Source organism: Sesamum indicum, linkage group LG11, assembly GCF_000512975.1.
Source record: "Sesamum indicum cultivar Zhongzhi No. 13 linkage group LG11, S_indicum_v1.0, whole genome shotgun sequence".
Classification (NCBI taxonomy): domain Eukaryota; kingdom Viridiplantae; phylum Streptophyta; class Magnoliopsida; order Lamiales; family Pedaliaceae; genus Sesamum; species Sesamum indicum.
The window spans coordinates 8,396,808-8,467,197 of record NC_026155.1 but is presented as its reverse complement, the minus strand read 5'-3'; the positions used below and the strand labels follow the sequence as shown (position 1 = coordinate 8,467,197).

Sequence of the window (70,390 nt, the reverse complement as noted above, 5' to 3'; positions counted from 1 at the left end):
CACTTTGTAATCTGAAATATGATTTTTTTTGTATTTAAATGAAATCTGAATTTAATATTTCATGTACAACCCATGTTATCACTTTCTAGTGCAATTCTTCACCACCAAAAAACAACCTGATACGAGAAAGTATAAACCTCGTATATTTTGACTGGCAAAATATCACTCAACATAGATTATGTAAAACTGTAAAAATGTCACTCAACATAATTTATGTAAAAATATAAAAATCACCACAATTCGAATCATACAGCGTAGCTTAGCCTATATTTTATTAGCTTTTTATTTTTTATTTTTTTGGGTGATTTTCGCTTTGCCGGCCCAACTATTTCATTGTTATCACTTTACATATCCATCTTTTCAATATACTTGGTCATATATATATATATATATATATATTAAGTATTTATATTTCTTATACAAAAATATATAACATAGAGGAATTCCATACACAAATATATAGGTGTGTGTGTAAAAGTTTACATATGTCTGAAGAGAGTTTTCAGTATATTTAATTATATATTGTGTTAGTGAGAGATGAACAAAGGTTAAGTTAAAATACCTCAAACCTTGTTTTCTAGAAAAACAAAGCAAAACATTTGCCCACAAAATACATTAGCTGTGTGGTCATGTAATCAAACAACACAATGAAGACCACTTGGAGCAGTATTACAATCTCTAGACCCTTTCTCATGTAATGTAGCTCATGACCCATGGAACAACAGTAGATACAGGAGAAACAAGAAGTGGACATGAGAACATATTGTATCATACAAGTATAAACATTCAGAGGAGATATAAGTTGGCTTGCATCGCAACTCGGCAACTCCACATTTATACGTTTTACGAACCTGAACAGGAGCCGACTGCCCCTCGCAGAAAGCTATCATGCTAGTTGTATATTCTCCTCCTACATTCTATAACAACATAGCAGGTCGGGGGTCATATTATATAATCTGACCAGTCAGCTATAAAAGAAGTATGGTCCATCGACTCCCCAGGAATTTCCTCATGCTTTGTCGGTTGCTCTTTCCCACCCACCAATCTAGCTGGATTCCCCACAGCCGTTGTTCTTGGAGGCACATCGATCAAGACCACTGACCCTGCACCGATCTTGGCCCCCTCCCCAATTTTGATGTTTCCCAGTATTGTGGCTCCGGCGCCAATCAACACTCCGTCACCAATCTTGGGGTGCCGGTCGCCGCCAAACTTGCCAGTTCCACCTAATGTTACATGGTGGAGAATGGACACATTGTTTCCAATCACAGCAGTCTCACCAACCACAACTCCTGTTGCATGATCAAAAAGGATGCCTTTGCCAATTCTGGCAGCTGGATGGATATCAACAGCAAAAACATCTGAGATGCGAGATTGAAGTGCGAGTGCTAAAGGCCTTCGAGATTGAGTCCAGAGCTTGTGAGCCACTCGGTGAGCCTGAAGGTACAAATATGATGAGTTCATATAAGATTTTGGAAAGTTTTCTTGAGGTTTATATGGAAATAACGGAACCAATCAACGAATCAAACACTCACTTGAGCAGAGAAACAAGAGACCAAGCATGTGTAGAAGTAAAAGGGGAATAATGTTTGAGCAAGAAAAAATGTGTTTGAAGAGTAACAAGCATGCCACTACGAAGAGAACAAAGCTAGAAGCATGAACTGGTATTGATCTGAAGGCAGTTTAATTGCACACGATGCTACACACTTGTACAGTTGCCTTTGAGCTGCCATAAGTCTCTCAAAACGTCAATTTTGTAGTGTCAAGGTATACCATAATTCTCTTTAACACATGCATCATACTCGCACCAATAGTTAATCATTAACCTTGATTCTCAACACGGTTAGGAAGAAATTAAACTGATTTGATAAAGAAGTGTCTGCTGAATAATACTTGGGTGATCATATGAAGCTCGCTGCTCACAACCCTTTCTAATACGTATAAGATCCATGTCTGTAGTTCTAACGTATATTAGAATTATCTAACACAAAGTATCAGTAACTACTTGTAATCCATACATTCCATCTTCTGAAAAAGGCTGGTTCTTCAAGTTCCCTTCACCAAATTTAAATCCAGAGTTTTCCCTTGACACTTCAATCTTGAATTTTTGGAATTTTATCAAGACGTTATTCATAAATGCTATGCACAGATACTGTGAATAGATTTGCAAGAGCGAAGAACGTAGAGAAATTGGACTTCATGCTCATCTAGCACAATAATAGATGGAGAAAGATAATTATCTTGATGATGGTATACCTAGAATCCAGTCCTCACGAAAACACCAACACATGCCAATATTATGTGGATAAATCAATTTGCTTCTACATATAACTGTGAGCCAATAAATAAGGAAAGATTAACGTGAATCATGTAAATTTACAGGTGAATAGCTTTTCAATGTTTTGCAATGATGGGATGCTCAACTTTGCAAGCAGTGTTCAGAAGGACAAGATAAAGGTCGTATTCAATGACTAGAAGGTAACAGGCATAAATTTGAAAGATAAAATTAAGGGATACAAACACTTTCCACCCCTAAAGTATTTCTATAGTTGCATTCCACCCCTAAAGTATAAAAGGTAACAAAATCCCCCCTGACAAAATTGACCATAATTTTTAGGATGAAAATGCATTGAGAACATGTTTATTACAATAACCCACTATAAAGTAATTTGAATTATAATAAAACTTTTATATAAAACAAATCTTATTGCAAATATATAATTTTTATAATTAGTAAAGAAACTTGTATAATTTACCATAATCTGATAATTCTTTTAAATATTATTTTTCAAATAAAAGTTTAATAAAGATCAAAATCATTAAAAAAAAGTTCATGGGGAAATTTTGTGATACACACATTTTGGAGAGGTAAATGAAAATCTTTTAGAAGGTAAATAGATGCCCATTTTTGTGTTGTCAACGCCAAATTATTTGGTTTGGTGAGCTTTTATTACTTTTCATAATTTAGCCAAATGCAACTATAGGTATATTTCAAGGGTACAAACTGTCTTTAACCCTAAATTTAAATTGGAAGATCAAACAACTCAAGTCTTGTCCAGCACGAGAACATTGATGTTATCCAAAGTTGTTACATGCCATATGACACGCAAGTTTATAAGTGACTCAGAAAACTTGAGGGTGGAATTGAAAAATTATAGCTTTAAGTCGTAAAGATAAAACTCAGGAGAGTAATATACAGGAGCCAAACTTAAAGGAATGAAAACACTCCCTCCTGCCATTAGCAATTTGGAACGATTTGAGAGTCCAAGACAGAAAGCATAAACTCCAAACATTCTATTTGCAAGTTTGTAATTGATTTAGTCAATGATTTAAAATTCTTTTTTCCAGGCTTCCATTAAATTTCACATGGTCAGCAAATCATATGAACCAAGTTGCAAAATCAAACAATACACTGCACCGCACATGCATGAGACACTGCACTCTTAGTATACCATATGAAAGAAATTGCAAAATCTTACTACTTAAGACTATGAAGTTCAATTTTACTACTGGCAGGAGATCCACCCCATAAACAGCATACATCCCTCAAACAAGAACCCCTCCTCTAAGAAGTGCCAAGTCAAACTTCCCAACCAAGTCTCATCTTAAGTATAAGAAATTTCAAATTAAGAAAATTTCCTGTGAGTACTTCTAGAAAAAGCACTCTCATCAACAGGCAAGAGCATAAGTGTGCCTAAAAAGAAAAACAAGAGAACTAACAGCCCACTCCATAATTTGGTAACTAATTTTCGTAACAAGCACAAGTACTATATGCAAAAAATTCTGAACAAATAAGGCCAAAAAGAATAAAACGTAAACTTTAAATTGCAATGTTGACTCTCCAAAACTACTAAACTCCACCGGCGCTTGTTCGGGACACCGGACTCAGCACTGTCGAAATCAAGAAAAAAGGTACCTGGCAGGCGAGGAATCCTTTATAATTAAGAAGGCAGTGGGAGAAGGAAACGCAGGCGGGATCACGAAAACGCGCGGCGCGCAAGTCAGCAACGGTGGCGGAGCGGAGGCTGGCGTCGTTGGAAAATATGTTGAGGAAGAGATCATAGAGAAGCGTAGAGAGCAGCGTGGAGGAGCAGAGCTTGTTACCCAAGTGGAAGGAGAGAGAGCGCTCCAAGGAGGAGTGGGAGAGGATTGTGGAGTACAAGTAGCTAGCCAGAGCCGGCTCCGCTTCGGCATCACGACGAGCCTCGGCTTTGATCTGGGTCCAAACCCACTCCTCCTCTTCCGCCGACCCCGGCGGTGGTGAAAGGTGGCAGAATTCTCCAGCCGGCATTGGTTGTGGTTTCGACAGTAGAAATGTGGTGTTGGTGGAAGGTAGAGAGGCGTGGATATGAGGGTTAGTTTCCTTTGTTAAAGGTATGGAACTTAGGATAATGTTCCGATTTTCTTTCATCATAGACTCATCTTTATTTTGTCAGAAATTTCACTATTATATTATAGTTAATTAAATGATTTTTTTAAATTTAATTTTTATTTTTTATCCCTTATAATGAAAAAAATGTGAACAACGCTCTTGTAATATTACAAATAAGTAAAATACTTTCTTATAAAAAAGAATAGCAATTTTGTTTTAAACATAGACAAATTTACCCTTTATATTTTTCAAAATGAAGTAATTCACCTTTTTAAACAGAAGGTATATTGAGTTTATTTTTAAAAATTTACAGGTGATAAATTGCTATTATTTTTTTTTCATATAGATAATTTACTCATTTGTAATATCAATATCATAAGGAGGTAAATTATATTAAACCTATTTATTAATATATATATATATATACACATTTAAAGGGCTTTCTTAAATCAAAATTACATAATTTTGACTCAATTCTAATTTTTTAAAATTTTATTTTTTTTCTATAATAATAAATATTCCTACTGATTGCTTTGAAATGAAAAGTTATATGTTTAATTATGAATTCATTCTAATACCATTTTATATATATATATATTGTCAAAGAGGGAAAGTTCATATTTACAATCAATATATATATATATATATAATGGCTTAAAATTAGTAATTAATATTTTCAGATTGTAAACTTTTCATAAAAATATAATAGGTAAATGATAGCCTTAATTAAATATTTGTTGATTTATTTCACAGTATTAAGATATCTTCAACAGGGGTCTCCACAACCTAAGGAGTGAGAAATTAAAAAAAGATTGTACGAACTTTTTTTCTTCCTTGATTTTCAATGCAAGTACCGTAGTGACTCTTTCATAGCTTTACAAGACCAGAAATTTGACATGAAAACTATAAAAAAGTTAATGGCTAATTGGATAATGATGCATGAAAAGTCTTTCTTTGAAGTGAAAGAAGAGGGGTCTAATTTATTTTGTAGAAGGGGAATACCTGAAAGAAGAGGAGTTTCAAGAACGACAGCAAGAACATATTATGTCAATGTTTACGAGGCTGAGAAAAAAAAAATTGAAGAACTTACTGCAAAAAGTGAACAAAATTAGTCTTACGACTGATTGCTGGAAACCAAAAAATCAAAAGATGGAGTATATGGTGATAACTGGCCATTGGATAGATGAAAATTGACAACTACAGAAACATGTATTCAACTTTGTTCACATTCCACCTCCTCGTCGAGGTCTTGAGATTGTTGATACTTGGAAGATAGAGCTTTGGAGTAAAGAAAAAGACAAAGGTAGTATTTGACTTTGATTGTCTTTTAGTTATATTATATCATTATTATTGTTGTTTTTGTAATAAAATTTTGCATATAGAATTGTAGAATGACAAGAAAGCAATACATGTATTCCTCCCAAGTGTTGAGAATGCTTCTGAAATATGATTTTTTTGTAAGAAAAAAGCATATTACGTTACTTTGGTTTGAGTTCGTTTTTTTGAATAATCAATTAGTACATCCTTAACTATCTTTTTTTATCTATATTTTTAACTTTGATACAACAAAGTTTATTCTGACCGATGGTATTTCTTTTGCTTCATATTTTGCAGTTACTTCAAGATCTTTGTATATTTGAGTTGGAACTTGATAAATGTGGAGGGCACCCATGTATTGCTGATGTTTATGTGTCATTGCAAAGTTATAGTTTTTTTTATTACTTGAATGGGTTTGTTCGCTAAATGATTGGACTGATGAGGTTATAAGATTTAGGTGAAGTGAAAATGTTGATGTTAGTTTAAATACTAAGTAGTTGTATGGAACTTTGGTTACTTATAATTAAATAATTGGACCGAATGTTTTCATGGTTGTCAATTTTCTTTCATCATTTTGCTTCTTTTTGTAAATATTTTCTACCTAGTTCTTATTTAGATATTTTTGAATAATGTATTCCAGATGGTATAATAGTCCATATTTTTTTTTAAATCCAAATATTTAGGAAAAAAAAATAATTGAGCTCAACCTAAGATATTTTGTCGAGCTCGACTCATTTGCACCCCTACTTGCAACTCTAATTCCAAACCTGAGCCCCCATACCGCGATGTAAATGACCAACTAGGTTGTACTAAAAAAATTTATCCAACCTTATAAGCCCAAGTAGACTTATAAAGTGTGATTGCTGGAATTGTTGGATATTTATATAGTAGAATTAAATTAAGGGTAATTACATCGACATTGACAACTCCTAAAAAATTAAATTTAATTAAACAAACACCGCCTACTTTTTTTGAGAACCATAAGAAACATTAATTAATGACACTAACTTTTAGTAATGAAATTTATATTATGCTGACTTGATACAATTTATACTACTTGATATTTCATATCAAATTCATATAAGAAAAATATGTGGGATGGAGTGAGAGAAGTAGGAAAGAAAAAAAAACATATATCTATATCTAAATATATATATCTATATCTAAATATATATATATATATCTAAATATATATATATATAGAAGTTTCATTTTGCTGATTTATTATTAGAAAGAGGCTTTATATATGGAGTTGATATTAGGTAAATATGAAAAGCAACTCATGTACATGATACTTGGCTGAATTTTGGAAGTGCATGTAGAGTATTGTAATGGTACAAGCAAATATTCAAATTCTCTTACCAGATCTGTAAAGCTTTGTTGGCACCGGGGCTTAAGTTTGTCATGAGCAGCTTGACTGCTCCACCACAAATAAGGTTGAAATGTACCTGTAACGGTGTTCGATTATCTGAAAATGATAAAAAAGAAGACATTCATTTGCTATTTTCTTGACAAAAACAACCTTGGTATGCCTTTATTAAATACAATAACACATATGTTCATTGAATATTGATGTACACAATTGAAAGATAGGAAGGGACGATAAACGTAGCAATTCATTCAGCATGACAATGTAAGAGTATGAGTTTTGGTCGATGTAGAATATTCAGACCGAGTTATGGCTACTACCTAATGGACGAGTGCAACATTCTTTGTGCCGCTATATGCTTATTGCTTTCTTTCATCTTCTGGTACATGTTTGTTTTGCAATCAGCATCAGCGAACACACAGGGCAGGCAGTTCTGCTGCAAGTGATGTCAAAGTTGGACCTTTTAACTTCACACCTCTATAAAAGTTGAACCTTCTTTTGTTCTGGAAGCAGCTCGTCTTGTACAATGTTCTCCATCCTTCAACTGACTCCACGTACATATGGTTAATCTAGCTTAAATTACAGCTCCCTGCCAAAGCTTGAGATTAAGTATTTGTATTGATCTCCATCATTATACAAAGTCTTGTATTGGAGGACTGAGCATGCATGACGTTGTTCTATCCTTCTGTTACAAACTTTTTTGGTTGGCACACACGGATCCTTCTTCCTTTATGCTCCAAACACCTTTTATTTCTTTGAAGAGGCTTCATTTTACAAGGAGAGCCATCATCCAAGATAAATCCACAAATTGGAGCAAATATTTCGTTATTAGGAATCTCTCTGCTGTGAGTTAATCTCGGATCTTGAAGATCAGCAGAGAGTCGGTTGGGTCTTATACTGGATCCCACGTTTACAGCAACAGAAGGCCCTTTTCCTTCTGCATTCAACTTCGAAATATAGCCATTAACTCTCATTCCCTTGTGTATGGCACATCGTTTCCTACCCTTTACAGGTGGTGTAGTACAAACAGAACCATGACACACGGCAACTCCACAAATATCACTGCAATTATCATCAGAACCATATTGCAGCTTTGTAGGCTGCAACCTCTTAATTCCAAATATCCTGGAGATAGTCACATTGTTATCCATATTGCTTAAATTGGATCCATCCTTTGACACACATGGCTCATAGGTTCTGATCTTAATGCCCACTTTCTTCTGGTTGAAAGAAAGAAGCTTCTTTGCTAGATAAGAAAACTGCGATGATTTTGCAAGACTGTCAAGTTTTCTGCAGATATCATCATGACGGCGTCCACCATTACTGCCTTTGTTCCACGCGTAATCAAATTTGTCAAGTAGCTGCTTCTCAGTTATCTCAGCATCCTTCTTACTTTTCATCTATACAAAGAATCCCAGGAAGGAAATTAGAATAATGACGCAGAAAAATCAAAACCATCATGATTATTGGTACTATATATATCTTTAATGTCATAAGACGATATTCTGTGTAATCAGCCTAAGATTCATAAATATGTTGACTTAATCAATGTAATACTTACAGGAGCACATCTATAAACAATTGGCAATCCTCTTGAGAATACGTCTATGAATAATCCAGGCTCCTTACTGGAAGAAACACCTTGAAAGTTCCTAAGCTTGTTGTTCGAACATCCATTCTCTAAATGTGCACCATCACGGCCATACTGCTGTAGTCTAGTCCTAAGATTGTCAGCTTGTCCAAGATAAACAGGAACTACAGAGCTTGACTCAAGCTTGCGGGCCTCTCTCCCAGATCGTGGGCGTGAAGTAGCTATCCCAAGCTCATACACTCCTGGGCAAGAAATCCAATTTGGGAGGTTCTGCGTCCTGTACTTTTCCGCTCCTTCTTTTCCCATTGAATGATCTTGCCAATCGTGGGCTCCTATTAGAATCTAGTGATAAACAAAATAAGATGGGACAATGCATCAGTACCAAATTTTATGCCAGAACAAAAAGATGCAGTTTATTTGTCAAGAACATAAAACTACCAATTTGAAATTTTACTTCTGCTCCATCGAAAGTAACCTTCTATTTCCCCATTCACAACTCCCTGATATGAACACAAACTACAAGTAATTCTCCACCAATTGTTTCAAATAGTTTCTTTCAACAAAGGCAAACAAGATCGATAACATGCTCGATCAAACCATAGAGGAGCTCGTTATTTTTCAAAGTTACACCCAAACAATATTAGCATTTACTATCTGTACGGAAATCGAGTGCGGACTAGCTCAAATGCCGATAATTCAAAATCGTACAGGCCCAGAAATGATAACTTTTTGTTCGGAAAAAAAAAAGATTTACTTCCAGACCAACTCTACAAATGAATTCACCATCAGTACAGATCAGAAACCAGTAACATTTATCCTCAAGTCTCAAACCTAATGTTAAGTTCGTGTTCATAGCAGTAAGAAGTAATCTTAGCTTGCAAACCTACAAAAATCAAGAGTGTAAACTACAGCAAAATAAAACACCAATAAACCATAATTTCCGTGTGTTTTTGGACCTTCCATTGCGAGAAAGCAGAGTCGTGCTTGGTGCGCCTGAAATCCTCTCTCTTCAGCCTCGCGGCGGTGGTTGAGGTGGCGGAGCTGGTGGGCACTCCCATTGTGCGCACCACCGTATCGCGTGAGCTGACCGTTGCTTTCGGCCCGTTCCTGTTAGACTCATAAGTCCTAATTTAATCCTAGTGATCTTTTTTTCTTTAAAGAAAATCCAAATATATTACAAATCTACACTAAAGCCTAAGGTTTAAAAGTAATTAATTTTTTTAACAAAATGTAGATTAGTTAAAATAAAATAAATTACAACACATTCTTTTAAAGTTTATCATAATTATAAATATCTCATTATTTAAAAAACTACCAATACCCATTTATTTTAACAATTGTCTAACAATTAGCCATATCCATTAGTCCCCATTAGATTTTCATCCAATTATTACGGTGAACGGATCAAAATGTGCAGACTTAAAATTATAATTTTATTTATATTTTAGTAGAGACAAATCCAGGATGAAAGTTTGAGGAGGCCAAAAAATTATTAAAATAATATTCTAATAATAATTATATTTATAAAATTTAAATAATTCTAATTTAACAAATAACTATAATAATTTTACATGTCCAATAAAAATAAATTTTCATATCATAATTTTTTGATACATGATATTTATTCACATATAATTCATCTAATAATGTAGTCTATATAAAAAAATTTGTTATTCTTCTCTTAATATATATAATCAAACATTTTTTTTTTGCAAGATTTTGATCTTCCATCTTATTTTTAAATCTATTTTTTCACCAATTTCGTGCCCAAAAAAAAAATGTTAGTGGTTATGTTGTCAATTCCCCATTCAAAGACTTTTAATTTAAATTTCCTACAAAATTGTGTCTTTTCATATTCTTTTAACTTGATTTATTTGTGCCCCTAATCCACTTTAATAAATTAAAGGCCTTCAAATTTTTGCTTGGTCTATCACATTACAAGGGCTAACTAAAACAATTGGATGGGCTAATATATAATAAGTATTAAAATTTTATATAGGATTGTAACAACAATTTGTATAGGATTATAAGTTGCGTCGAGCTCTTATAAAATTTGATACTAATTACAAATACTTTCTCATCATTTGAGAAATTGATAATCTCCCTTACTAATAGCGTTCGGACAACAATTAATTCATATCATTTGCTTTCTTTAAGATTTTATCTAAATGCTATGTTGAATTGTCCAAAATGCATTCAACCCTATTAAAACTTTTATATTTTATAATAATGTCCGTCCACCACCAAAATTTTACATATTGTTTATAATAATATCCGTCAAACATCACATTGTTTTTTCAATATTTTCTTGAAAAATTTAAGATTTATTGAAGGTAAGTTGGCATTTCCAGCTTACCATTCAAGGCTTGCATAATTATGTCGTATATAAGAAATATCGATAATTTTTCAATGAGAAGTATTTGAAATTGTATCAAACTGTAGACATTAATGTAATTTACCCTTATATCTAAACATTATTATCATACATCCATAAATGCCTATATTACATCTTAAACGAATACAGTATTAGAGATGGCCTTCAACAACAATGGGGAGCAATTCCACAAGGGTGAAGAATAACTACTGCTGAGTTTGAGATAATGACGATGAAGGAGGTATGCATGATGGCGGATTATTCAGTCCGTCGGTGGCAACTCCCACCACAGTTTGATCTCTTGATGGAACCTGCAGAAATGCCTTCATAACATCATAGACGGTAAATCCGATTGCTACAGAAGGTACAACCTGAGGATTCACAGAGATTTTCACATTCAGTCGTTGGTGGATGAAACGAGTTTATAGTAAACGGACCATAAGAGAGATTTCGCGTTCACCTTCAGGTAGTTTATGCTAAGCCCGGAAAATAATTGCTTCCAGCCTTGTGTTCGGAAAATCATGGCAAGAGTTTCTAGTGTGCCTCTTGTTGCATTGCTGCTTGGTGTCATGAGTCGTTGGACCTGCCAGTTCATGGGATTTTAAACACTGTGACAATTGATTTTGATCAGGAACATCGTCAGAATCTGTTTATGACTCTGAAATGGCAAGCATTATATTACCTGCATTTGTCGCCTGACGACATCAAGAGGGTAAGTGAAAGTCTGACCCAGTAAACCTGCAACGGAGCCACACACGAGTTTAACTGTGATGTCCTTTTTGTGATTTTCAGGGACATGGGTTTTCATTTCCTCGTAGAAATAAAATTTCAGCCCCGCATAAGGGAAGATTCCGTAGAGTGATGGAGCTGAAAAACCGATGCAAGAATTAGAAAAAAGCCTGAAATTTTGCAGTGAAAGCATATAGGACTACAGCGACATACCAACACCTCGGTAGAGACCTCTCATTCCGGCCTCTTTGTATATCTTGGAGAAGCAATCTCTAATTCCTTTATACACTAGTTCTGTCGGCACATGTCCTTTAACACTGAGTTTTGAGGATTCAACAACCTGCACTGCCCTATTAGAATCATTGCTTGAATTTTTTGGAACTCTAACATGGAATAAAAAGTTTATCGTTACGCTGATACACTCGTTATCGAATAGTTATAAAGAACACGGAATTCTGCTGTTGAGAATCCTGTAAGTTAGGGGAGGCGAGAGAGAGTGTGATACGATTACGTCTCTTGATACTTGCCTGATAAGCCAATCTTGTCCGGACTAAATCAAGTGGATAAGTAAAAAGCACAGCTGTGCCTCCAGCAAATGATCCAGCTATAAGATCAAGGACAGGGCCTCTCCCAATGCCAGGAAAACCCAAGATGATCCATCTTCGGTATTCTTCATAGGCCATATAATGCAATGCCGCATAAGGCACAATACGAGCAACGCTAGCTCCGTTGCCTCTAGAATAAATATAATATGTTTAGTTAGATTAATGAAAGACTGAATGAGAAAAAAGACTTAATTAGTCAGCTACAGAAGAAACAACTAACATAGAGTTCTACCTATAAAAACCAAGCACTCCTTCTGTTTTTGCAATTTTTGAGAAGGATCCCACCAGGCCAAGACTATGGAACTCAGCTCTCCTGGTCTGGGAATTTTATGAATAATAACTGATGTTAGTTTCATTCCCCACCACCATCTTAAAAAGAACATGCACTTTCATCATTCCTAGGGTGCAACCCATCCAATAAACTCAGGATCAATTTCCAGAAAACCCATCCCACGAGAAGCAATGGAATGCCAAACTTCTATATATGCAACTTGCTCATTTTGCAGCTTGATTTCATTAATCATGAAGAAAGCGAGATGTTTACAGTCATCAATATATAATTTAGTAAACTCAAACTCCAGTATGTTCAAACCTCATGTTTGTTGTTTATTGAGGAGCATAGAATTTTTACTTGTAGAGGGGAACCCTATATAAAGTTCAGAGTTACATCAGTCCCGCAAAATCCTAAAACCTCCAATATATGACGGCGAACAAACACAATGTTTACAGGTATTCATGGCATCGAAAATGGATAGGTTTGTACATGTCACATTGTTGAAAACAATTATCCATGTATAACTTGTTTCCATTATATTGCTAGATTATGAAAAATCACCTTTTCACTTATTATCATCTTCTACAACAATAAGCTTCTTGAACACCTATGCACATAATTAATAGGTGAAAGAAAGGATTCACATAATGCTCGAGAATAGAGTAAATGACTCTGCAAAGCTCAGATATATCTGTTGCATCTCGCACTTTTGACATGGATGTGATAATTGAGAAATTCAGTGTAATCCTTATTGCAGTTTGGAGGCTGCATTGGTCGACGAAAGTCAAGCTTATCTATGCAGCTCCCGTTTAATCCAGAGGAAAGCTGGAATGTAGCTTCTAAGTAGAAAGAATGCAAGATACACACCTTGCTGAAATACAGTTTTTTGGATAAACTACTTTCAGTAAAAGCCAAAGAGGGTAAAAAGTTTTGTGTCTATGAATGCAACCACTTGTTCTATCAAAATATATAATATTTAGAGTACATGCCCAGTCCAACTAAAATTCATAGAAGCTCAACAACTCCCAATAATGCAAACCAACCCACTGGTTCGAGCGTTACCCGCTTATGATGTTGGATGACTGATATTCTTCATATCAATTATGCAAGGAATGACTTCTGAGTTTATCAGGTCTATACATATTCTAACTGTAACTCTCAGCAGCACACTGACTGAACAATGCTACAAAATCCTGATTCCAACTCCCAAATTTTCCATCAACTCAATCAGCAAATACTCTGAGAACTAGCAATGATAGATATACCTAAATCCCAATTTCAGTTACAACAATTATCGTCGACTACCATGCTGATTAGATCATACCATCCCCTTAACCCCATTCCAACCTCAGAGCAAAACAGCTTCAAACAAAAAAATTGATGTCTTCAGGCACAACCTTGTTCAAAAACCAAGAAATTAACATGGATGATCATCCCAAATCAGAACATACATCAAGATTACAAATGCTCTAGTCCGCCAATACCTGGAACAAGATCTTGATGCGCTCAAGTGGTGCAACAGCAGTCTTGGCAAAGCCACCAGCCACCCCACCAGCAACCAGCTCCTTCACAAAAACAGGCATCCCCCCAATTAACCCATCCAGCAAAAGCACCCCTCTATCCTTCTCACCTCTCTTCTCTCCCATTGCCCAAAGAAAAAAAGACCCTTTTGCTGCTCCCTTTTGTCAAGATTTATACATATATGTTTGTGTGTATATATAGACACAGAGAGAGAGGGAGAGAGAGACTCTCTCTCCTCCCTCTACACAGGTGTATAGTGTTGAAGAAGCAGCAGAAGCGAAAAGGGAAAAAGAAGAAGGAAAGAGGAATAAGAAACGTTCCGTCTTGTTAGGTATGGGAGGAAGTGTATTTATATGTTTTGGACAAGTTTAAAGTCATTGTTCTTAGATTCTAATTCCCCTGTTCATGAAAAACAGGAAATTCATATAAAAAGGTTAAGTATATGCTACATCATATGCTTTGTCTACTAAATTAATATTTATTCAAAATTAATTACATTTAAATCGCTATGAAAATGCAAAATTATATTTTTTCCCTCAAAAAATTAAAATTACACTTACACTCCTCTAAAGATTCACTGCTTGACCCCTTTTCATTACGATTTGGACAAAAAATTTAAAAAATTACATACATTTTTAATTTACCCCTCATTTAACATCTCATATAATAATTTTGTACTTGTAAGGGAAAATGCTATGATGTTAACATCACTCCATATATATATATATATTATATTTATTCTTTTATAAATTTAAAAATATACATAAAAATATTAAATAATGCACAAAATTAAAAATTTATGTATAAATCTTTTTACTAGCGTTAACATTTTTCATCCAAACCCTAACACAAATACGTCGCGTGAAAAGCAAGAATTTTTAGAGGGGATGTAAGTGTAATTTCAAAACTTATTTAGAGAAAAGTACAATTTTGCATTTTCAAAGGGTCTAAGTGTAATTAACCCTTTTGTCAAAAAGGAGAAAAAAATATTTTATCCTTCGAATAATATCAATTTTATAATTTGTCACCTAATTTTTATTTTTTTGTTATATTTTACCATCTCAACTACACAATTTATGGGTTCGAACCTATCAACGTGCAAGATATTATTTTACTTTACTAATAGTTGTTAATTAGATATAATTATTTGATATTAATAATTAATATATTATTTTTATAGTTATAAAAAATTGTTTAATTTATATATTTGATATTGATGATTGTAATTGATTTACTCAAAATTAATAATTCACCAATTTCACTTTAAAAAAAATGCCTTTTCAAGTCACTTTTCAATGGATTGCAAACGCATGATTTTTAAAAAGGTAAAATAGTCAATGTATATATGTTTATTTATTTATTTTGAATGGCCAGAAGTCTTTATTTCCCCTTAATAAAACATAATGTATTGGACCAATTATTCGTTGATATATTGCACGTGGAATTTAGTATTTACAGAAGAAGACAAAAAAGAAAAGCAAAGTAAAGGAAATGGTCTAATTGGGTGTACTGCAATTTTTTTGGTTAGGACCACAGTCGCTTATATTTCTCGATTTCTTGTTTTCTATTTTCCTAAAAGAATAAGAAAATTATATGTATTTATTAATTTCATGGTATTATTTTGTTCAGGTGTTAGAACAGGATTGGGTCAATTAACTTATCCATCTTCCAGAAAATAATAAACTTATCATAATAAAAATTAATAATTAAATGTAAAAAATAAAAGTTAAATGACTAAAATAAATACAATGAGATAATCTATTAATTGGGTGGTGAATTGTGAAACACTCTTAAGCATGTGGGATAGCTTATAAGTGTCAAAAACATCTTATAATATATTTGAAAATATATAAGATGTTGAAAATCATCTGATAAATATTTAAATGGACTTATAAGATCTAAAATAAAATGTTAGGAAGTTATAAACTTCTTTAGAAAAAATACAAAGTTCCTAACTCATTTTTGAAATTTGAACAAGTTCTTAATTTTGATAATATTAATTACAAAATTGTTATTAGTAATATGTTATAAGCTTCATGAACTTATTTAATCTAAGTACTTTATTAGTTTAATGTATGAACTTATAAGATATTTTAAGCAAATTTAGCCCAAACACGCTCTTAGTAATGGTTACTTATACACTATGATGCACATGAAACCTTATCTATAACCGTAGTAGAGCTTCTTAGGCCGAAAGCCAATAAGTTTCCACCGAGAGGTATCCAATGTTTCCCTCAACAGAGAATCCAGTTTAGCAAACAGAAGTTACCTACAAGACTTTGCTTTGAATTTTGATTCGTCCCTTAATCTTGATGCCTTCGATTTGGAGAAACAATATACATGCAACTCTCTCTTCTTTTGCACCATTTGTCAAGACGAGACGCTGAGGAACAGAGAGATTCATGGGTGGCTGCCGGCCTTGCATCTGTGTTACACCTAATGACTAGGATTGAGTGGTTGAGAGGCTTATCTAGTCTTCAATGGACTTGCTGTTAATAAGTTCGAGTAGGATCCGGGCGAGATCTTCACTGTCGTCCCACTCATAAACTATGGCTTTGACGAGTTGGAAATTTTTCCAAATGCGACCCCATAAAGGAAAGTTCTTCCTTGGCATAACGCAGTCTCCTGCCACAAGCTTCAGAGTTGGACAGAAGTCATTCATTCCATCCCCAACGTATATTATCTTTTTGCTCTCATTTTCAGAAATAGAACTCCGGATCTGCTGGATTACACGGCCCTACAAATAAAAATGTCATATGTCGAGAACGGTCAACAAAGGAATACGTAAGGATAATTCAAGCAATACATTTATCGCCTTACTAATATGTTCAACAGTTGTTAGCACCAGACAAGCTCCTAGTTGTATATATGTATGAGGTCATTACAACATTACTGGAATGGGTAACAACATAACAACAGACCAGTTTTAGTTTTCTCTTCAATACTAAAGTATATCTACAGCACCTAGATAAAGATAGCACAGGGCTGGCACAATGCAGCCATATTACATGGGAAGATCTGCCTCTTTCAATTATTTCAGTCCCCCTCAAAAAGACTATCGGACTAACCTCCATTGAATTTTTGTTGATTTGAAGACTAGAAACTATTAATTTGGTGGCAGTATGAACATGTTACAACTATAAATCCATGTTTGTTGCAAAACTTTGAGCTTGCTTCAATTGTATTCAGATGCCAAAGGTAGTGATATAAAAATATGCTTCACCCTACTGATTCCTTCAGGGGGAATACATTTAAAATAATTCCAAAACTTGACCAAACAGAATAAAAAGATAAGGACTAGTTATTATACATGTATGACATTTAAAAATTTGAACTTCCATAATATATGAAAAATAATAGTAAATAAAAAATATTAGTTAATTAAACATATAACTTTCTAGAGCTTAAATGCTAAAAAAAAAAAACCCCTTAAGAACCAGCAAGTACTGGAAGATGGGTAGACCACGCATGCAGCAAAGCCTTCTCTACAATCCGTTTCCAACTCTTGAAAAGCGGCTTGTAAATATATTTAACTAAGAATAAGCTTTTTCTAATAAAAATATTTCTATTTGAGTGTGCTCTCCAAATTCTCTCAATTAAGAATAGGAAAACTTTAAGAGAACTACTTACTGCATTTGAACCATTACTGAGGGCCTTTGTACATAGGGAAGTTCTGAGACGAAGAATAATGAAAAAGATTGGGTTCAGAAAAAGTATTAGAAAACTGATTTCTCCAACAAGACCACTACCATATGGTCGCTTTGAACGGTAAGCATTCATTGGCACCATTTCTTTTGTACATGAGCCCACCTTTTTCTGTTTTGCCGTGCCAGCTACCCTGTTGGGGGTGTGTTTCGCTGCTCTTGTTGGAAAAAATTCAATTTGTTGCATTTTTATATCTGATATTATATTTCTTCAGTATTTCGCTTGGAGAATAGCTCAAGAGTTCTCTTTGAATTTCCTAGATTTTCAAGAAGAGAAATTTTGAGAATTCGAAAAGAAAAATTAGATTAGTAAAGAAATTTAAGTTGAATATCTTTAGGGGCCTAGAATCTGATAGTTAATGAGGATTTTGCAAAGAAAATTTTGTGGTGGGTATATTTTATCCAGTGTTGAATATTTGCTATTCAGGTTTTACTCTCTTTTTCTTTAAGCTTTAAAAATTATGTAGAAATGTTTTCTGTAATATATTTGATTTAGAGTTTAAATGTCATGCATGATGTATAAGAGGTTATATCTTTGTATTTGTTCTGTTGCGTTAATTTGGGATTATCTTAACCTCCGAAAGTGGTATCATTGTCGAGCTCTTAAAAAACATTTTAACCTTTTAAATTCTCTCTAAATAGAAACATTCTGCTTTAGTTGAAACATGGAATGCAGTTAAAATAGAATTTTTTCAATTCAATCATGAGTATACCATTTTAAGCTGGGATGAAGAAATATGTGATAACATGTAGCTAGTCCTATACTAAAGCAGATGGTTGTTATTTCTTTCTCGCATGAGCAGAAGATAGACGAGGCTGAACGCAAGTACGGAGCTGGATAGTCATGCTAGCATGGTAATAAAACTTAACAAATCTGTGAATGGTCATTGAATGAGAAAATTGAAAATATTGTATCAACAGACAACACTTTGATAAAATGATCCACACATCATCATACCTTGCATAAGTTGGGAGGGCAGAGATCACAACCATGAGATGAAGCTGCATCATGGTAAGGAAAAATCCTAAGCCTTCCACCATCAACAAGAGCAGGATTTGTGGTGATCTCTGAGAAACAGTTGTACACTCCATTATGCTCCAAAATAGTTTTGATGTAAAACAGATTCGAGTCACTGACCACCTTCAAGTCACAGCTGAAGCCACCACAAACATGTTCATCAGATATTCAAATACAACTCATTGAAAGGGTACAAGAAAACAAAAGTTAAAATAAGTCTGAAACGTGCTTAGGAATACCCAAGAGCATGAGCTGATTTTATAACTGCAATGACATGGGGATTCAAAGGAATCCCTTTTAAACACTCAACAATGTCATCGACAGTTTTCCCTTGAGTGTATAGCTCCTCCAACATCCTATCCTACAGAACAACAGGTTTAATACATAATCCAACTTGACAAATGTGGAGAATGGCTCCAAAATTGACATAAATTAACCTCAAATCAACAAAAATTGGGCAACAAGTGCTTGATAGCATGTCTTAAAAAAATCAATAATTTTCCCAAATTCCATTATTAGGGATCAAAATTTAAGCATCAAAAGACAATGCCAAGCTGATTGCCACTGACTCAACACACAAATACACAGGCTCTTTTGAAGTTTGATCAGCAAAGTATAAATCCATTTTTTCCCTAAAATAAAATAACAATTGTACTAAAGCAATTGTGTGCAAAATGCAATCACGCTCACATTAAAAAAATAAAACATAGAAATAAAACAAAGTAATAAAATCAATCCCAGTTTCCAACCACTCAGAACTCAGCAGCAAGCTGGAACACTTAACGACAGACAGACACACATGTATATTCAAACAACAGTTCAAATAGATTCATTAACTAGAGAGAAAAAGGAAAATAATTAACAACACTGAAATCAGACCATGAGAGAGTTCCATGGTAATGCGTGTAGTAACTGATGGAACAATTCGTTCAGACCCAAATTTGTTATAACCCATCTATCGCTGTCGTCCTCGATCAACGTCCTATCGAAGTCGAATAGTATCACGACACTTCCGGCCATTTTCAGCGGTTCACGGCGACCAGAAAGGCGAGCTTCCAGTTGCGCCGCCCCGCCACAAGTTCAATACGACCGCGCGTGAAGCAATCGTGTTCTCTTACAGGTACCGGATCCTTTTTCCCCTTTTCAATACTGTTGTTGGGCGGTTGAGAGCCACCAGCCACGTGAAAAGCATGTGATATGAGACTTTCAGATTCCACTTGGGCCGTTTAAAAAGCTCTAGATAGGAGGCCCAACCTTATTTGGGCTTTTATGCTGTGTTGATGGGCTGATAAAACATTGGGCTATCTATGAACAAAAAACGATGGGCCATTTGCAACACTAAAAATAAGTGGTTGTCAGTTTTTTATTGAAAATAAGTTGAAAATGGTGTTTTTAATTTATAATTGCTACTTTTAAATTATTTAAATTGATTTAAGTAAAAAATTATAAACAGTCATCTATCAACTTCTGTATATTGTTGATAAAATTATAAAATATTAATTTATTTTTCTAAGCACTTCAACTTCAATTTCTTTTTTTTTAAATATTATCAACTTGCACGATAATTAAATTTACAACTTACTCTTATTACAAAAATAGAAGTTATTACAAAGACCGCCTTATATACACATGAGTGCAACAAGAAAAGGGAAAGATTTAAATATTAGTAGTTTTCAAAATTAGATATTTGAATCATTTCTCCAAATTTTGATTTAAATGTCCTCACCATCAAACTAAGGACATACAACTATGAACTCACATACTCGTGATAGGCGATAAATCCTCTTTTAGAATTAATTAATTTTTATACACGTTCTGACTGCACTAGAACAAGGCTTATAATAACCACATTAGAACATGGTCATCCTTTACCAAACCCTAAATACAATCGTCTCACATATGAGACTGTGTGGATCTTCAAGTATGAAGACTAAACCCCATGCTATCGGAGCCAAGGAGTTCAAGTCATACCCACCAAGCTTCACGGGCTCCCATACGACGACTTCCCGTAAGTCAGTTCAGTCGGCTTGACAACCTTTGTCAACCACCCAATAAAATTGCATAAACGTCATATGTCTGTCGTCTATAAAACACGACATCCATCACATAAATGCAATACTTAGTGCAAGTCTCAATGAAACCCTCAATGCTCATTTTCGGGGCTCTCAACTTGGAGCATTTCAGATCCAACCCTCAGAAGTTGGTTTCATAGTTGCCATCAAATACGCAATCCACTTTATTGGTTGATTAATGATCTGTGTGCTTTGTTGTAATGTATGAGAATTACATGAATAAGAACAACAAAATAAGGCCAATGAATACTTACTCTTATTCATTTAATTCAATATTACAAAATGAAAAAAAATTGCTTGAATAGATTACAAAATAGCCAATCTAATTGGTTTCTGATCACTGATTCTAACATGTTGGTTCTTCCTTTGCTAATCTATTCTATTGGGGACGTCCCCTACGGCCGCCTATCAAGTCCCCTTAAGCCTCCTGAGGGTGTTATGGACCCTCATGACCTAGCGTCCTCCTGACCTGGACTTCTTGGGGGCGTTATGATCCCCTCACATCCTGAATCTCCTCGTGTTGGGGCCTCTCGGGAATACCATGGGCCTTCCGTTTCTTCTTTTTCTTTAGACGCTTGGGCTAGCCTATTTTTCTGCACATCACAAATAGTTTTTTATTTTTTTAAAAAAAAATTAAGCAATGAGGTAATTGTACACTTTCAGACAATAAAAAGATATATGCAATTATGTCAAATCTCAAAATAGATAGTTGTAATTTACCTTATATTTTAAAACTTAGAAAGATTATTGTTATATGAACACAAGAAAAATGTGGTAGATGGTGAGTTTTTATATAATTGAAGAACATGTTTATGGTGTTTTCAGTTTTATGTTTCTGCTATTTTAATTCTCTCACTACTCAACTTCTTATTTTCTCAATTTTCCATTTCCACATCTCTTTTTCTTGCCTATCTCTCTCCTATAATTTCTCATAATTTTTTATTAAGTAGGAGGTGAAGGCTATATAATAAGCAGAGCACTCTTTTAGTGTATCTCTTTTTCTTTAATATTTAACTTATTTTTTTATTTATTTATCTAATTTCTCACAACCACTATCTTTTTATAATTATTTTCATTCATATTTTTTTGTCATCACTTTCTTATAAATTTAATATCAATTTATTAAATAATAAAAAGTTTAATAAATCTTTTAAATAGTATTAAATAATTTTGCACACACATAAAGTGTGCTACAAGTTCCTAGTTTATATAATTGAAGAATGCTCTTTTGATATTTTTAATATTTTTTTGCTAGCATTCTTTATTTTTAATTATTTTATTGATCGCATTTTATTTTTTCTTCTCGACTTTCAATTACCTTACTCAATATTTTTTTTTCGGCACATGTAAAATTATTTAAATAGCTAAATTCAATTTTGTCACCAAATTTAAATCTTCCATTCATATGTAAACAATTTTTATTGAAACACAACCTATACCAAGTAGGCGTTCACCTACATTTATGTATATTATAAAAGTGTGAATAATTTGATGTATTTTCTATTTCTTTCTTTTTTTTAATATCAGTTATATCATTTTCATATAATAATAGATGTGTACTAATAGGTAAGTTCGCAGTTAATTTTACAATAGTTGTTAATCACTTTTTATATAATCGAGAAAAACTTAATTTCTCACTATATTTGTTGTGAGGCGCCACTGTTACTCACAAAATTTCGTCATCTTGATCATTGTTAGGGCGTTTTTAAAAATTTTACCATTTTTTAATTGACTTTAGTTAATTTTTCATACTTTTTGTAGTTGTTGTTTGTGCCTTATATTTTATAAGATTATGGCTCAGTTGTTAATTTTTGGGCGAAAGCTTATATTTTTTTTAATAGATCAAAATTTAGTTTGTTTACCCTAGGATACCGACACATTCTTATACACAAGTGGCAGTATGCTACTGGGCCAACATGAAGGAATGATGGCTATGTAACCGCCAAGGAGGCCCAAGGATCCAGGCAAGTCACCTGGTCCATCATAACTACCCCTTAGGAATTCGAAAGCATGTCTTAAGAAAAAGCTTACTCTAAAACGTCAACACTCCCAAGATTTCTTCCAGATTTGTTGAAAGCATATCCTAAACAACCACCTTTTCTGATTCCCACGGGGGCTATGTTTCATCAAACGACAGGGGACAAAGACTATAAGAATAATCAAACTATCCCTCCTTTTATTATTTTGTAGTACTTGCTACTTAAGTTTATATTATTAGGTATCAAAAAAAAAATAAAAATAAAGAAGCTGTTAGAATAATTTATGAGTTTTTTATATTGTCAAGAAACACTAAAGTTTCAAAGATGTATGCACTAAGCATTATGACATGATGAAAGTTCTCCATGTACCAAAGATCAAACAAAAGGAGAGCTAATAGAAGTTCATATAATAATTTACTTTTTCATTTTTCAGTTAGTTTTGTATTAGTTTGTTCATATTCAACAACATTTAGTTTATAGAACATTTTTTTACTGTGAAATACTTTTAAATTTTTCAATTACATGCTTATTTTGAATACGTGTTGTACAACGTCCTATCAACTTATACATCAACAATGTTTGTTGGCCCTTCGAACATGAGACTATCTTGATGAGTAATTTATAAGTATTTTTATGAACGATTTATAATAATTGAAAACATTTCCTGATCTGGAGTGAGGATCAGACTCGCAACTATCCAAACTTTTTATGACCAAACATTAAAGAAAGGAAACTTAAGCATTGCCAGTTTGCCTGCCATGAATGCAACTTGGCTCCATGTGCTTGCAAGCCCATATGCCATGACTCTATCTTCACAAGGAACAAATTGACAGTTCACATTCACACACAGACACAGACACAGATGATCATCTGTATTAATTGAGCAACAAGAGCCACCAGCTCACTTGCTCTGCTCTTATTCATATCTCGTCATCATCACAAATGTCGCCTTCAACATTTACACATCATACAGATCAAGCGATACGGTCATGACTGACTACAAATGAATGAATAACCCAAAAACTCCCACCCTATGTCCAATAAAGAATTTCCAGCTGCTATCTACAACAATTTCTACACTGCTTGATCATTCGAACAATGATGATACGAAGAAAAAATGAAACAAATGAAAGAACTAATTTCGGGCTTCCAATTTACAGAGGATGATGAATCTACTGGAGTGTTTATCTTTGTGACGAGAGGCGAGTCTTGATTGGTTTCAGTTTCAATCCCATGCTTTCTGGAGAGAAGAGTTCCGGAGAAATACATGTAGGGCTCAGCGGACTCCTTGGGCTGCCACTAAAATAACTTGGCCGGTACAGACCGTAACCCATGAGAAAATATTCCAATGATGTTAGCATTGCTTGTGGCTGCTCCTCTGTAACCATCGATCCACAATCTTGTACCTGTATAATGTTATTCTTCCATCACTATCTCCAAGCATTAATCTATAATCCCATAATATTATGCAACAAAGCCAAGGTAGTTATAAATGAAAAGATCAAATCTCAATCTCGCAATTCAAGGAACAGCATACTGCAGAATGCAATATGGCTATATCTGATCAGCAAGTACAAATTTCTATGAGGCCAAATGCAGCAAGTATAATTTTCTACATCAGCGCCTTCACTTTTTTCCCTTCGTTTTTTGGTAAAGGCCATTGTTACTTTCTCTGAACAAAATGTCCTGCATTTCTGATATCATACACAAAAGCTATTCTCCACTTATTTTAGGAAGTTATATCTATAATATATGTCTACTGCATATACATACCTCAACTAAGGCACTGTATTTTTTATCCAGTTTAGCAATCATGTGGAGGGACTCTGAATGAAAAGGAGAATTATCTCCAACAAATATCAGAGTTCGACGCTTGAGTGTCTTCAGACCATTAGTTATGTCAGGTCTCCTGTTCATCAGCATAAAGCTTAAATAAGATAAAACCTTAACGAAGGCAAGATTGTGAAAAAACTTGACCAGCAAAAAACTATTCAGTCCTTTTTACCTCTCTATTGCTTCAAGAAAACGCAACACATTTGTGCTCTGCCTCTCATCCAGCAGCTGGAAAATCATATAGTTTAAAGTAACCAAATGTTAAACTCTTGAAAATTGTTCTATGAGGAAACAATGTATAGAAGTAGGCAATGGCTAATGATAACAGAAACCAGATGCATTTTCAAGTACTAACTCTTCTGCATGCTTCAACTATGTCTGATTCTGGAATGTCGACACCGCCACGAACTTCCTGAACAATAAAAAGCAAACAGTAGCCGGTAAATCCCAAGAGGAACTCCAGAGCAGGGTTGATGCAGATGCTCACTAATGATTCAAGACACAATAAAATACCTTGCTAAAATACCGATATAGCAAGCATTCCTTCACCAGACCACACATACCATAATAATACAGCAAATTGGACATAACCTGCAAGTTTCATAAATATTGTCCATCTTATACATTGAAACTCTGTTGACAGAAAATGCTGATAGAAAAGTGTAGATATTCGACCTTATTACAAAGCCATTCTTTCCAAGATGGTGCTTTACACAAAGGAGAAACAAGAATCAAACCAAGAACCCGCTCCCTATATTTCATCTGGCAACATAAACCTTCTTAGTCCTATGAAAACACTAGAAATAGAAGGATTAAAATAGAATTTATACAAATGAGAACATACAGCAAACAAGGTGAGGATGTAAGCACCGGCCATTGCACCCATGCACATAACTGCACCAAGCCTGATCAAATTAAGTTCTTCCCGTCAGGATCATCTTTCCAGTGACCATTATAATACTAATTAGAGGCAACAGAGGAAATCAAGTCCAAAAACAAAATAGGCGACAAGCAGTGTAACATAAGTCTATGAAACAGTGAGATTACCTAAACTTGTTGAGCACCTCAAGAATTTGGTCAGCTAAATCATCGACAGAGGGTACTGGATGATCATCAGAAATTGCAGCTGCTCCCAACTGCAAGAACTCTTATCAGAGTCCCATTTGGATTTATTGTGAGTAACATTATTTGTTATCAGTTAATATATGCACCAAGAATTAGGAAACAATCAACACGGTTAAGATGCTAATCTCTACGCAAATCACCCATGAGTGTGCAATGTTACAAACCTCATGTCCAGGAGGACTAATATGGTAAATACAAAAATTGTGAAGCAGCAATGCTGCTGCATCTGGACAAAAGAACAATCCTTGAAAACAAGACATATCTGCAGAGAAACAGAGCAGGAGCAGAATAATTCTTAGACTGTGGAGAGATAACGAATATAATATTACACACTGCTCATAGAGAATTGAAAAAAAAATTATCATCCATATATATATGTATGTATGTATGTATTTAAAAAAAAAAAAAAAGGTAACCATAAAGGAGAACTCATCACTCACGATTTAAAGCTAAATCAGGATAAGTGATCAAAGCTGGCTTATCTCGGTCGCCATAAACAATAACAGATACAGAACCACTGGCCGTTCTTATAATATGCTCCTGAGTGAAGAATATTAATAACAGATAATAAGCGAAAAATCAAAATCAATTATAATCAGAACATTCAAAATTTCACTATTGTAAGAAAAGCAAACAGCCATTATACCATTAATATTTTCTCCCCGAAAAGGAAACTATTAATTAATCAAAAATAATCTTTTGTTTTGTTTAATCATACTTCAAGGAAGGGCGTATACTGGCATTTATACGAGCAACTTTTTCATTCTTAAGAAAACAGTTAACTATGTGAAACCACCCACCATTTTAGCCCATATGCTGACAGCAAATTATTAATGAAAAGGTCAAAGCAGAAAAAGGTTTCCCCATTTCCAATCATTCAACGCTAAAAAATCAATTTACAGATCTAAAGGAGTATGGAATCAAATGACATAGTGACAGATATTATAATATTATAATGATTGCAACTTCTCACCCACTGGCATAGCAGCAGAATAGACAAAGCAACAGCCAAGCTGTATTAAAGAATACTTTGAATAAAGAAAGTTACAGGTGTCACATGACACTCTAGATGATAAACCTGTTTTAGGTAATGACATTAAAGAATCAGAAGTTAATAAGAACAACATTAGGGAAAATGGTGCATAATTTTGACAACATAAACTAGTTCACAGATTCATGACTTGCTCAGCCTATTATATCTCAAAGAATATGGATGAAATTTCCAGCAAGAGACAAAGAAACGTCGCATCTCATTTTCCATCACCGTTCTATTGTTTAAATGGACTTAGCTATTGTTGCCATTTGGCATTGCTACTCATTTTTCTCACAAGAATCCAGAAAACCAAAATTGGATAAAAACAGCCCTCTCAATCTATTTTCTTCCACTGTATTTCAAGCAAACGAACAAAAAGGCCATTCCGACAATCACCAGAAAGTGAAATGGATGATCACGAATAAGGTAGACAAGAACATTAAGACCTCAAGTTTTTTTCCCGGGCACAATTGGAGGAAAACACATTTGCAAGGGAGAAGTAAACAATCAAACTTAAAAGAGCTAGAGTGGTTCAACAAGAAGTTTCCCAAGAATCAAGAACTCATTCAAGACAAATGACAGACTAAATACACAAGCTGGAAGCACATCTAAACTCAATCAAAACAATAAACTTTCGAATTCTCAAACAATTGACTTCCGAACTTTTTCATTCTTAAGCATTGGACTCACGAACATGTGAATTTGAAAATGTTTCGGAATGGGAAACAACATACAGCCTTTCAACTAACAAAATCACCAAAAAAGAAAGAAAAATTCAACTACGGAACACGAACCCAAACGAAGGAAATTATACATACCCAACAAGCAACAACCTCAGCAAAAACCTAAACAAGTAAAACAAAAAGAAAAAGAAAAAAATCCAACCTTTCCTCCGAGATAAATCGTCTCCACATCGAGGCAAACGGAATCCCCACTGAATTCAGCCATGGCCGTCGCCTCCTGAACACACACACAATATTTACCTGCTCTCTCTCTCTCTATACGCACATACTCATCCGATTAACTGGTCTGTAATATATAAAAAAATGTGACAAGTCTTGAGCTCCTGATGGCTTATATACGAAGCGATTCTTCCGTCTCCCCTTTCCCCCTCTATATATAGAAATTATTTAATTTTCGTTTCAATAAATTTTCCTGAGATTCTTTTTCTTCTCTATTCAGATTATAGTAAAACAAATTCTCCCACCGGTTCTCTCTCTCTCTCTCTCTCTAAATATATGGATGGAATTGGGGGTATTTGCATTTTGCATCATTTTAACGGATACTTTTGAAATGGACTATGGTCAAGAATCTAACCGCAGTTAACGGCTGACAAGCGTTTGACTCTTTTATGATACGGAACATCCCTGTTCCCTATCCGTCTCTAATAATTTGTCCTCTCCGTTTCAAATTTCAACAGCCACAAAATTTCTGAAAATTGTTTGTTATGGATAACCATCGCTATGAATATTACAAGTAGCAATCATAAATGAGTACAAAATAGATAAAAATGATAGGTTATTTATCTGAAATAAGTCAGTAACGATTAATTTGAATAGTTAGTCCCGTAAATAATTATAGAAAAACTGCATACCGTCGGTATTGATAAAATACATATGATCATTTATTTAATTTTTTGTTTTGTGGGTAAAAATCATTTTTATCTGAACAGTTGTTAAACTTATTATGGTACATGTTTATTAATTTGTACATTTTCTTTTTGACCCAAACATGTTAAGAAATTTGCAAATTAGTCCTCTTTCGTCAATTTTTAACAGCAAAAGAGACGAGGGTCTCATCTGTCGTTAAGTGGTTGACTTGGGGAGGAAGAATGCGTGCACTCACGTGGTGAACCCTAATCCTAAAATTCTCCCAAAATCCTGCGGAAGCCAAGAAATTTGAGAGACATTAACAATGTTTCTGCGGGTGACACATTTTATTGACTCTGATTTCGTCTCCAATAGTTTCGAGTTTTTAGAGTTTTTTTATTTTGTTTATGGTATTAGTGAAAGAGTTCCTTTTATTTTCTTTTCTTTTTTTTTCTTTTTTGGTTCGTAGGCTCCATTTATTTTGATGTATAAACGTATATAAAAAAAGGAAAAAATGCAAGCAACCCCCTTGTGATATCGCAAATGAGTAAATTACCCCCTTATGAAAAAATAAATAGTGATTTACCTCCCTATACTTTTTAAAATATGACAATTTACCCCCTTATGATTTTTAAAATGAAGCAATTTACCTCCATATATAGAGAGGTAAATTGCTTCATTTTAAAAAGTACAAGGGGGTAAATTGCTATATTTTTTTCATAGGAGGGTAATGTGCTTATTTTCAATATCACAGGGGGATAAATTGCTATTCACCCTATAAAAAAATTAGTGTACGTTAATACAGTATTATCAGTATAAAACAAAATCATTCACTAATTACTGTTACACCTGAATAAATAATACCAATTTGGGAAAAATGATATAAGATTAGTCTAGAGGTTCAACCAAATGCGAATGATCATTATACCCTCGAAATTGAGTAAATAATAATAATAATAATTTGTTGTCTATTACATTTTATAAGCAAGGGCTCGAAGATAATTTTCCTACCAAAAGCATATGGATATATCAAAGTAACACCTGATAGAATTCATACTGTTTCGGTAATACATATAAATAAATACCTAATTGATTAACACAACACTTTATTATCATTCATTTAGTGATCTATAATTCTATCATTCATTTAATACAATTCTCGAAGTTAACGAGGCCTTAGTGAAATGATTTGATTTTTTATATGATTTTTTTTTTTAATAGAAGAGGGTTTTTCAAGAATTTTTTTTCTTAATTGTCAAATTCCATATTCAAAATTGTCGAATCGAAAATCACATTCTTGAAGTGAAAAATCAGATAAGTTAATTAGAAATTTGGTACCCACAAAATATAATTAAATTCAATTTGATCTATTCCAGAAGTTATAACAGTTTTATCTCACTTCCGAACAATATTAAAAAAAATATTTCTATCGCATTAATATTTTTATACCATGCTTTTTTATATTATAACAGAGAAGAATTTTCATTTTAACAAATGATGACTAAAATTCACCAGACACGTAATTTATTTGTCCTAATTGTTTTGTAAAATAATGGGTTGTAGGCCTAAAATGACAATTAAAATTTCCTTTGTCGCATGAAATATAAAGTCAGGATCCGAAAAGATTATCTGAGTGGCAGTCGTACATAAACACCACTAATTGTGTCTGTATGTAGGGTCATTAATTAATTTTATAATTATCAGTTGCCAATAAATAATTTTCTCAAATCACTTTAGATACTAATCCATAATTATATGATGTATATCAATATTTTAGTAAATTGAGTAATTGAATAATACATGTATTGTCATGTAACTAAACAGTATATAAGAAACAAATTGTAATAAACTCATATAAATGAGACAAATGTTCACGTTGTTCGATGGGACTAAAAAACCAACAATTTCAACCTTAATCGTTAGACTAAAATATTATTAATTAATATTTTTTTAAGGGATAGTTACACTCCTCTCTCCTAAAGTTTGGTGTATTTATACGTAAATCTCCTGTTGGAAATTACATCTAGCACCCCTGAGATTTGTTTCCATCTAACAAATGAGTCCCCCATTGGTAAAAAAATTACTAAATTTGTTGATATTAACAAACAAAAAAAATTGAATGAAAATTGATATTTACCATCGATTGACTTATTACCGACGTATTGCAGGTCAAATAATTTTTTCTGAACTAAAATAACCATATAATGGTGAAAATATACCTCCTTACATGCACTAAGGCATGAAGACATATGAAGATAATTTGGTAATAAAAAAATTTACTTGACCTGCAATAAGTCAGTAATAAGTCAATCGAGGGTAAACACATATTTTCTTTTCGATTTTTTTGTTAATATCAATTTACTAAGGGACTGATTTGTTAGATAAAAACAAATCTCATGGAAGCTAGATATATTTTCTCAAGCTATAAAAAATCTACGTATAATTATACCAAATATCGTGAAAGAGGCGTGTAATTATCTCCATTTATAATGGAAGCCTGTAAAACAATGCTGGACGGTGATTGTTTAAGAGGATCTCTTATTAATTTCCTCCGACCTACAAAATCTCATGATAATTTTATTCTGTCTGTTCAGAATTAATCAATGCATCAGAGTATTGAAAAATAAATAATTGCATTATTCGATACATGAACATATTAATAAGGCAAAATTAATAATGTGAAGTCTCCTTTGTTTTAGAATAATATGGTTATTTAGGACCGAATCATGGGAACAAATTATCATTAATTGTAAGATGTGCTATTGTCTGAATCATAACATCACATGGCAGTTTTATTCCTAGTAATAAGAATAAATTACATTCACAGCCTTTAAAATTAGGCCAATATATATAAATATTTTTTATTTTTTATAAAATTATAATTGTAAATACAATTAAATTTCTTATTTAGAAGCAAAACTTACACAAATACCTTTTGAAAAATATTACATTAACACCACTCAAAGAGTGTAGCGATAATTTTGTAAAGAACAAAAAATATTTATATATTTTAACATATCATCAGAGGTGTCAATGTCATCTACCCTAATATAAAAAATGATCATAAGCTTTTCCCTCCTAATTTCTATATATCAATCAACAAAATGTCAATTTGGAACCTTCTTTTTTGTCCGGTTATCCATCAGAAATTAACACCATTGGGTCTTTATGGCATAATTAAGGATAAGAAAGTACATAAATTTCTATATATACAAATATTATTTAAGCAAACAAAATATATATTTATATATATATATATAATAATACATATAAATACATAAATATTGGTAATTTTGAAATGTTAAGAGAGAAAACATATATATATTTTTTCAATATTTACTTAACATCCTTTAAATGTTGAATATTACATATAATCCCTATATGATTAAGTGCAAAATAGTCACTCCTCCATTTCAATTTTTACTTTTATCTCTATCTTTCTTTTCTTGAACAAGATTAAAGGGAGAATACAAAATTTTCAATATCCACATTGACACCCTTTATAATATTAAATATTAAACATATCCTGAAGTTATTTTCTAGTTCGAAATACCATAAAAGTAATATTAATGTTTTCACATCAACGGTTAAAGGTTTCACAATTATATATTGATAATTTCTCAAACAATGAGACGATAATTGTAATCGAGCAAACTGTAGGTAATTGATCCTAACTCATGATACTGAACAGTGAACACAAAGTTTATAATGCACTGCATAAGACATGCACAGGAATCATCTTAACTCAAAGCATGCACATCAGATCTAGTACATAGAGATAACGCGCTATGCATAAAAGCAGTTCCTAACTCTACCATCTTAGGCAGGCGAAGAAAATTTTCACAGCAGAATATCATTATGCAGATATGAAACGATCCACAGATGAAATAGCCTGTCAGAATTTACAATGAGAGGCAGTGTTTCCAGGCAGACTTATATTTGATATAATCTGTTCCCATACTGCATCTGATCGCCTTAGTCCCGTGTGCTGTTCTTAATCCACTCCAAGTATGGAAGGTTGCCACCAGTAATGGGCAAGGCAATCACTTCAGGCACTCTACAGAAAACAAGGGGGCCATGATTTCCCATAACTTATAATAAGAATCAAATTGCTATTGAATGCCTCCAGATCTTTTTGAATTACAAGAATGAGACTGACTGCTCTTATCATCAAATGTAGAAAATCAACCAGTATAGTTAAACACACTGAGATACCGCGGGGTTCTAAAAGTGTAAGGAAAATAAAAAGGCAATTCAACTTATCCATATGTGTACTATATTGGTTAAGATTGTAGCTTTGCTGCTTTCATGTTCGAACAGAATCCTGGTTTCTCTTTTATTCTTTCCCCATAACTCATTTGTACAAATATTTTCCTCCCAGCTTAACTGATTCACATTTTACACGACCTCCTTTAAAATGTAACCCAGTACATTACCATTCTTAGTACAGTAAGATTATGACTTCTGCAGCATTGGTGTACAATTCAACTACATTCACCAATTTCATATCCTACTTAAAACCAAAGCAACTTGTTACTATCTGATATATTTAATTTTAACTAACATAATGTGTTAACCTCCAACATAATACCATTTTGAATTACCACATGTTGTGAGTTTTATATTACTTTGTAGACATTTTCTGATAAATAGGGAGAGAGAGCTCACTCATATTCATGATTTGCTTTCACATGCTCTGTCAAAGCTCCTAGTAGAGATTCCCTGGTCTTGATGATAAGCAGCTCTTCAGAATCAGTTTGTATCTGTTTACAGATGAAGTAGATCAGATAAACAATTCCCAAACTTAAAACTTCCAGGAGACAAGTGTCATAACATGGCCCTTTCAGAGTACAACCAACCAACCCTAATAATTAAAAGGAAAAGAAGGAATATTTACCTCTCCCTTCCACTCATAAACTGATTCAACTCCTACATATAGAAGAAACATTATTACTTTGCATCCAGAGTAAGCATAGCTACAGTGCTAACAATGTCAAGATCAGAAGACAGGAACGAGCAACCAGAGTCCTATTTGGAACATCCAGAGTGGGTAATGACATTTTCACTTCACTAGGAGATAAAAGTTAACAATGAACTCATTCTCAATTCTTTGCTGTAGATTTTCTAGACTTCAATCTTGAAATGAGATAATTTGTACCAAACATGCTAGTGAAAAACTTAGAAGTGCTTTTATTTTTATTTTTTTATTTTTATAATTATTGGAAAAAGCATTTAAATATCCTAAACTTTAATCCACCAAGAACCATCTTTTCACTCAAAACCAACTGATTGTGTGAGACAAAAGTTAAATCCAGCACCCAAGAGCTCAAGATTACTTCCTCGGTTATTAAGTAACAGCTTAACTTGCCAAAAAAATCATATTAAAACAGGTAAACAAAATGGGAGTTGATCAAACTAACCACAATGATAATCTCAAATCCATCTGAAAACAGCTAAAGTAATTCTGTGATACAAAGGTCAAATTCAGCACTCCAGAGTTAAATTACTTTCAAAGTTATCAGGTAACAGCTTAACTTACCCAAATATTCACATTTAAAACAAGTCAAAATCCCAGGAGCTTATCAAACCTAACCACAAAGATAATTTCAAATCCATCTGAACACACCTAAACCTTGTAAGTATAACCAATCACCATCACCGATAAGCAACTGCATAATGACCTTATAACCAGATTTTCACTGAAGAGCCTGAACCCTTGAAAAGGAACTAGCCTTCGCAACTAAATATGTTCCTCCATAATACTTTTGTCTTTACTAAATATTCATTCAAGGGCAGACGAAATAACCTGGGACTCGATTAACACATGCAGCAAGCCGTGCTTTGACTATGCTCTCTGCCAGTTTTTTCCCTATGGAAAACCAGGACAAGAAATCAATCAGATGGGTATTCCTGTAAGTTTCACATTAAAATATTTCTGGAAGTAGCATTATAACATAGAGCATCTATGGTAGGTGCATCATGTGGTAATTTCCAGATGTCAGTGACATTCACTTTGGAGAGCTATAGATCACAATTATTGTTTGGCTATGAAGCATACGGGCAAATATGAAACTGATGAGGAACTTAATAAGCTGTCCTTGCAACTACAGCAGATTATTGAGAGACTAAGAAAAGGTGAACAATTTGCGTAGAGTGTGCCTGAGTGATGATAGCAGGATTTGAGCTATAAAAATTCAAGATTTGCAATCGTTACAACAGTTTCCATCTACAAAACAATAGAGATGTCCTAGACATACTAACTTCGTAAACACAAAAGGAATACATGTGTCACATGAAATAAATAATAATAAAGATGTAGCTGAGATTGAAAAAAATAGCAAGTAAAGAGACATATATTTAAAACCCATAACAATTTTTATAAGGATATTTGACTTAAAAATTAATCAACAGAAACGGCCAAAACACTGCAAAGTGACAGACCACACAAACTCAACCAACTTTTGATGAATCGAAATGGTCCTCACTATTTGTGAATGGTATTTAATAAATTAAACAAAAGTGTAAGCCAAACCTGCTTCTTTGTTTGGAACTGTAACATAGACAACAATGCTAGGCACAGTATTCTTGCTCGCTTCCATGCTTATGTTATGAACTTTCCTATTCTGTGTCTGTGCGTGTGCGCCAAATTTGGAACTGCAGATTGAGGAAGATGCTGACTTCAGATGTCAATTTTCACTTTGAACACAAATCCGTATAGAATGAAACAAACAATTTAGTTACTCCAGGCATAGTAAAAGCTACCTTAAGAGAGGAACAAATGGGAGAGACTGGATAAACCCAGTTCTGGAGGTTAGAGAAATCGAGCAAAGATTTGAGAGACCCAAACTAAGCACACAAAAGGCACCCACCAGAGGTATCCGACGACGAACCACTGTGGAGGATACAACGGATGAAAGTCTTAATGCCATGAGAATTTGCAATTTGTTTTGGCTTTATAGGGAATAGTATTACCTGATACCAGAAGCATGGGCTACACATTTAGACCCTCAGAAAATGAACTAGTATCTTATGTAGTTTATGCCATGATCAAACTCAGAGGCCCATAATTATCAGATTAGTGCATTATACAGAAATAGTCAAATTGTAAACATTATATATTAATTTTAGTAACTCGAAAATATCCCTTTATCATAATCAAATATGTCTAACTTCCAAAATATGCTAAATAATCTCCTCTTGCACAGTAAAAAAGACAGCAAAAGCACTCGACATCATCTTTTCAGTCTTAGAATTGGAATAGGAGTTGAATAAGGATTAGCTCAAATTTGGGTAAAATTTAAAATGCATTTTTGTCCCTTAGTTAATACCAAGGCTTCAATTCCTTGATACAGACCCCTGTTACCAATATCCCCACAATCATTAACTTTTGGACAAAAGCTGAAAAATAACACTTCCACAAACAGAAATATGAAACAACTATTTAACATAGGTAATCAACCCATAATACTAACCCTAGCTTCAAGGGGTATTTCTTAACAAATTCGATATATGCAAAAAATATTATTCACATAAAGAAAATCTTAAGCAGAGGATGTAGCTTCGGGATCACTATGCATACAATAACTGTTCTTCGATACTACCAGAAATTCGAAATTGCAGTGCATACAAAGGAATCTAGCTCAAAATAAATCAAAATTTTAAAAAGTAAAAATTAATTCGATCGCAATTTGATGTGGAAAACTAGCAGAAACAAATTCGAACTTACGAAATCAGTAAAAAGAAGTGTCGCGTCGTGGTTGCCGCAGTTTTCAGATTTGCTCGCTGTCTATACAACCGGGAGAGACAAGGGAGTAGTCAGAGTAAGTGGCACACTCGTGTGCATATATATTTAATAATTAAGAAAAAAAATAAGGGTAAATTCTATATTCAGTCCCTTAAATTCGTATAAAAATAGTATAGTCCCTAAAATTTATTTTTTTATTTTAACATTCTTAAATTTTAATTTTTATCTAATTTGATCCCTCTGATTATTTTTCGATAAATATATGATCGAATTTTGACTCTTTGAAAGGTAAAATAGTCAATAAAATTGATTATAGTATTCCCTTAAATTCATAACATTATCAAATTAAATACTTTATGCACTAAAAAAATATTTTTTTTAATTTTTTAGGTAATATATTATAATTATCTTATGTAAATAATAAAAACTTTGTACTCTTTTGAACATAATAATAATATATTGCTTAATTTAAAATAAACAGTCACTTTTTTTAGTAATTAAAAAAATAAAAATTTTGAAGAAATTTTATAAAACTTATCTAATATAAATATATAATAAAAAAAACTTAAGTCAGTAATTTTTTATATCAAGAATTAAAAATAAGTTTTAAAAAGTTAAACCTTACGATATTTATTAAATGTTTGGGTTTTCAAAAAAGTTGGTAGGTTAGTTTTTTTAACTAAATTCATTGGCAGATTTAATTACATAAAATTGATTTTATGACATATTTTTTTTAATATATAGTCTCATTTTATAGAAAAAGATTTATAAAAATCTCTTAAAATGAATTTACAAGGGTCTTGTGCAATATATATTTGAAATCTACCAAATAATTTAATTAAAAGTATATTTTACCAATGTTTTCTTCGAAATCATAGCTGTTAATATTTATAATATTGTTAAGATTTAATTTTATTAGAAATATATTTAACTCCTAAGATTAAGAACCAACTTAGATTTTTTCATTATATTTTTGGATTAGATAAGTTTTGTAAATTTATTTATAATTTTGATATTTTTTGTCACTTTTGAAAATAAAAAAGAAAGAGACTATTTTATTTTATGTTAAGCAATAGTTAATATTATGTTCACAAGAGTTCAAAGTTTTCATTTGTCATACAAGATAATTATATCATACCATATAAAAATATATGAAAAAAAATAGTTTTCTTTCTAAAAAAACCGACTAATATGATAATTTTACAAATTTAAGAGACTAAAGTGATAAAATAAATTTTAAATTGATTATTTTATCCTTCAAAAAGTCAAACTCCGGCCATATTTTCATCGAAAAATGGTTAGAAGGACCAAATTGAGATAAAAATTAAAATTTAGAAATGGTAAAGTCAAGAAATGAACATGAGGAACTAAAGTGATTTTAAATGAAAACTTAAAAGACCAAAAATAATATTTACCCAAAAAATAATTATTTTATTAAAACTTTATTATTTGAATTTATTTGCTTAATTACATATTGCACCCTGAAATTAAATCTATTAGGCACTTACCAATTTGAAGGGGAAAAAGTTGCAGTTTACACTGTAAAAATCAATGTACATGAAGGGAGTGGATCAACCCGAGAAGTGCAGTGAAAGCGCGAAAAACAAAAAAAAATTACAAAACAAGAAGGCCATCAATCGTAAGAAAAACAAAAATACATAAAAGTACAAACGAATTTACCCTAGTTGTATTTCTTGCATGACTACAAGTATTGAATTCTTTCTCCAGATCCATTCACAGTGAGATCTCGATCTGGAGATCCCCCAAAGACTAACACACCACCTATAAAGGATGTGGCGATTTCATGTTAGCAAAACCACAAGTACAAAGAATCAAGAACGTTATTGATTAACGTTTGAATCTTTGATTCTCTTTCAATCTCTAAAATTTTGAGAGGGTTTCTTGGAGAATGTACCAGAGAAAAAAATGAAAGTATGACCTAATCATATAATACCAAGGATTCTTGACCTAGAAAGACTCCAACAACAGACCACTACCACCAAGCCATCATGTGGCAGAGTTTGGTGCACCCTAGGGCACCTACCTGGCTCTATACACACATCCAAGGAGGAGGGGGCTCCTCCTTAACTTAGCCAAAGCCTAGCCAAGACATTGGGGCTTGCATTTTAATAGATCGGGCTTGATTAATTAAAATTAAATTAAGCGAATGTCTTATGAACTTAAATCAATATAGTTTAATTATAAGCTCCCAATTAAAGGATCCAAACCTTGTATCTCTCTTTCAATTTACAAATATAATTTATAAATTGAACTAAACTGAATAAAACTTAATCTAATTAATTTTAATGGCCAACTTAAAATTCTAGTTGATCCAATTAATTAAATTTCAAATCCATCAATCCAATGGATTAGTGTAAATAAATAATCCAATTATTTATTTCCTTCAAGAACTAATTTAATCCAATTAAATTAATCTGACTCTTTTGGAATTAACTCAATGTCATTATAGTGGTAAGGTATGACTCTTTAGGTTCACCTTCAGCTAGATTTGAGTGTGTCTGACCAACATAATTAATTAAATTAAATTAATTATTCCGACTATCCCATATTTGAAAATGGCTCGTTCCCATAAGTGGTCGTCTAGTAACAGTCTATGGTACTAGAGACTAGGTGAATAGCAGCGTGAACATCTAAGCTCCTACTCCAAACGAGTATGGTTCTATTGTCAACCATCTCCTGGCTTTATTGTAGGGCATGGTATTGGGCGTCGGTTCTCATCCTTAACTAGGTAACTATGCTTGATACTCAATATGCGTTTACTCTACCGATACAATCTAGGAAATCGATCCCTGATTGATCAATTGTGTTGGTCAAAGACTTTTAGAGTCTAAACCATTTCAAAGCATATGAGATCTCACTGTCACATACTAACATAGGACAAATCCTTTTTTGGAATCCATCGTCCTCGCTACATACTCCGACTTTACTGAATAAGGTTTATGATCATGCCTCACGACGCAGTCATCGCTTGCCATATCCAAGATGCAGTCTTTGTATGCATGTGATGCTATGATTCCTTATGTCCAATGACTAATCTCATACTTTCGGTACTGAAAATTCCACTTAAACCTTAAGAGACTTTCATATGACAATTCCCGCTAGTCAATTCAGTCTGTCAACTAACTCACTAAAATTGCACTAACGACCTACGTCTCCTGTCAACCAAACACGGTTGCAGTACTTAGTGCAAGTCCCTATAGAACTTGTGATGTCCTGTCTCGAGGTTCTCAACTTGAAACATTTCAAACCAATCCTCAAAAGTTGGCTTCATAACTGCCAAACTTATGCGCAAGCCAACTCCACGGGTTTAATCTTTCAGTCTGTTGGTATTTTGTTGTGATATTATAACCCCGTTCAACAATGGCGGTAAGCACAACAGAACACACAAAGCCAACTTGATAAATTATTACTATATTCATCAATTCAATATTATTCGATAAAAATTGACGAATGACAAACAGTCAATCCAATTTACTTTTGATCACTCATTCCAACAGTATATTGGGGTAAATTATATTTTGGGACAATTACACTCCCCTCCCTTGAGGTTTAGTATAATTACACATAGACCTTCTATAGTTTAAAAATTACATTTAATACCCCTGAGATTTGTTTCCATCTAACAAATGATTCCCTCAGTTAGTCACTTAATATGAACAAAGTAAAAAATTTTGTCACTTAATGTATATAATTAGTGATCAAACTATAGGAATTTTCGCTTAATTTTTTGTTGCTAACCTTCTGTCCTTTGTCATGTTAATCAGTGATAATTATATTTCTTATTATTGGATTATTGCTTTATGTATATCGCAAATGGTCTCAACATTGTAAATAGTATTTGTTTTCCTCCAATTAATTATCTACCATCACCATCAGAACTTTTAATTGCATAATTGTTCTTATCATTAGAATTGTCAAATTATGAACAATAATTATTATTTTTTGTCATTGAATACATCTAATTAATAATACTTATTTATCAGTTGAACTTTTTTCCTAACATTAACTTTTTTTAAAGTGGTAATTACATGTATAATTATATCAATTTTGATAAATTAAACAATAATTAATTCAATTAATACATTAATATAACTAAAAATAATAAATAAATCACCATAAATACACAGAAATTGACTGGGACTACATACATGCTTGCCCGGGGTCCTCACCTTGACGTACAATTATTACCAATGGAAGACTGACTTTCCGTCGCCGACCACCATTATAAAAGCTTTGAATTGAGGTAGAGATGGATGGCAATTTTTGCAAATGTTATTTATCAATAAACACTTTGAAATTGTAATTGTAATTACAAGTACATTTATTATAATTCAATGACGAAAGTTTAAACAAACTTCCATCAAATAACACTTTCTTATAGTCTACCTGCAACTTTTACAAAAATTATAAAGTAGTCGTGTAATTGTATTAAATTTCAAAAAATGTCAATATAATTACCGTTTACCAAAATTGTATTTTGATGGCATGTTATAAGGATGTGGTCAGAAAACACATGGTTGGAATTGGGTGGTGAGCAGCAAACAAGTTGTACAATTATGTGCAATGGTGGGGGCTTCAACATGGGACATTCACAAACAACTAATAATAACCTGAACAAATAAGTATGAGGGGGGAAGTGTTTTTGTTTGTTTTCAATTGCAAATCATCAATTTTCAGAATCCCTTCTATTATTTTGTGGGACGTGAAAAATAACTATCTACAAGTACGTCACAGGTGTTGAAGTCTCTCTAATCAAGACGTTTTGACGTCTAAATTAGCGAATGGGTCTAAAATTTAGAGACAATATCTAAATTAAGTTTACTGTAAAAACGTACCGACATATCATTAATGAGGAGTTATTTATAGTTTTCACCCAATAATATGACCCGAGGGCCTCTCTTATTATACCGCATATCTGTTACTAATGGTTGGAATTGCAAGTTTTTGGACTGGTTGGGTCAGATCAAGACAACCCGCATATATAATTTTAATGACCAAATTTTTGTATACGTAGTCACAATTGATTACTAGTAATTATATTTGTAGTCATTGGATTATCATTTTACACACTAACTATTGAAAAGTTTTTTTTTTTTTTTTTTTTTTTTTTTTTTATTAACTACAATTTTTACACAATAATTATACTACTATGCTGATTTTTTAGCACACTCTCACAAGTTATGTATTAGTATCATATTAACATGTGATTGATTATAAAACTAAAAATTATAATTAAATTAATGTATAATTTAAATATTAGCCTGCATACATTAGAAGAAAAATACTGATTAATTATTATTATTAAAAATAAAAAAATTCATAATGCGTAATACTTAATTATAAATGTGCAATGACTATTAACAATTATTTTTATAAATTAGAGTTAAAAATTATGATAAATATTTTAATTCGAACAGCAACCTAAAGCACAGATAAAGGATGCCATATATACACTGTCAATAATTTTACAACACTGTAAGTAAACACAAACACTGTCGACAACAATCGAGATTAACTGCACTATGTTGCATGAATTGAGCCACACATGTAGCAGGAACACGTGCTACGTACAAAAACTACTGCACTGTGTACACTATCACAAAGCAAGGAAGCACAGCCCTCGGATTGAAAACCACCAGCTCATCCTCCTCGTCTTCGCTCCCCCTACCCGCGGCCAGCGAATCGAACCCTGGATCCTCTTTGTCCACCAGACCCAAGTCACATCCGACCCGACCCGCAACGACCCGGCAAACTAGCAACGCCCGCTTCACGTGCATGAACTTGAACTCCTCCTCGATGTCCTCGGGTACGGCGGAGTGCGCGCCGTAGCTGGTGCCCAGCGTCGAGATCCCGTCCATCTTGGGCGAGAACCCGCTCCTGATAATCCCACACACACTGCAGTACTGCTGGCTGCATATGCTTGACTCCAGTTCGCATATGAAGGTGGTGCAGTAGAACCGCAGCAACTCGTTGCCGTCGGCGATGCACCGCTCGTTTCTCGGTGTCTTTATCTTGGCCGCTGCCGCCCTCGACTTGACGAGCTCTCTGTACTCCTCGAATACGGAGATTGACTTGGGACTGTTGTGGATCTTGAGGATCCGATGGATGATGGGGCTCTTGGCCTTCTCGGGCCAGCCCATTTTGAATATGATCCGAACGATGTTTTCGCCGTCGACGAGCTCAGAAACCGCGTGCTTTGCGGACTGGTGAAGGTGGAGAAGGGCCGGGGACCGGAGGATTTCGCCGCAGACGGCGCAAGGGTGGATGTCGGTGCGCGAGAGCAGTGGGTGGTTGGGTTGGGATAGATTAGTCTGATCTTGTGATGGGGTGGTGGGAATTACGGCGGTGGGAGGGATTGCGCGTAAGGAACGTGTGGAGGAAAATGGGGATTGGATTAACGAGTGTTCCGGTTGTGGAGTGGGGTCGGAGGCTGCAGCAGCGGCGGAGGAAGAGGAGGAGAAGAGGCGTTTGATGAAAGTAAAGAGTGATGCTGTTTGTGTGGCGACCTTTTTCTTGAAGTCATGGTGACGGCGGCGGTGATGGTGGTGGTGGGGGGAGAAGATGAAGCAGGCGAAGTGGAGGAGGAGGAGGAGGAAGTGGGAGAAGAATGCGCGGAGAGAAACCATTTTTGTGGAAGGAAGAAAATATGGAAGAAAGGGAGTAAAGAAGAGATGTAAAGGAGGGAGGGGTGGAGTGGGGTGGGGGGTTGAGAAGGCAAGTTGATTGAAGGCATCTCATCTCCATCATCTCCTATGGGAAATTTTAGTCCCAATTTGTTAAATTTAAATTAATTATTATAATAAATATAATATATTTATTATATGATTGTTGTTAATTTTATAAAAAATAATCAATTATAAAATAATTATAATATACTTATTTTATAATTAATTTGATTTGTTTCGATCAAACTTGATTCCAACAACAATTTTTTCTATCTTCCATTTTTTCTATACTATTAATCTCTTCATAAATATGCATAATAATTGTATAGAATAGTAGTAGCCTATTGAGTTAGTTTTGAAAATTAATGAAGTATTTAAGAGCACTTTAGTGTTATATATCATTTTCTAATTTAATTTGATATATATGTATATATTCATATTTGTTAAGGTTAATTACACTTAAACCTCCTCAAAAAATATGATATTATACTTTTTTCTAAAAAAATTTTAAAATTATACTTATACCCCGTTCGTGTATACCTGCCTCTTTTCTTTAGAATTTGGACGAAAAATGCTGACTTAAGCAAAAAAAAATATTAACTTTTAATTTTTGACCCTTATTTAATATTTTCACGTATATTTTTTTACTTATAAAAGGAAAAATAATATATATATATATATGTATATATCGAGTGAAGTTAACATCATTATAATTTTTTCCTTCATAAGTACAACATTGTTACATGAAAACGTTAAATGAATGGAAAATTAGAAATTTATGCAATTTTTTTAGTAACATCAATATTTTTAATCTAAATCCTAATAAAAGAAGCTCGGATATATAAAGTGAATTTTTGAATACGATGTAAGTATAATTTTAAAATTATTTAAAAATATATATAATTTTATATTTTAATTTAAAAAGAGTCTAAATTTAATTAACCTATTTGTTACGTATCTCATATTAATGTATCGATGTACATTAAGGAACTAAAAATACATATGAATGTAATGTGTAATGTGAGATCACATCAAAATGTGAAAATTGATATAAGCTAGCAAAATATAATTTAAATGCATTAACACTGCCACAAATTATTAAGATATTAAATATTAAATAATTCTTTTTAATAGTTTAAAATTTTAAATAAAGTAGTCGATTAACGTGATACTAAATTCAGGTCAAATAAAATGTGTTTGCTTTGGCCAATGAGTCCTAATTTAGTTGGCGAAGTGAGGCCCCATAACATTAAAGGCTATGAGTTCGAACCCCACTTATGGGTGGAATGTCGTTTTAACTTAATAGTAAGTGTATTGTTTCTACTGTTAATATGCATAAAAATATGTTGGCCAAAAGAAGTCTAAACGATCCAAAAGGAAGAAAGAAACGAGAGGCTCGTAACATCCTAGGAGGTCCAAGACGACCTGTTAGGCCGTCTTAGCGAGTGTCCTCCAGAATAGACTGGTAAAGGGAGGTGGCCCAAAACATCCCCCTACTCAGTCCATGATCAATGCTCGATAAATATTCAGTCCAAAAGGTCCATACACGCGGTAACCCACTCTCCCATGTGGCATCCCATTCTCTCACGTGACATCTCGTTAATCCTGAGGTCAACAATCACTTTGGACCACATCAGCCTTAATAAGGAGGACACCCCCTGGCGGCTAGGATTTCTTGCATACGAGGGAGTTCCCCTCAAATTCCTGAACTCATTGTAATTAATTTATTTCAACTAATAATAATCCATCGTCTTTATATAGAAAAAAGAAAAAATGTGTTTAGTTTGTTGCAAAGGGGAGGCATCTTGTTAACCTGTCAATGGAAAGATAGGAGCAACTTGAAACAAGACAAAAGAGCAGTGAGGGGTAACTGAAGGCTGCCAATATTTCCAAGATTAACCTGTCGGGAAATTTCAAAACTGAAATGAGATGGAACTTTGTTGCCAAACTCGAAAGAATTATGAGTCACTTGTGGTGGCATGCATATATCTTACCCTTCACATTATATTTTTACACAATATTATCCTTATATTATATGCATATATATATACATATATATATATTTAGTTCAAAAAATTCATTTTTTAGTATTTTTTATTTTAAGTTTAATTAAAATTATCTTAATTGAAAAAAATATCTTTTATTTATAATAAAGTAAAATATAATTAGTGAATTAAATAATTCAAATTTTATTTTTTATAGACTTAAAGTTAACTAATTAATGAGTACGATAAATACACAAAAAAAATTTCATGAAAAGATTTTATTAATTTGGTTATAAAATTAAGTTATTAACTATTTATTCTTTTAGATAAAATAACTAATTGTATATCAATTTTTAAATAATATTTTTTTAAAAATATGATAAAATTTATTTATTTATTTATTTTCTAAAAATATTGAACTTTTGATTAAGCATATATATATTTTAATTTCTTTTAAAAGGTATATATGAGTTGTTGGTTATATTGTATTATTGTGTATCACTATACATTAATTTATATTCCACTTTTAATTTAAATTCTTCATTTAATAAAAAATTTAACTAAAAAATAATTTCATAATAATTTAATTTGTAAAATACTAAAATATATTATAAATAATATAATCATCCAGACATATGGAGTATTTTTTATGTAATACTAGCTCAACACCAACCCAACCCACCCTTAATCCGCTAATTGGCGGCGTGGTTTGGGTTGGGTCGATCACTTGGAACTGTCCTTCAATTTTTTTAAATACATCAAATAATATTTTAAATAATAAAAAATATTTATAATTATATTAAATTTTAGAACAAAATTATTGTAATTAAAGAGTATAAGGGTGATATAGTCCTCTCTCTCTCTCTCTCTCTGGATAATGATTGGTACTTGGGCATGTGACATATGCAATGGACAAGTACGCGCCAAGTCAAATTACATTAAACATATATACAATTTAAGTTTATGTCCCTACAAAATATATATTAATTTGATTTAAAATTAATACTATCAACTACAATTAAATAAATCAAAATATTTAAATGTGAATACTTAAATTTTGACTAATATTAATTAATTAATTTTAGAACAAAATTATTGTAATTAAAGAGTATAAGGGTGATATAGTCCTCTCTCTCTCTCTCTCTCTGGATAATGATTGGTACTTGGGCATGTGACATATGCAATGGACAAGTACGCGCCAAGTCAAATTACATTAAACATATATACAATTTAAGTTTATGTCCCTACAAAATATATATTAATTTGATTTAAAATTAATACTATCAACTACAATTAAATAAATCAAAATATTTAAATGTGAATACTTAAATTTTGACTAATATTAATTAACATCGATATGGTTTTAGTTATGATCAAGTTTTTTGTTGTTATTTCTTGGGTAAATTTCAACCAGCTCTTTTAAAGTTCGATATAATTACGAATGATAACTCGTTGTTTGGGAAATCTCAACCAGCTCTATTCCCATCATTTTTCTCTGGTGAAATGACTTCAAAGTTGTTCCGAGTTATGAATTACAATTTTAGTTACTTTTATTTAAAAAAAAAATTATGGACTAAGTGGATTTTACCAATTTTCAAGTTCTTCTCTCCAACTTCGTCCGCTTTTTTATAATTTTTTTGGAAAAAAATAATATAACAAGTGCAAAATTGGCAATTTCAAGAATTCATTTAAAGATTACATAATATCATCTAACATTATGGGATATTGGTAATTTTTCAAACAACGAGTGATGTATCCATAATTATGTCAAATCTCAAGGAGGTCGTTGTAATTTAACATTATTTTTAGCAATAACCAATACATTTATTTTGATTTCCGACTATAACTAATGGTTTAACTTCACTTACTGAAATTACGACTAACAGTTGTTTTAATGCTTTATTAATTATTATTCTCTATGTATAATAATATATTTTTAATCATAATAATTAATTATTAAAAAAAATTACATTTCAGTAACTCAAAACAGTTGTTCGTTACAGGGAATTTATAAAAGCATAGACTTTGAAGGGAATTCTTAATTGCAATTGTCGGTCATTTTAATTTATATTTTATTTATTTATCGTTTTGTAAGAGATTAATTAATTATATTAATTATGGCATGATGATGAAGTGACACATGCTCATGTCCACTCATTTACCCCATTATTTTCCAACTATATCTACATTTTGGCCCTTCTGTAAAATGATAAATTGCATTTTGGCCCTTTAAGTTCATGGTTGTAAAACTTTTAGTATCATTAGAATTATTTGACCCACAAGTTACTACAAATCCTCACATGGGTTCAATGAGGTAAGTACTTTTAAAGATGCTTTATATTTGATGAAAATTATAATTTTAATCCCACATTATAAATCATTTTGAAATATCGACCCTATAATTCTTAGAATAGTCAATATAGTCCCATAGTTTAATGATATGTGCAAAAAGCACATTGCCATTAAATTTTAGACAGAAAAGGCACGTGGTTGTTAACTTTAATTAAAGTTATGTTTTTTTCTTTTGCAATTTTCGTCCCACACTATGGATATATAATTCTAAAAAATAACAAAAAATAGTTTCATACATATTCTTACGTGCGCAAAAAGCGCCACGCCGCAAAGCAAATAGCTAAAGATAATCCCGTCATAATATTAGATGGAAAATCCGTCCGCACTAGAAGAAAATTTATTATTTACTATAATTTTATTGGTTATGAATTAAAATTATGATAAATAATAAATATTAATTATCAAAAAACTTAAATTATCCATCATGAGGACTATTTTTGCTATAGCTATGAGCCAAGACAAATGTTTAGCTACACTGACAAAAATCATGGTCATGGTCAATATAACTATTTACTACGACTATTTATTTTTAATTATAAAAATTAACTATTAAATATTTTTAATTATGATAATTTACTATAATTAAATATTAAATTTTTTTCTTGATAACTTAATTTTTATACAGATGATAAAATATGCAAGAGGAATACGATGTTTAACTTTTTGCCAAGGCTTATATTTATATTTTTTAGCCTAACTTTGAATTACTACCTCTATAAGTTACGAGATATTTCAAAGATGTGAGGATAATATTGTCGTCCTACTTGTCTTTGTATGCACCAGTTAAATTCTAATCCAAATTGAAATTGATTAAATTTGAATCAATTATATGTCAAGTATAATATTTTTTATTGTATGATTAATGTACAATTTAAGAAAAATGACAAATCATATTAATAATTGCATCTGTTATATAATTAGTTTGAATTGATCAAACGTGATTTGAGTATGAATTTTCTGTTTTTCAAGTGGAAGACGGAAGCAAACCTAGTAACGTCAATCACAAAGTTAAAGGGAAATTTTTGTTTGGATCAGGTTTGATCGAATAGAACCAATTACAGAGCAAGTGTATGGCACTTGCTTTTGATTGGTTATTTTTTCTGAATTGTACACCAATTACACGATAAATGTATTATATAACAAAATTTTCTCAAAATAACATGGATATTGATTACAAGGCAGGAATAAGAGATTCACACACGTCTATCCAACAAAAAAAAAAACAGAATCACACACACACACAAACACAAACACAAACACACATTCATCCCATCAGCATATATACACACAAGGAACTGAAGATTTTTACACATTGTTCTTGATTGCAGCACTGTATCCACTCTGATCATCATAGTACTTATCCCACAGCATCACACCTCCATACTTGCTGGAACCCTTGATCGCCGGGAGCACTTCTGAAGTGAGAACATGCGCAGGAATAAAGCCACTTCCAGCAGCAGCCTGAGCAGCCGGCAGCCCCAGGAAAATCTCCCTGGCCTTGATAGAACCCCACTGCTTCCAGGCCTGTTCAAGATTCGTCATTCCAGACGAGTACTGGCACGGAGGATTGTTGTAAAATTGAACCCAAACGTAGTCGAAAAGGCCCGTCTCAAGCGCACCTCCAATCCAGGCATCAGGGAAAGGGCACTGAGGAGCTGCACTCAAGTACACTTTCTTCCCCCTCTTGCTGTAAGCAGAAAGAAATCTAGCCAAATCATCCCAATGCTGATCGGTTCCACCCTCGATATCAAAGTCGATCCCATCAAGAACTGCATTGCCTAGTGGACGTGACGACGATTTCCCACCCAAGAAATTGTCCCACAAATACGTCGCGACTTGCCTGGCGTCCTGAGTGGACGCAAGATAGTAGCTCCCGGCAGCTCCCCCTATCGAGAGCATCACTTTGACGCCTTTGGCCTGGCAGGAGTTGATGTCGGAGCTGAGACCCGTGCAGCCATTGACGGTGGGGTCGCAGTGGCCAGCAAGATTGATCATCGGAGTCTGCCCGTTGCCAAATGTTGCAAGGAATGCTAAGTTCACAAAGTCGTAGTTCCCAGTGGCGCAAGTTTCTGCCAGCGTGCCTTCGTTGCCGTTCTGTCCCCAGTAGATTGATATTTTGCCGGCTTGGGCTAATGAAAAGAACAAGAATGTGGAGATGAATAAGGGAAATGAGAGTTTGGGGTGAAACGAAGCTGCCATTGATGACAAGTGATTGTTTGCTTAACTGATTGTATGTGTTGTTGAATGTTGTTTTGCAATCTGCATGGAAGGACGTCTTCCCATATATAGAAGGTGAGATGGAGGGTGTGGACAATTCAGAGTTCTTGTCAGGAAATTGGTGCGTAGCGTACGTTACTGCTAAATCTTGATGGATTATTGTTCTTGAGCTCTGACTCCTGTTTTCTGATTTTTAAAGTGGGACAAAATACAAGTTTTTGGTTGCGGAATGTCTTGAAAATCTTTCCTTAAGTTGTTCAATTTTGTGGAGTTCAGTCAGTTTTGCTTTTAAAAAAATGGATGATTACATATTTGATACAATTATTCGTAAATTTTTTTGTAGAATTTAAAATGACATGTAATACCTCTAAAATTTCATGAAATCTGTTGAAATCATTAAAAAAATTAAATAAAAATTCCTATTTACGCTTAATTGACAATTATAAACTTATTATAAGTAAAATAATATTTTTCTAACTAAAAAATTATCCATAGTAATCTCTGAACCAATTTTTTGGCATCCGAATTATCAATAATCCTGGATCGAGTGCTTCTTTGTTCAACATGATAAATGCCTCAGTTTCATAGCGTGCGCACACCAATAATATGGAAAATATAATTTAGGAATAATCACACTTCCTCTTTCTAAAGTTTGGTGTAATTAATACTTAAATTTCATGTGGTACAAAATTACATCTAATATTTTTTAGAGTTGCTCCGCAAACAAATAAGTTCCTCCGTTAACTAAAATTCACTGAATTTGCTGATATAAACAAAAAAACTGAATGAAAATTGAGATTTGCCCTCGATTGACTTACTGACATATTGTAAGTCAAATAATTTTTTCGATTAAATTTTCATTATAAGAGTAAAAATATACCTCCTTACATGTATTAACATACGAATACGTATGAGGATAATTTGATCACAGTACCTCAAAGGATGAGATTTGTAATTAGCCCTATAATTTATTATCATTACCATTAATTTATGTGGCCAAATTGTATTGGATGGGGGGGGGGGGGGGGGGAGCCTTTTTTTTTTTCAGCATTTTCTTTTTCCTCTATTTCTTGGCTCAAAGAATATAGACAGCAGGCACAACCAAATGGTAGGCGATGATTAATCTTAATAAATTCGTGTATATTTGTATAAAGCGTATTGATGATTTTTTTAAAAAAAATTATTTATTTCTTCACATATTTTGTTATATGAAATCGAACTATTGGTGTCTTGAATTTTATGATCTGTCAAATTTTTATTCTTTTGATATTTTATTTTATTTTTATTTCTTCTCAACTCCCACGTTTCCTTTTCTTCTCTCATCTTTTTTTTTTCACATTTTCTAATATTTTTTTATCTGATTTACTATATTCTTTTAAACAATAATTATTTTTAAAAAAGTAAATTAATTATATGCACACATCTGAATATGTGACATATACTTATAGCAATTAATGCTGAAGATGCATTCACAAACATTTAATTGGCATAATTATTCCAAAATGCATTTAGATAAAAAAAGTATAAATATTTTTTGGCAGAAATTAATTAATTATAATTTTAGTTCACTCAAAAATTATGGTCATATAAAAAATAACAATCTGTATAAAAATTCAAAGAGACATCATTACTTTTATAAGAGAAATGACAGGAAAGAAGGTGCCTCCATTGACTCTTATTGAGATCCCAATGTGCAATTTCTCAAAAGAAATATGTATTTTTCATTTTTATATCAATTTTTTATACAAATATCTTTTTGTTTAGATTAAATGACGATGCTTCTTTTCCTCTTGTTAGTGGTATTAGTTTCAATATATTCCTTTATTTGAATAAATATTACTAATTGTATTATTGTTTTAAGGTTTGGTAGCAATGCTACATCCATATATAGTGATGTAATAGAAGATGTTTGCAATAGCTTCAACTTATACTATGGAAATAACTTGCAAAAGAAGTTGTAAATTAAGTAATGATATAACTTCAGTGTTTGAATATAAAGTAAAAGGAAATTGAAGTGTTTGTGTCAATTACAATTATCTACCAATAATAACAATCATATAACATTCATTCATGTCAGATAATTAAAATCATAAGGCCTCAGCTTCGATTAAACTAGGCCTCATCGGCTAAAAAACTAGAATGTTAAACACTTGTGTTGAAATGTACTAATTTGGCCCAAAATAACATAATTTTACTAAAAAAAGTCAGCTGAGAGGTGAAGGTATTTTGGGATTTTTATAGATATAACAAGGATATAAATGTCTAAAATCAAATTTGAAATATTTACTAAAGTGCCAATAAGCTTAGAATAGCTAATATTAAGCTTGAAAAAGGCTAAAGCAAAATAATCAAACATTCCAAACACTTTTCCTTAAACTAAAAGTTCAAAAACACTTATTTCAATTTTTTCCCAAACACCCTCTAGATTAGCCACTGCGCTCCAACTCTCTTTATTTGCTTGAGACAGATCTAATATTCATACCTGCTGGATGAATCATGAGAGTATGAAGCTCAACATAACAGGGACAAATGGAAAACAGTAACGTAGAATTCTTGGATTTTCACAACTCAGTTGGCATATTATAAGTAACTTCTATAAGCAAATAGCAAAACCATGAATCGAAATTTGAGATGCCAACAACAGAATCTTCCTCTAGTATCAAAATTCCTCTTCTAGTTTTTATTTAATTTCCACCAGAAATGTTCATCTATATGAATGCTTGATAATGTAAACATCGGTACCATTTCCAGTCTTTAGGCTATTGTTAGGTACGGTCAAATAAAGCATTGAGGTTAGTTAAAAAAGCAAATAAGACTAGACCACCGAATCTCACAAACAATAATTTCAATATAAATATAATTGACTAAGCTACAATGGCAAGTTATTGTATCTCAGCAAACCGTCAGGCAACATGCTGGGAACCCAGCTGCGTTCTAGGATACATGACATTCATTACCTTTATCGGGAAGCTGTCGGCAGCTACAAAATTGCAGCAGCTAGCAGAACAAGTGAAGCTGTTTGACAGTTCAAACGCAGCAGCCTTAAGCAGACAATTCCCGTAACTTCTCCCACCATAGCAAAATTTAACACCACAGAACATTAGGTGTAACATGATCAGCGCATTCTGTAATATTGAGTTCTTGAGGCCTGGCAATGCCGACCATTTAGCGAATACTTTAGCGTTATATCCACATCACGAGGATTCTTCTTATTGGGTGCGACAGTCAGTGTCCCTATTACGGCCTCCCCTTGGCATATACTCAGCACATCTTCTAGGTATAGAACTGTTTGTTTCCAGTGAGTGGCACGTGACTTGGGTCCTGCGTATTGAATTATAGTCATTATCAGAAGTCATAATGCAACAGAACCCCATGCTTTTGACATGACAAAGGATGCATACTTTTCATCTATCTTCCGGACCCAATGTAAAAAAAGCAAAAATAGCAAAACAATTGCTAAACCAACAAATGATTACTCCTTCAGTTAATATGACATTAATGGAACAACCACTTATAATTACTTTAGTGGTCTTTTACTCATGCGATCATGATGGGGGTTAGCATATTCCAAGACCATGAAAATGTGTCTTACGAACCCCAAAGGAACAAAATATATTCAGAGGAGTATATATCGTACCGGTAGAGAAGCCCATCAACTTATGGCACTTGGTAAAAGAAACATCAAAATAAGCAACAAGAGCGTGGATGTAGTCATCGCGTTCTGCAACAAGCTTGAAAGGGGCAGTGAAGGAAGCATCTCCTGCAGTCATTTTAGATATGTCCATCGTCTGTAAAAATTAGGAAAGACAAATGATTTAGGACAAAAGTTCTTCCTTGTACATAACCTTAAAAAGTTAACAATTGACAATAATGAACAAGGTTGGAGACAAATAGGAAGTTCTCAACCTTGAGTAATTGGCAGTTTGTGACAATCTGGTTTTGCTCTACAGTGTCAACAAGAGGTTCCATTATGGACTGCTTCCTAATGCAGCTCATGTCAAATCCGTATACATTATTCCAGACTGTAACAGCATGGAAATGCAAAAGTTCAACACACCTCTTATGTGGGCATAAAAAATATCATATTCATTAATTCAATAAAAGCCATGTCAGAAGTCCTTAGCTTACATTCAATCTTGTCTTCCTTGTAATCAGCATCTTCAATTGCCGTCAAATAGAGAGAAGCTTTATCCGGCAATACAAGACCATCTTGGACCTGCAAATAGCAAATAATAAACCACATAACCTTCGATTTCGCATACCGGGGATAGAACAGAAATCTAGTCTCTTTGCAGCTTACATGCAACTTAAAACAATTTTACTGACCAAATGGGTTGTATAAGTAGTAAGAAAACAAACTTACAAGCCATTTGTCACGAGCGTAAAGGACTGTGTTTAACATATTTTCATAGACCAGAAAATAGCCCATCCACTCAGAAATAATAACATCAACTTGAGCAACTGGAAGCTCAATTTCTTCAATCTTCCCCTTAAGAACTGCTATCACTGAAATTCAAAAAAGACAGCAGGAAACCATTAAAACCAATGAGGTGTAAGATATAATCATGGCACAACTTAAAAGAGTTTGGGCCAGAAACAGCACTACCATTTGAATAACCATTTAGCTTTACTATCTCCTGAGCCATATCGGCCATGCTGGAGCATTCCACCTGAAATTCGAGAGATTGTAATCAGATAAATTTAGAAAAGCAAAAGTCAAAAACAGATTTCCCACGGATCAATCCTACTTTTTTAATTTGTACACACAATTAGATACATGTAACGTGCAGCACTTTGAGCAAACATTGTATATCACGATATAAGCAATGTTTGATAGTTATAACCACAAAATTACCCAGATAAAATGTTTTGGCAAATAAATATATAATGTTAATAAACACATTAAAGAAACCAAAGATTTGGTTTGTTGAAGCAATGAGATTATAGCTCATCTCCAAGGCAGACTATAGTTAGATGCCAGAGAATCCATACATACATGCTATTGACACAATGAACGGCACAAGCATAAATAACTTGCACATGACAAGATAATATCCGCAGTTAATATGAAACATCATCATCGTAAATTGCATAGATTACAATGAAGTTCATGTAAATATTAGTATATGTCCTCTCTTTGTCAAATCAACTCAAGGAAGCCTAAGCCAGAAACGCTTGTTGCCCTGCTAGGAGGCTCCAGAGATTCACATCGATTTGAGATAATAAATTAATAAACCAGCTATCACAATGGGACTGAAGCCACATATGCATAGAATGCATAAGAAAGGAACAATAATGACATAACACACAAGAAAAATCAGGAACTGCAAGCGGGAATCTTTACCGCATAAACATGTTTAGCCCCAACTTTGGCACAAAATAGTGAGAGGATTCCAGTCCCAGCGCCCACGTCAAGGACTATTTTGTCCTTGAAAAGGAAGGAATTCTTATAAATGACATTTTGGTATGTCTTAGTTCTAACTACATCCTTCAACATTTCCTGCATCAGAAAGTCGCATAATCAGATTGGCAGCTTTGTATATACATCTCAAAAGGGAAGAGGATGCTTCCCAAATCTCCAGGCTAGGAAATGTAACAAAACCAGAAGTCTAACAGCTTTACTTCCAAATTCTGACACTTACTTCATGGATACCTGCAAACATTGGAAAAAGAAAGCATAATGAGTTACTTCGAGTAGCAAAAAGTAATGCGAGGGTAGGCCAAGTTGGAAGAAGTAGATAACCTTTTGATTTTAAACATTTCACTCAATTTTATCCATAATTCAAATCACATATAACTTATGTTTCTTGTGCTGGAGAGAGAGGGGGTAAGAACACCACAAAGAAACACACTCGAAACAGAATTCAAGCATTGAAAACATCACTTGGACAAGTTGACATACAATTAAGAGAAATGGAGAAATCAAAGAAGCATGCCAGAATTAGATAACTGAAAAACATTATGAAAATAAACAGAGAGGGTAACTTAAAGTTCATTTACCAAGGCAAAATGGAAGTCCAAGAAAGACTCTTTTCCTTTTTTCTCATTCCACAAAAATACACCAAACTGACAAAAGCATAAATAAATAAAACCTGTTCTTCCCTATTGCAAATCGACTCTACACAAATCACTAGAAGCAAACACCAATACCAATAAAGCAAACAAAAAACCAGGCTTGTGTCCATCTGAAACCAACCTCGACACCAACCCAAATAAACCGCAAACCAAATAAAAGGAAAACAAAAGAAAAATAAATGAAAAAAACTTTCTGCAGCTGATAATATATGCATTCTAATTTACATGCGCGCATCCATCATCAGAACCCCATATTACGCTACTCACAACTCCCCATAATATCTTTCCTCACAGTACAACCAAACATCACAAAAGGTACCAGTTTTTTAGGTGAAAAACGAATGCAAGAGGAATGAATTACCGAAATGTGAGTAAGAATCGAAGTAATAATCGGCGCTGGTCTTATCATCCCCAGCAGCAAACGAATCCTCCGGCTCGCACATGGCGGTGTCTTCCTCGAGATTAGAGCTCTCGGTGGCCACTTCTTCGAGGGTCCCCGCTTCCTCATCGTCGTCATACTCGAACCTGATTTTGGTAGGCTGGTTTTTGACATCAACATTGTTTTGAGTATCCATGGTTTTCGCTCAAGATTATCAAAAAATCAAGAATGTTTCGGGGTTAGGGTTTTAGGGAGGGAGAATCAGGCGGCTGGAACTAGAACTAGGGCTTATTGCTGATTCTGACTGCTTCAGCCTTGTCTTTTGACCTGTAAATATCTGCTACCTTACTGTCACTGCCTCTTCATTTCCCCAATTATTTATTATTTTTCCTTTTATTTTCTCTACTTATATGGAATGGCTTCTCACTGTCTATTTTTTTAATAAATGTACCATTTAAAAAGTTGAATAAATTAATTATTTTATTAATTAATATTATTTTTTATTTTATAAAAAATTAATATGATGGTGTCATTATTTATCATTTGAGTGTGAAAAATTTTTCGATTTTATATTTTATAAATAAAAAATGATCAATTAACACGATAAAATACGGAGCGAAATAAACAGTTGAAAGTCATGAATTCGAATAGTTAAAAGGGAGTTTGAAGTCAGTTCTGATCATTCTTTACCAAAGAGGGGGAAGAAAAGGGGAACAACTGAAAGGTTATCAATGTTTTTCTTAGGAAAAAAAAAGATATGCACTGAAAAGTAAATTAAATTTGTTGTATGGTTGCAATTGCTTGTAATTTTATTACATTTCATCTATATTTTGTTCTTTTAACGTTTGATTGAGTGTGAAATAAAAGTAATAATTTAGTTGATTTGATGTGATTACAATAAAGTCAAATTTTTTGCTATATTATAAATGATGACAGTTTAAAAATTATGGTAAATCAAGGCTAAACTCCATTTTACCCCTGTATTTTCTTAAAATAGCTAAAAGACTCCCTATATTTTAGAAACAGAGTAAAAAAACCCTTGTGTTTTAATACATTTAGCAAAGAAAAATCCTTAGGTCAAAAATTGACGGAAGGTGGGGTGCTCGCGCCTGAAGTGTGTTTGGGCTTGATTTTTTTCGTATTTTGATATTTTTTGTTTTTAACTAAAATGCCCCTATATTGTATCTAAAATTACTACGATCAAATTGACTTTTTTTTATTTTTTGTTTTGCATTTTCTCTCTTTCAAAAATAAAAATTCTTTTATTCTTAAATATATTTCTATTAAGTATCAAAATATAAAAGAATTACATTGTAAAAACTAATATACTAAATTTTATTTTTCAAATTTAGATATCCAGATGAATATAAGTATTCAACAATTATAAAAATTATAGTTATAAATTAATTTAAATATAATAATTATTATCACTATCTAAAATTATTTTTAACTAACTAAAATATATATTTAAACTAATTTCAATACAATAATTATCTAAAATTATTCTTAACTAATTAAAAAATATATATATTTAATTAATATAATTAAGTTAATTAAAAAAAACTACTATAGCCCCTCTTTCTTTATCTAAGCAACGTTTCCCCATATGCTAGGGGCGGGGGGTATCCCGCATCTGCAAAAGTACCTAGCGAATTGGAATGACATGGCAAATTTCTACTCGCTTCAATCACCTCAAATTGATAATCCCCTTATTAGAGGAATCATGAAAATTTTTTCGTGACAAGATAAGTAAAAAAGAGAGAGGAGACACGACAACAATAATAGAAGGTGAAGCGCCTCGCCAAAATCTAATTGAGGCGCGCCTCACCTAGGATCAGATCGAGGAAGAGAGCCTCGACCCAATCCAGGTCGAGGCAATGCGCCTTGACCCAAGGCTGCCATGGCGCCACTAGCTCCAGTATTTTGGCGCCATGGCCCCCTCTCCCCTGGCAACCTCCCGTGAATTTTCTTCCCCGACTCGATTACTAGACATTCTACCAGTTGGACACCTAATTGTTCCCCAAGTTTTTTAGTAATCATGTTCTTAGATATAAGATTCACAATTGAAAAGAGGAGATGAGGAAGGGTAGAACACTATATATTAGATTTACCTCTATGAGACATATCGAAGTATTTTAGTCAGAAGCACTGACTCAAAAGAACAACCATCAGAAGACGATCACAGTGCCATTCAAAATTTACTAACATGCCAGTAGGAATCCTAATAAGAAAATAAATGAAAAGAGTCTACGTTGAAGTAAACTTGGTTATTAAACTTCCAAATATCACCTCTCGTACTTTGGAGTGGGGGATATTGATGGAGACAAGAAGCTAAATAATGATGGTGCAAAAGGAAATCTAATCATTTCCATAAGCTGCAACTAGAGATCAAGGGCATACAACTTAAATTATTTTGTTATTACTAGATAAATCCTTGCATTAAATTGTACCCACAAATTAGTGGTATGTGAGGGGATAAAATTAATTTTATACCCTCTAACATTTATTGCTTGCATAGTATAAATATCCTCTAATTTCATTGTAAAAGGGGACTTTTGGAGAGAGAAGGAATTGAAGAGAAAAAAATTAATTTTTAGCTTGTGCAAGAGTATGACGTATTTAGATGTCAAACTTCATTTTTTCCCATCAATTTTTTTAAACATTTGTTATTTGAATACATTTTGTCTTTTAGCTTAATAATTAATATATATTGTATTAATATCCTACATATGTGTATATATATGTAAATCGAATCATATAATTCAAGTCAATCAATTTTTTTAATCCGATCTACCCGTGATCAATAATTTATTCGGTTGAATTTTCAAAATATTGCTTTTAGCGATATGCTAGTGGACAAAGGCAAACGAGCATATAGAACAACAATGTATAAACCCAAACTGGTTTTTGGATCTTTTCTTGGTAAGTCTAAACTCATTGAACAATTTGATTTCTGCTCTGGCTTAAATAAGACAGAAAATTTGAGTATTTAGGTTTCTGGATTGGATTTAAGTTTTTATATCAAAGCAAATTAAATAGGGGATATTTACATGGAAGTTCTACGTACTTTTTAAAACAACGGTATTTTGATATTTTTTTTACATTATTTAAATTATTTTTTTCCCCACCTCCATATTTAATATCTGGACATTGGATTCTCACCTCTATATTTGATATTTGGAAATTGGATCCTCGAGGCCTGAGTTTACAATTTGTCGTACAAAATCCGAACTGTATTCTCTAGAAAAATCAAATAGTTTTGATCGTTGTATGAAATATTATGACATTATAGAAAAAGGGTAATTTCTAGTATTATTTGTAATCATAAAAATTAGTGATTTATCTTATTATTAAGGGCTATGAAATTAGGCCAAAGTACACAAAAACCCCGTTTGCACTACACCTCCTAATTGTATAATTATAATTACAACTAAACTCCATATTCAAAGCCATAACTTGCACAAACACCTTTGAAAAACATTACACTAAGTCACTAACAGCCCCTCAGGGGGTGCAACTATAATTATGCAAAACTCAAGGTGCAATTGTGTAATTTAACCTAACCTTAGAAGTAGTCAATGTAATTTACCCTATTATTTAACATACATACTTTGAGATGTGGGTTTGAATCGACCTCCGGCCTCTTTATTTAGGTTCCTAGTCACCCCTCATCAACTGCTTCGACCCTCATCAGGAGAGGATTCTAATTTCCTTGTATACAGAAGGTATGCTAACAGTATCCAACCCAAAGTTACAGTGCAAGACGTGGGTTTACTTTCCAATATAACAGAATTACAGACCATCTGCTTCAGGAATGCTTCACTGATTGAAGGCTTTACTGAAATTAAGATCACAAACAAACATCTATAACTCAAGTCACTCTGTTAACGCAGAAAGAAAATGAAAGACACAGAGATATTTGTTCCTGCATAATGGCAGAGACGACAGAGAGTTGCATGCGGACAACCGACAGGTTAAACTTTCCCATTCACAGAAGGAATACTTGTCTTCTTAATTGGCCAAGGAGCACCGGCCATCACAGCCTCGATATCTTGGATCTCTCGTGGACACTTGGTCATGTTCACACAACCATCCGAAGTAACATACTGGAAACACACATGGAAACAAATAACAAGTTAAGATAATATATGGCCAGTTCTGAGAATTCATCTGTTTAGCGAGCATATTTGATATTGGGGGAGTGGGGCTGAGGACTGCATCCTTAATGTGTGTTACTTGCCAATTACGAATCGAGATACAATGGAAAGTAATCTAAAATTAACATTTGTTTTAAAACAATGCAAGACACCATTGCCATGTCATATTTACGATATAATTACATACTGTAGCTAACAATAGAGACTTCCAAAGGAAACAAGTAAATGATATTTATGTTCAATAAACCCCGTTTTTTCATTAAGGCTCAATCCGAATTAGGATTAGGATGCCATTACACCAAAGAACCACAAGGGATGCCTCTTTCGTGTAATAGTCCTCGACCAAAAGACAGCAAGACACTGAAAATGAGCATGTTCACAGTAGATTAGCATTCACATTGTGATTCAATACATTACGCAATATCATGCAAATGAAGTAAATTTCAGAAGCAAGTGCTAATTTAAATACTAAATGAGCTAAATGCAATTTTACCACGTCGCTTTCAATTCGAACCCCACCAAAACCTCTAAATCTATGGATCTGCTCATGGTTGAAATATTTTGATGTTTGTGCAGTTTCCAATGCAGGAAGTAACAAGGCATCAATGAAGTAACATCCAGGTTCCACCGTTATCACCTGCAGTTAATTCATCTTAGTGCACTTTGTAATACTATAAAATAATCTATTACAATAATCATAGAAAATAAGGCAGTGGTGAAGGTTGCACTGCATGTAAATCTTGAGATGAGATGATATTCGTCGCACCAGCCTATGCTAACAGGAGACAATTAATAACACAATCAAATGAACCGGACTAATTGAAGTTTCTTCCTCGATAATATTCAGGAAAGAAAGATAAAAATGAAAATAGTAGGAACAAATGATCGTATCGGTTTTTTGTAATACATTGATGCATTCAGCAGGGCTCTGACAGAAAGTAAAACATCTAAGCTACATAAAGGCAAAACTGGATAGAGAATGCTGGATTGACAGGTCAATAAGATAAATGACCATCATTTCTTCAGAGTAAATCTGCTCACCATATTCATCTCCAAACAGAGTTTAAGTTTTCTATTACATACCATTCCCTCCAAGAGTTCTCTACTCGTGCGCAGAGACTTGAGTCCAGCTTCTTTGGGTCTTTCCGCTCCCTAGAATAGTTCATTACGTTGAAAGTAAAATCATAATTGCAAGTAAAACAAACATGTGCTAGGATTATTGCAACCACCTTTAGGTAACCCCCAGGATCATGAGTATCAATTCCCAGAAGGTGTCCCAGGCCGTGGGGCATAAAAACGGCACCTAGTCGCTCATGAACCATAGCATCAACATCACTTCAAGAATTAGAGTGCCGTAACAGAATCAGAATCTAGTTTTACACCACTTACACATTACAGCAAGTGAAGAAAGCATAAAGATACATCATACCCAAAAAGGAGATTTCCTTCCTTCAGTGATTCCAGAATAGTTCTTTCAGCCAATCTGGAAAAATCAGGGAAAATGGTATTGAAGCAGACTCAGAAACAAATTTCCCAGAAGTATTACTTCATATTTAATAATGAGACTCATTTGGTTAGTGCATGGAATGAATCTGGAGAAAAGATTATAATCTCGAATAATTATCCAATGATCCTTGCATGCCAAATACAGGAAAAATGAAAAAAAAATCATTTCAAAAGTTGCTGTGCACATCATTTCCCATATGTTTCCCCCCAAGGAAATGGAGAGGGGTACATGTCTTTCTAGAGTGTGGAAAGCAGCAGCCAGCAGTGGGTATTTTAAATGGGAAATAGAGAGGGTGATATTGGGAAAAGGGGCCAGCATGGTGACGTCTAAGGATAGGGCAAATGGTTGTTGAGGTTGTAGAAAGGATGCTGAACTAGTTCTTATGGCTGATGATCAATGTGAATGGAAGGGAATGTTAAAGTAACTGGGCATTATAGGGTTCTCTAAAATGAGCACTGCGAGATATTCTTAGTTCTCTAGAGTCATGGTCTATACAGTTAAATCAACAACAGCACTCAGGGCCAAGCAACCATCAAGAAAGAAGCAAGCATTTGACCGTGTTTCCCCTCTTTCTTGTTCTGTGGTTGAGGAGCCACAGAACAAGAAAGGCTTTGCCCCATGCTGGGATTGTATTTCCATTGCACCTCAATCAGTAAAATTGTTCACTTATAGGCACCTGACAGATTCAATGGTCTGAATTTACTAATAGTCCTCCAAGTAGTATGACTAGAAGCAATAGCAATTTTTCCCCATGCTATATTTTGAGTCTTTTGACCTTGGACTTTGGTGCGGAACTGAAAATGAAATGAAATAACAATAAAGCATAAAGTACTATCATTGAAGCAATGAACCATTTTCCTTACTATTTCTCCTCACTAAAATCCAAAGACCAGACATTTAACACTAGGATAATCGCCATTAAATTCCAGAGCGTAAACTTAAGAGTCTTACTTGTGCATATTTACCCAGCTTACACCAGGTCGCATAGTCGATATGACAGCATTATGTGCACGAAGGACAGCCTGCAAATGCAAAAACAAAAAAAAAAAAAAAAGGAAAGAAAGAAAGAAAGAAACAGATTAGCATGCATCAATCCATTCATTTTCCTGAAGAAAATGGACATTTTTCTTTTTCCACCCTGTCCTCTCCTACAAGACATCTTCAACATAGATGCTGCGAGCTTCTCCACTAGTCACCGCTCTAAGCCTAGAATTTTATAATTTAATCATATAATTGATGAATTCCCTGATCAAGTCTGCATAGATATGCAATACTGTTCTTCCTCATTAAGCAGCAAAAGCTACACCATCTCAATGTAATATAAATAGTGGATGTCAAACTGCGTCTTGTTGCTCCAAAGATTTAGATTCAATTATGATGTGAAGTTCAGAAATGGTCTGCACTGCTATAGTATTAGTACCCACACCTATGCAATAAATAGTCGAAAAGCCTGTTCAATCTTGATGAAATGCTTGAATGATAAATTTTGGAGACAGCAGGAAACTTCTTCAATCATATTGCATGGAAGAACTTCCTATGTAGTATTAATATAAAATTTTGTCCAAAATAAAAAAATACTTACATTATATACAAGGGATTGGTCATGTGTAAACTTTCCATTTACCTGCAAGCACATCATATTTGCCAGCACTATTACACAAAAGTGACAAAACTTACTCTTATAAACAATGAGAGAACTAGAGATTCTCAGGATCTTTTATTTTGGAACAGAGGAAGTGAAACTATTCATAATTGTAGAACAGAAGATGACTAGGGTCCTTCACATTTAGAAGAAGAGCATGTGTCACAAATTTCATCCTAAATGCATAGTGCTGCAAAACTATAGCCAAGAGTTCTTCCTAACACCACTTTGCTGGGGACTGCTTTGCAGATACCTTTAATACAATTTTATCAGCAATGAAAAATAGGTCACCTATTCTTCATTGGTGACTGCTGTGCAGATACCTTCATCGTTCTCGTCTTTTCTATGAGTCATGACTTACTATCCTGTGGGTAATTTTATACTGGAGACAAAAAAATTAATATCTTAAGGCATGTGTCTCATACATCTTTCAATCTCCTATCATTTGAGATAATATGCACATTCGCTCTATGGTGGCTTTTCTAATATCTTACTTCGAGAAAAAAGTATGTAAATTTTCAAGAGTGAGTTATGCATATTTGCAGAAACCTGAGAAACAAGAACACAAATTGGAAGAAGAAGAAGAAGAAGAAGAAGAATATAGCACATAAATATGCCCATGATATTATATAAACACACATGCTTACCGGGAAGGAACATGTGATATCAGAACCATAAAAATGGTATTCAGCTCCCATGTCAAGCAATGCCATATCTCCATCTTCTAAAGTCTTAAAGAAAAGCAAATTACAACGAAGTATGATGTTAGAAATACACATCATCCTCATATTCTAAAGATTATGGAATTTCCTCCGATAACAAACAAAACTACAAAGAAAATCCCTTCAAATAGACTATAGTTTCCAAATGAAAAATTTCAGTCATACTTCCGTAAATTAAGAACCGTAATGCATGACAAGGAAAACAAGTTGTCAGCAGTATATAAAGTGGAATACTTCCAATTTGGCCTGTACATGAGGACAGCAATATTTAACAGGGAGATAGAGAGAGAAACTTACTAGCAAAAAAGAATTTACATTGCAAAAACCTCATGAAAAAAACACGGATACATAATTTTTACTCGACAAAATGAAAGTGACTATTAATTGTTATATCTCAATTCTGCATTGTTCTTCACGGTGCAGCGTTTCTAGTACAATACCAGTGGTGGCCTTAGAAAAGAGACTACTATTTGTGCTTCTGGAAAAATAAGGAAAAACAACTGAACACAGAACAATGGACTTGTGGTAACTTGGCTTTTCCCTACTATTAATCCTTGATCATTCAGAGCTTTCTATTTACCATCTTCAACTCATTTTGGATCCTCTGCAACTGTAGGTTTTTTCCTTTATCATTGCCATTATTTCACGGTTTCAAAAACTTATGTATCGTATTCCTTCCTGAAACCCTCACAATAATGATATAACAATTAAATGAGTTAAAGAGAACCCAGAGTAAGAAAGGAGAGGGCGATTGGCTTGCTTTAAAAAGCTCTCCTTACTTTTTTATATATGTCCAACACTTCAATTGAGCACTGTTACCTTACTGTTTGTAGGGATTCAGTGACCTAAGAGCTATTGTTCCAACTTCCACACCCCCTACCATGAAATATCTTTGATCAATTTGTTCAACCCTAAGTTTCAGAATTAGCTTCTATATTGAAATGCACAACAGCGCTGTACTCACCAGTGAATATTAGGTCCTCTCATGTTCCAGCTTCCTTTTTGATTCAACATATATATCTAAAAATCTCAATAGAAACTTTTCATGCTATTGTCTATCAACTATCAGTCCCTTGAACCATGATACACTTGTTCCTAGGGCTTGGCTGGAGATAAAAACGAACAGATTGCAAATCACCTATCAATATGCCTTCAGGTTAATGTAGAATATAGATCTATCCATTCAACATGAATAAAAAATGGGCTATCATATAGATTTTGACAATGACTAGAATTAATGTCCATAGATCCCCAAGAACACATAATTTTCATTTTATTGGAATTTTATGTTAAGTAGAATGAACTTTCCAGTAACATCTGATACTGAAAAAATTGTCTTCTTTTTATATTTTTATTATATATATAAAATAAATAAATAAAAAGAACACCTTGACCAGTAAGGTAGTAAATCAAATTGCACATCATGCACTAGAATGAAATCTGAGCTAGGCAACGCCTGCCATCTCTACATAGAATACACTGACAGCAAGTGGAGAAATGAGAAAGTGATCAATTTAGCAGGATAATAATCACCTGAACAATTCAGGCACACCTTCTTTTTTGCCAAAAGTAGAAATTACCAGTTATAATAAGGTTAAGGAGACAGCATTAGATTAAACACAAGTAATCTGCTCTTGGATTCACATCTGAATATGAATGTGAAACAAAAGCCACAGATGCATAAAGTAAAAAAAGAATTCTTGCAGGGTATTTATTTACATGGTTTGTGCTTTACGCCAACAGAGACGTATAGTTGCAGAGGGTATTACATGAAAGTGTTACCGAACATGTATACTGAAAGTCATTGTCATGATATGATTGTAGGACGCCCATTTTGTTATTCACTTGATAATGTCTTCAAGCGTGTATTAGTTACCTAACCAGAGAACACCTCGTTCCTCATACAACTATTTCTTTTAAATTTGTCAATTTAGCCATTATGCTAAGGTGATTATTTATCATTTTCAAATCCAGCCAAGAAGTTAACACGAGGAATCAAAATTACTGAATTTATAAGATGACACCAGCATTACATAAACACAATAGTTGTCTTTTGCATAATGCTTCAGAGGCAAAGATATGCCGGTTTAACATACCCTGTCATTCGGAGCTGCTGCATGACCATAGTGGAGCACTGCACTGTTTTAAGAAATTTAACAAATTAGATACTAGTGCAAGCACTAAAATTGAACTATTAGCTAATAATGCAGGCAACAAACTCAAGTTTGTAGTCCAGCAGCCCATTGTATAAGGCCTTATAGACATTCCAATAAATCCATAATAGTGTACATGGTGTCCTTGTTTTAAGCAACAAATGTAGAAGCATCATAGAGAAAATTAGAGGAAAATACCATACCCGTTGTCACCAGTTGCACATATACATGTGTATGAACAGTGTCTACAACCACCATACATGTATGTGTGATGGAGAAACAAGCTTTCTAGTTGATACTCTTTCATACCTACTTTTGTGTTCCTCATAACCTACTCAAGAGAACATTAATTGCAAGTCAAACAACTTCATCCATCATACAAGCATTCAGGCATACAAGGACATGAACAATTCTCATGAAACCAATTGATTTAAGCAACAAATTACTCAAACTATATTCATGACAAGATAGAGAAACCTTAAATTTAAGCTCAAATGATCTTATACACTGATGGAGGCGTTCATGACCTTAAAACCATCTTGAAACCGTCTAGCAAATCCAATTTATTCAAATCCAATCAAATTGGATTCAAGAAACAGATTTTCCTCAAGTGAATATCTTTAGTCTAGAGACAGGTGGATAATGAGATAATGATTAAGTGTTCTTTTTTTCTTTCCAGTTCAGGATAATCAAGATTTTAATGTCAAGGATAGGTGTTAAAAACAACCTCTCAGTCAGAAACTTTGCCAACAAGAATTGGACATTTTTTGAACAAAACAATTACATGATGGAAATAACTATTGCAACTTTAAATGACGAGAGCAGGTGTCATGTCCCAGTATATTCAGATGCTGAAACTTCAAAAAAATCATTTGAGCACACCAGTAAATATGCAAGCAAAAATGCGTACAAGGTTTAAAAAATCAGGCAGGAACACCAAAATCCTTTGTATCAGTTAGTAGGATCAGTGCCTATAAAGTGAAAAGTCACATAAATAGCATGCAAGATAATGTATCAGCTTATATATAATGTCAAACATTTTCCTTTATTGTTTCTGATATATAATACAGAATAGTAGTGATATGTTCAATACGGACGTCCAAAAATACATAACAGATTGACAATGAGACTGTCGCTTCAGCCTTAATCACGTACTACAAATTTAGTTTCACAAATTTCAGTAAAGTCAAGCTTTAGATTTGAGGATCATGCCCGAAGAAGGTAAATGAATTCCCAGCATAAAAGAATCAGTACACAGGATAATCTTTTAAAAAGTTATTGCTCTGTTTATTATTGTAAGCACAAGAAACAGATGAAATGATTACCCAGAAAAGGTTATAGGGATATCATGTATAAGGATCAGCTTTTGATATTATCATCTACAGTAGGTGGAGTACCTTTCTCCATCTATCATATAGGAAAGGAAAGCAATAAGAAACTTTTAAAATAAGAACATCAGATTCGAGTGATTCAAATGCGGTCAATTGTCCAAAACAGACAGAAAGAGAGAAATAACAACCATACCCTCACAATAAGAAAACATATGATGCATATCTGAGACCGGAAATTTAAACGGATATAAGGAACAAGTTCAAGAATGTTACCTCAACATGAGCTTCAGAGCTTATATCATTGGCATACTGTATGAGAGCAAGCTCTAGCCCTGACTTTACGACGCGGCATTCCGTCAAAATGGGATGCAAAGCATTTAGATCTGTTGTAAACTTGTCAATGCCCTGAGAAGGTATAAGCACAAAGTTGGCTATCTCCATCCAGATGGCAGTATTCATGCATCAAAATCCTATAAAAATTTCTTTCACCTCGTTCAACCTATGCAGTGCCAATTTTGGTTCTGCTTATTAGTTATTGCTGACAACTCGATCATTATGAGGAAAGAGTTTCCACATTTCTAGGAAATCAGTTACTTTGATACATACATCCATGTCTATGCTAGTGCACATAAGAGCAAAGGTGTACAGTCAAACCATACAAGCCTTTTCAGTATATATGTGCGAATATGAGGGTAGGTTTATGAACATGAATTTGTATGTATGTTTTTTAATGTCTTTCAATGCATGTGTATTAATGTCAACTTAATTCTATTTAAATTGATCTGCATTACACATATACATGCATGCGAGAAATAGAAATAGGTCGGGAATGACATATACAATCTCATGAAGCAATACATCTTCGAGATTCTCATCCATGTCTGAACTCAAGTGTTTCTGTACATAGTGTAGCAGTGTCAACTCTTCTTCAGAAAATGACTAAAATGAGAAAGATGTTAGAACCTCAAAGTCTGCTGGTTTGGAAAAGTTGTTACTATCAGTATTGAGGCCATGCAGGAGATAAAGCAATGGTTTTCCTGGTCCTCGGTATCGCTGATGCAAAACTTTTGCAATCTCATCAGTATAGTGTACAGAGTCAACCATGTATCTTTCCTGCAGAAGGATAACAAAAGCAATTTAGACTAAACTATTCCCAATTACTTCAACCTTTGAACTTTAATAATTTGATCAGAGAGTGTAATCACCTCAAAGTAGGACAATGACTTAATTTTTCCCAACCAAACTGCATAATCAGCAGGTAACCTCGGAGCAAAAAGTATTGATTCCCCACTTGCTAGATCCTTCAGTTAGAAATACAGCAACAAGCTGATTTTCATTTAAGTTTCTTCATGTGATAGATAGATCAGTATCGTCATTACATAAAATGCATATTACGAGATACAGTGATCTTCCAATCTAAAAGTTAGTATAAGCAAAAACTAAACCCCATTCATCAGGACCATTTCATACTCTAGATATACCAAAAAGCCTAAAGTCGCTTAGTATTTAATTGGCATAACTACTAAAAGGAACCAGACTGCAGACAACTTCATTGATTGCATGTGCATCGTAATAACGCAAGCAGCATCTTCAAAGAATTTTGAAGAAAGAAATAAAAAAAGATTTCAATTATACTATACCTACTCTCCTAGGCTGATTGCAAAAACTTCAGAATTGGATGAGATGAGCAACATCTGCAACTCTCAACACTAATAAGCTAGAAGAAATGCCTTATCTCATCCTAAAGTTAAGCAAAGAGAGAAAGAGGAAAGAGAATGGGCAGCAAAATAGACATCTTGAACTTAGTTTCTATGGAGTATTACTAAATTCCATACACTTTTAACTAATCTTGTTCACATCCACTCTTCCATAGATTATAGAAATTAAAAGATAAGATGCAGCATACTTACAATTGCGCCATAAAACCCAGGCTCTCGCACTCCAAACAAGTAAGCAAAATAACTCTCCTGTCTAGAGATCAATGAAGCTACCAATTAGAACTCAGTCATAAAACCTCAGCAAGTAATTGCCTACTACCTTTTCAATTGAAAAGAACGGATGATCCAGAAAAAGGAAAAGAAAAGAGACCTGTGGATAAAATCATGTTCCTGCATTAATGCTACTAGCTTGACCATCTACCATTTCATTTTGTTGATGTGAATAGAGATAAATGTGTTTGGAGATCTACAGGAGTAACTGAGAAATAATCTCATTAAAACTATCTGTGTGGTCAAGGGATAACATTTGCAATGCCCCGACAATTTGCAAATTGATACCTTCCAAGAGCTTCTCTTACAACAATCAACACTGTCAATTCATGATAATTAGCAGAGGCAATATGGCTGGATAGTGAATGCTGTAAAGCGACTGAAAGAATGAGAAACTGAAACTCTACTGATGGGTTCATTTTATATTGTTATGTACCAAGTGAATTCAATGGTTTGTTGTGGTTTTGATAAAGGGGAGCAAAGATGTTAAAATGAATTTAGTTTGTGGTTCAAAATTAGGGTTTAAATAATCCCCAGACCAGGCCAACATAAACATTTTCTGAAGCTAATCCAAAAGGTCAAGTGGGCAATTGACTAGATCAAGGCTGGTTAAAGGAATCCTCTACAGAGATGGCGAATGGCTGACTTAAGCCTCCACTACCAAGAACTGTAAACCCAAACAGCAGGCAGAAAGAATGAGACTGTTCTGAGACTCCAGGTAGGAACCCAAATAAGTATATCTCTGCAGTTGTCACCTCTAAGTCCTACTTCTCCTGAAAATTCTCAATTTGGGAATTTAAGAACTCGACCCCGCTCAATCATTCTCAATTAATCGAATATTCATCAGGCGGATAAGCTTCTAGGAAGTTGGCAATGCGGAGAAAATGTCAATTATGGGCTGAAATTCTCATATGGACCTATTTAAGTGCTAAGCTAGGTGTGAGATTCAA

The 70,390-nt window shown here is 33.4% G+C and overlaps 10 protein-coding genes across 14 annotated transcripts in view; all 10 read right to left on the bottom strand.

Moving 5' to 3' along the window:
* Nucleotides 549-4,388, bottom strand: LOC105173601 (serine acetyltransferase 5-like). The gene is made up of 2 exons (XM_011095397.2): nt 3,914-4,388; nt 549-1,434 (listed from the first exon to the last, which is right to left on the bottom strand). Exons 1-2 carry the CDS (start codon nt 4,286-4,288, stop codon nt 943-945), a joined length of 867 nt encoding a protein of 288 aa, XP_011093699.1. The 5' UTR covers nt 4,289-4,388; the 3' UTR covers nt 549-942.
* LOC105173599 (protein EFFECTOR OF TRANSCRIPTION 2) lies at nt 6,911-9,770 on the bottom strand. 3 transcript variants are annotated; one of them, XR_848756.2, is made up of 4 exons: nt 9,603-9,770; nt 8,617-8,988; nt 7,376-8,455; nt 6,911-7,154 (listed from the first exon to the last, which is right to left on the bottom strand). XR_848756.2 is itself a non-coding variant. In XM_011095396.2 (3 exons), the coding sequence occupies exons 1-3, from the start codon at nt 9,702-9,704 to the stop codon at nt 7,733-7,735; spliced, it is 1,197 nt and encodes a 398-aa protein (XP_011093698.1). In that variant the 5' UTR covers nt 9,705-9,770; the 3' UTR covers nt 7,195-7,732. The 3 variants fall into 3 exon arrangements, 1 of the variants encoding a protein (XP_011093698.1); XR_848758.2 differs by having other exon boundaries at nt 6,911-7,134; XM_011095396.2 differs by lacking the exon at nt 6,911-7,154 and having other exon boundaries at nt 7,195-8,455.
* Nucleotides 11,060-14,482, bottom strand: LOC105173598 (mitochondrial substrate carrier family protein P). Of its 3 annotated transcripts, none has more exons than XM_011095394.2 (7): nt 14,113-14,482; nt 12,587-12,672; nt 12,277-12,484; nt 11,963-12,089; nt 11,703-11,887; nt 11,481-11,628; nt 11,060-11,391 (listed from the first exon to the last, which is right to left on the bottom strand). In XM_011095394.2, exons 1-6 carry the CDS (start codon nt 14,272-14,274, stop codon nt 11,497-11,499), a joined length of 900 nt encoding a protein of 299 aa, XP_011093696.1. In that variant the 5' UTR covers nt 14,275-14,482; the 3' UTR covers nt 11,060-11,391; nt 11,481-11,496. The 3 variants fall into 3 exon arrangements, with proteins under 3 accessions (XP_011093696.1, XP_011093695.1, XP_011093694.1); XM_011095393.2 differs by having other exon boundaries at nt 11,481-11,603; nt 11,703-11,758; XM_011095392.2 differs by having other exon boundaries at nt 11,481-11,603; nt 14,113-14,481.
* On the bottom strand, nt 16,239-20,055 carry LOC105173597 (thiamine phosphate phosphatase-like protein). The gene is made up of 4 exons (XM_011095391.2): nt 19,751-20,055; nt 19,111-19,232; nt 18,812-19,007; nt 16,239-16,886 (listed from the first exon to the last, which is right to left on the bottom strand). The coding sequence occupies exons 1-4, from the start codon at nt 19,889-19,891 to the stop codon at nt 16,620-16,622; spliced, it is 726 nt and encodes a 241-aa protein (XP_011093693.1). The 5' UTR covers nt 19,892-20,055; the 3' UTR covers nt 16,239-16,619.
* Nucleotides 23,792-28,163, bottom strand: LOC105173596 (pollen-specific protein SF21). Its single transcript, XM_011095390.2, has 11 exons — nt 27,799-28,163; nt 26,321-26,420; nt 26,045-26,142; nt 25,803-25,891; nt 25,600-25,660; nt 25,431-25,517; nt 25,269-25,346; nt 25,111-25,167; nt 24,928-24,983; nt 24,696-24,831; nt 23,792-24,328 (listed from the first exon to the last, which is right to left on the bottom strand). Exons 1-11 carry the CDS (start codon nt 27,859-27,861, stop codon nt 24,107-24,109), a joined length of 1,047 nt encoding a protein of 348 aa, XP_011093692.1. The 5' UTR covers nt 27,862-28,163; the 3' UTR covers nt 23,792-24,106.
* LOC105173595 (protein CutA, chloroplastic) lies at nt 32,158-36,336 on the bottom strand. Its single transcript, XM_011095388.2, has 7 exons — nt 36,229-36,336; nt 35,265-35,474; nt 35,035-35,156; nt 34,309-34,371; nt 33,400-33,431; nt 33,171-33,265; nt 32,158-32,559 (listed from the first exon to the last, which is right to left on the bottom strand). The coding sequence occupies exons 2-7, from the start codon at nt 35,429-35,431 to the stop codon at nt 32,478-32,480; spliced, it is 561 nt and encodes a 186-aa protein (XP_011093690.1). The 5' UTR covers nt 35,432-35,474; nt 36,229-36,336; the 3' UTR covers nt 32,158-32,477.
* On the bottom strand, nt 41,690-42,993 carry LOC105173594. The gene has a single exon (XM_011095387.2). It carries the CDS (start codon nt 42,891-42,893, stop codon nt 41,844-41,846), a length of 1,050 nt encoding a protein of 349 aa, XP_011093689.1. The 5' UTR covers nt 42,894-42,993; the 3' UTR covers nt 41,690-41,843.
* Nucleotides 48,379-49,546, bottom strand: LOC105173593 (acidic endochitinase-like). The gene has a single exon (XM_011095386.2). It carries the CDS (start codon nt 49,466-49,468, stop codon nt 48,575-48,577), a length of 894 nt encoding a protein of 297 aa, XP_011093688.1. The 5' UTR covers nt 49,469-49,546; the 3' UTR covers nt 48,379-48,574.
* LOC105173591 (protein arginine N-methyltransferase 1.1) lies at nt 52,312-56,284 on the bottom strand. The gene is made up of 9 exons (XM_011095384.2): nt 55,923-56,284; nt 55,129-55,139; nt 54,831-54,986; nt 54,093-54,156; nt 53,850-53,992; nt 53,615-53,702; nt 53,393-53,508; nt 53,124-53,274; nt 52,312-52,807 (listed from the first exon to the last, which is right to left on the bottom strand). Exons 1-9 carry the CDS (start codon nt 56,134-56,136, stop codon nt 52,602-52,604), a joined length of 1,149 nt encoding a protein of 382 aa, XP_011093686.1. The 5' UTR covers nt 56,137-56,284; the 3' UTR covers nt 52,312-52,601.
* The window catches only part of LOC105173590 (xaa-Pro dipeptidase), a 13,127-nt gene continuing 2,256 nt past the window's right edge, over nt 59,520-70,390 (bottom strand). The window contains exons 3-16 of the mRNA XM_011095383.2: nt 69,363-69,423; nt 68,658-68,753; nt 68,416-68,565; nt 67,726-67,857; nt 66,325-66,452; nt 66,065-66,107; nt 63,894-63,977; nt 63,187-63,228; nt 62,556-62,626; nt 61,527-61,580; nt 61,327-61,432; nt 61,181-61,249; nt 60,591-60,734; nt 59,520-60,046 (exon numbers count right to left, since the gene is read on the bottom strand). Of these exons, the coding sequence (XP_011093685.1) occupies nt 59,915-60,046; nt 60,591-60,734; nt 61,181-61,249; nt 61,327-61,432; nt 61,527-61,580; nt 62,556-62,626; nt 63,187-63,228; nt 63,894-63,977; nt 66,065-66,107; nt 66,325-66,452; nt 67,726-67,857; nt 68,416-68,565; nt 68,658-68,753; nt 69,363-69,423 (1,312 nt within the window). The 3' untranslated portion in view covers nt 59,520-59,914. The remainder of the gene's footprint in view (nt 60,047-60,590; nt 60,735-61,180; nt 61,250-61,326; nt 61,433-61,526; nt 61,581-62,555; nt 62,627-63,186; nt 63,229-63,893; nt 63,978-66,064; nt 66,108-66,324; nt 66,453-67,725; nt 67,858-68,415; nt 68,566-68,657; nt 68,754-69,362; nt 69,424-70,390) is intronic.

Coding starts and splice junctions, on each gene's coding strand:
- LOC105173601 (XM_011095397.2), bottom strand. CDS start 4,288: ATGCCGGCTGGAGAATTCTGCCACCTTTCACCACCGCCGGGGTCGGCG. Junction 1,435..3,913: donor AAGGATTCCTCGCCTGCCAG/GTACCTTTTTTC, acceptor TTGTACCTTCAG/GCTCACCGAGTGGCTCACAA.
- LOC105173599 (XM_011095396.2), bottom strand. CDS start 9,704: ATGGGAGTGCCCACCAGCTCCGCCACCTCAACCACCGCCGCGAGGCTG. Junction 8,989..9,602: donor CTGCTTTCTCGCAATGGAAG/GTCCAAAAACAC, acceptor GTTTATCACTAG/ATTCTAATAGGAGCCCACGA. Junction 8,456..8,616: donor TTGTTTATAGATGTGCTCCT/GTAAGTATTACA, acceptor TTCTTTGTATAG/ATGAAAAGTAAGAAGGATGC.
- LOC105173598 (XM_011095392.2), bottom strand. CDS start 14,274: ATGGGAGAGAAGAGAGGTGAGAAGGATAGAGGGGTGCTTTTGCTGGAT. Junction 12,090..12,276: donor GGACAAGATTGGCTTATCAG/GCAAGTATCAAG, acceptor AGGGCAGTGCAG/GTTGTTGAATCCTCAAAACT. Junction 11,392..11,480: donor TTAGCATAAACTACCTGAAG/GTGAACGCGAAA, acceptor GTGAATCCTCAG/GTTGTACCTTCTGTAGCAAT.
- LOC105173597 (XM_011095391.2), bottom strand. CDS start 19,891: ATGGCCGGAAGTGTCGTGATACTATTCGACTTCGATAGGACGTTGATC. Junction 19,233..19,750: donor TACCATGGAACTCTCTCATG/GTCTGATTTCAG, acceptor GTTGTTCTGTAG/GATAGGATGTTGGAGGAGCT. Junction 16,887..18,811: donor GCCCTCCCAACTTATGCAAG/GTATGATGATGT, acceptor TTTTATTTGTAG/GGCCGTGTAATCCAGCAGAT.
- LOC105173596 (XM_011095390.2), bottom strand. CDS start 27,861: ATGGCTGAATTCAGTGGGGATTCCGTTTGCCTCGATGTGGAGACGATT. Junction 25,661..25,802: donor GAGGTGCTCAACAAGTTTAG/GTAATCTCACTG, acceptor TAATTTGATCAG/GCTTGGTGCAGTTATGTGCA. Junction 24,329..24,695: donor AATACAGTGCCTTAGTTGAG/GTATGTATATGC, acceptor AACATTATACAG/GTACAAGATTGTGGATCGAT.
- LOC105173595 (XM_011095388.2), bottom strand. CDS start 35,431: ATGGCATTAAGACTTTCATCCGTTGTATCCTCCACAGTGGTTCGTCGT. Junction 34,372..35,034: donor AGTTCCAAACAAAGAAGCAG/GTTTGGCTTACA, acceptor GGTTTTCCATAG/GGAAAAAACTGGCAGAGAGC. Junction 33,432..34,308: donor ATGTGTTAATCGAGTCCCAG/GTTATTTCGTCT, acceptor TTCTATATGTAG/GAGTTGAATCAGTTTATGAG.
- LOC105173594 (XM_011095387.2), bottom strand. CDS start 42,893: ATGGTTTCTCTCCGCGCATTCTTCTCCCACTTCCTCCTCCTCCTCCTC.
- LOC105173593 (XM_011095386.2), bottom strand. CDS start 49,468: ATGGCAGCTTCGTTTCACCCCAAACTCTCATTTCCCTTATTCATCTCC.
- LOC105173591 (XM_011095384.2), bottom strand. CDS start 56,136: ATGGATACTCAAAACAATGTTGATGTCAAAAACCAGCCTACCAAAATC. Junction 53,993..54,092: donor GCTAAATGGTTATTCAAATG/GTAGTGCTGTTT, acceptor TTTGAATTTCAG/TGATAGCAGTTCTTAAGGGG. Junction 53,703..53,849: donor ACGCTCGTGACAAATGGCTT/GTAAGTTTGTTT, acceptor TGCTATTTGCAG/GTCCAAGATGGTCTTGTATT.